General features: G+C 45.0%; 2 protein-coding genes across 3 annotated transcripts in view; both read left to right on the plus strand.

The window, feature by feature from the left end:
- DENR (density regulated re-initiation and release factor) overlaps positions 1-3,751 on the plus strand; it is a 17,771-nt gene extending 14,020 nt beyond the window's left edge. The window contains exons 6-8 of the mRNA XM_030821572.1: positions 343-459; positions 1,642-1,781; positions 1,894-3,751. Of these exons, the coding sequence (XP_030677432.1) occupies positions 343-459; positions 1,642-1,781; positions 1,894-1,938 (302 nt within the window). The 3' untranslated portion in view covers positions 1,939-3,751. The remainder of the gene's footprint in view (positions 1-342; positions 460-1,641; positions 1,782-1,893) is intronic.
- Positions 3,752-7,231: 3,480 nt separating this feature from the next.
- Positions 7,232-60,637, plus strand: CCDC62 (coiled-coil domain containing 62). Of its 2 annotated transcripts, none has more exons than XM_003280708.4 (13): positions 7,232-7,412; positions 10,213-10,405; positions 13,865-14,031; positions 16,283-16,384; positions 18,718-18,889; positions 21,986-22,087; positions 28,140-28,228; positions 29,225-29,340; positions 32,258-32,986; positions 37,876-38,020; positions 46,146-46,295; positions 56,436-56,529; positions 59,679-60,467. In XM_003280708.4, exons 1-12 carry the CDS (start codon positions 7,377-7,379, stop codon positions 56,487-56,489), a joined length of 2,055 nt encoding a protein of 684 aa, XP_003280756.1. In that variant the 5' UTR covers positions 7,232-7,376; the 3' UTR covers positions 56,490-56,529; positions 59,679-60,467. The 2 variants fall into 2 exon arrangements, 1 of the variants encoding a protein (XP_003280756.1); XR_001116455.2 differs by lacking the exon at positions 56,436-56,529 and adding an exon at positions 60,499-60,637 and having other exon boundaries at positions 7,278-7,412; positions 59,679-59,874.
- Positions 60,638-67,938: the final 7,301 nt, after the last annotated feature.

Here is a 67,938-nt window from a genome sequence, read left to right on the forward strand (position 1 = left end):
GACTAAGTTGTTTCTCTGCAAAGCTATCATAAAGCCTTATTCATGGATCCTGTTACTGTATATATCAGATTGCTGTAACTTTTTTTTTACTCCCTTCACTAGACTGAGTCTCTGGAGGGCAGGGGCTATGTTCTGTTCATCTTTGTATCCTTGGCTCTTAGCTCAGTGCTAGGCACATAGTAGGTACTTAATAAATGTTTATTGAATGAATACTTGGATGTGTTTAGTAATTTTTATATTAGAGAAAAAGAAACTTAAACCTTTTGAGAATTAATAAATTTAAAGACAGTATTCTCTTATGTCAAAAACAACTAATGCTAAACTCTTTCTTAATAAATAAAGGTGGAAGGGGTCAAATAAAACAAAAAAAGAAGACCGTACCACAAAAGGTTACTATAGCCAAAATTCCCAGAGCAAAGAAGAAATACGTGACAAGAGTATGTGGCCTTGCAACTTTTGGTGAGTTCAGGCTTAAGTATATTTAAAATGTGTGAACTATTTTCTATCTCTGTCTCGCTCTATCTCTCTGTCTCTCTCTCTCACATACCATGAAAACTTCACAGGTCTGTTTTTTGCTAAGAAGATAAATTTTGCATTTCTAACTATAGCTTCAAAATGAAATTTTAGAGAAATGTCAAAATCTTTTGTAGAGGGGACTTTTTACTTTCTGGAATTCCTGCTTGGGCACATTTTATGTGGGATGAGGAGGGCTGGGTAGGATTCTCTTTGAAACCAGCCATTGCTGCTCCTCTGTCCTCTGCAGGCATGGTGGCAAAAGGTTGCAAAATGGCTCATCCCCTCTGGGAATGACAGCAGAGGTTGAGGAAGGTGGCAGAACGTCCTTCTTTAGAGCCCTTCAGTTCCTGGAAGCCTTGAATGAATAGTGAAACTGGGTGAAAATCTAAACTATGATGCCTCTATAAGACAACACAGATTGAAAAACAGTCAATAGGCTGGTCTGAGTACAGTGGTGTTTACAACTAAATGATCACAACGACTTACAGATTTCTTTGTTCCTTCTTTACTCCCACTGCTTCACTTGACTAGCTTTAAAAAAGAAAAAAGAGGCCGGGCATGATGGCTCACGCCTGTTATAATCCCAACACTTTGGGAGGCTGACATGGGCAGATCACCTGAGGTCAGGAGTTTGAGACCAGTCTGGCCAACATGGTGAAACCCCATCTCTACTAAAAATACAAAAATTAGCCAGGCGTGGTGGCACATGCCTGTAATCCCAGCTGTTCAGGAGGCTGAGTCAGGAGAGTCGCTTGAATCTGGGAGACGGAGGTTGCAGTGAGCTGAGACTGAGCCACTGCACTCCAGTCTGGGCAACAAAGCGAGACTCCATCTCAAAAAAAAAAAAAAAAATGAATAAAGTGTCCCTGGATTTATTTTGGTCTTAATATGAGTTAGGGGTAGTATAGATGATTCTGTTTTTATGTATTGAGCCTTTATTTGACCTTGAAAGTGTAAATTGCATTGTTAAGATCTCTATGGTAGTTTGTATTGTTCTGAAAGGAATATAAAACCCATTAACAATCTGTTTTATGATTTAAAAATGCAGATTAAATTTCAAAATGGAAAAACATCTTTGCACAATTCCAATTACAGTTCTTGCTCTTTCTTTTTTTAAAAAAATAGAAATTGATCTTAAAGAAGCACAAAGATTTTTTGCTCAAAAATTCTCCTGTGGTGCCTCAGTAACAGGGGAGGATGAAATTATCATTCAGGGAGACTTTACAGATGACATAATTGACGTCATTCAGGAAAAATGGCCAGAGGTGAGTGCATGGAACACATATATCGCTAGAAATAAGGTTTTAAAGCAAATTGCTTCCATTTTTTCTTAATTGCAACCACAACTCATGAGATATAATTATTTGTGTTTTATAGGTAGATGATGACAGCATCGAAGATCTTGGAGAAGTAAAGAAGTGAATTTGAAAATTTGTCTGTATTTAATGGCCTGAACTGAGAGTTGATATGGCCAAAGGGAGAGAGGCCTTTTAAAATATATATATATTCTACAGTAAAACTGTAGACTGCCCTCATCCTTGGCATTTTCACTGTTCTGTACAAGGCTGCTTGTTTTTTTATTGCCAAAGTCAAATAAACGGGAGACTGTCATGCTCATGCATGAATAGAATTTAGTCAAATACAAAATTTTGGTCATTTGGTACTGAGTTTCTCTTTCTCTCTCTCTTTTTTTTTTTTTTTTTTTTTGACAGAGTCTCGCACTGTTGCCTGGACTGGAATGCAGTGGTGCGATCTCGGCTCACTGCAGCCTCCACCTCCCAGGTTCAAGTGATTCTCCTGCCTCAGCCTCCCGAGTAGGTGGGAGGATTATAGGCGCCCACCACCACGCCCAGCTAATTTTCGTATTTTTAGTAGAGATGGGGTTTCACCATGTTGGCCAGGCTGGTCTCAAACTCCTGACCTCATGATTGGCCCACCTCAGCCTCCCAAAGTGCTGGTTATTACAGATGTGAGCCACCGCGCCCAGCCTGAGTTTCTCTTCTCTCTTTTTAACTTTATTTTTTGAAAAACCCGGTAGACTTTTTGTGGGGAGCATTTTTGTTGATTATTTTACTGATCTAAAGCTGAGTGATTTTTTAAAAGAATTTGAATTTGGCTTCCTCACCAGTAATATGTCTCCTTGCTTCTTTGATGTGATAGTTTTGAGATGGGTGAGAATCTAATAGATTTGTGGTTGAATTTGCTTTGTTATGAAGTCCACCCTATGGGCACAATAACATACTGTTGGTAGGAGTTGTTCGAGCTATTCTGGAGATTATTTGATAAAGTATACTAAAAGCCTTAAAACCATGTATGTGCACTGTTTGAACCAGTAAGCCACTTCTTTGACATTAGAAGACAGAAGAAATAGCCTTGCATAAAACTTATGGATGAAAGTATTCATCACAATATTATTTATAATAAAAAATGCAAATGTTATAAATGAACAATTGGGAAATGGTTAAAGAAGTGATGGTGCATTGTGTGGTAGAATATTATGCATATGTTTAAAGAATCATATTTTCTAAGATTATTTGGAAGCATGTTTGGTAATGTCAAGTGGAGTATCTGGATACATTTTAGACATTTATCATCATCATCTGTTCGGAGTGGAAGGCCGTTCAGAGAGGCTAGAGGTTCTTATTCTGGCTATAAATTACGTGAGTAAAATTGTGCTAACCAGTTAAAAATACTGTACACCCATGCTCAATATATAGTCCTGGAAATAGCAATTGAAACATGTCTTCTCACAAGAGAAAATGACAGTTTTAATGATGTATTAGATGAATTTAAACTTTAAGTCAGGTGCTGCAAATTGGAAAGAAGACTTGTGGTGTTTTAAATTGCTGTGGACACTTTTAAGAAACTTAGAACCCATGGAACCCTTGTTTATTGCCATGCAAATTACAATCTTGAATGAGTGTTTTTTAAAAATAAAGTATTAGAAAAATGTGTAATAAAGATGTAAAATTAAAAAATGGAATTCCCCATTAACTGTGGATTTTGCTAAATAGAATTACTGGTGAAGCAGATTTATCCATCGAGACTATCTGGTATGCGTTATGTGTGTAGTCTGTTGGTGCTGAAAGATGTCTGTGTGCCTGTATCAACATGTGACTTCATGTAAAGTTTCTTTGTGTTCACAGTTCTTAGCAAATGCAGTTACAATCCATAGATAGCCAGCAGTGGATGTTACTCCAGGAAAATGCAGGATTAAAATTGTCCTTGTGTATAACATGTGTGAATCATTTTTTTTAAACTGAAATTTAAAATGCAACATAGTCTAATCTCTGATTAAAATGTACTAATAGGGCCAAGCTGCTTTGATGCACGGCTGTAATCCCAGCACCTAATGTACTAATAGGGCTAAGCTGCTTTGATGAACGGCTATAATCCCAGCCGAGGTGGGAGGATCACTTCAGTCCAGGAGTTCAAGACTAGCCTGGGCAACAGGGCAAGACCGTGTCCCTACAAAAAATACAAAAACTAGCCAGGCATGGTGGCGTGCGCCTGCAGTCCCAGCTACTTGGGAGGCTGAGGTGGGAGGATCACTTGAGCCTGGGAGGTTGAGGCTGCAGTGAACCGAGATCACGACACTGCACTCCAGCCTGGGCAACAGTGAAACCTAGTCTGCAAAAAAAAAAAAAAAAAGTACTAATAGTTCAAAAATTGACTTTACACATTCTCACAGTCTACCATTTTTAGTAAAAAACGTGAACCTTTAAGCAGCCTCATAAGAGGTTTTCCATATTAAGCTGGCAACTTTTAATGCAAATACTTTTTGCATATAGTTTTGATAAGTTTCATTTTTTAAAAACAAATGCTGACAATAAGTGATTTTAAACTTTTTATTAATACATAAAAGCCAGTCTGTGGTAGCTTTCTCACTCTTAGTTTAAAAGTTGATAAATTACTGTTTTAAAGATGAATTTTACCTTTTAGTTCCCTGTTCTCATTATTTACTAAATTCCTTTATTTAGGAAATCAAATAGGGAGACTGGGAAAAGTTCATTCAGAACTTCAGTTTGGATTAGACTGTGAGTATAAAATCAGATGCAGTGTAATTCTTGTAGCTTTCACCTCTGTCATATTTTTAAAGTTATGTATTCTCTTTAATTTTTGTTGTTGTTTTAAAGAAAACCTGTGGGGAGCGAAGGTAAAAACTATTGAGATTTTTCATTTGTACCTTGCCATCATAATCCTCTTACCATACTGTTACTATTTATGAACCATAATCAAAATGAGCCTAATTTCTTACTATTCCAGATACACACAATTTTATTAATTTTTGAGACAGGGTCTCGCTCTGTTGCCCAGGCTGGAATGCAGTGGCGTGATCACAGTTCACTGCAGCCTTGACCTCCCAGCCTCAAGTGATCCTCCCACTTCAGCTTCCAGAGTAGCTGAGACCACAGGCACATGCCACCATACCTGGCTAATTTTTATATTTTTTATAGAGATGGGAGGTCTCCCTATGTTGTCCAGGCTGGTCTCAAACTCCTGAGCTCAAGCTATCCTCCCACCTCGGCTTCCCAAAGTGCTGGGATTATAGGTGTGAGCCACTGCACCCAGCCTGTACGTGTATTTTTACCTGAGTGTTACACATGGTTGCCTGGTGAACAATGGCACTCGAGGACTTTCTAGAAAAATACCAAGTCTTACAATGGTGAAACCTAGGAAACGTGAATTAAAACTCCTCACTTCAAAAATTGACATTCAACCCACATTCCTTTACATCTCATCACCACCAACTTACTGCAGTCATCTACTGCTAGGCTGTTTTTAGCAACTACCCAGAATTTGCTTTGTTGATTTATTTTTATTTTTATTTTTTTGCATTTCTGTGATGATCAGGGAAGTGGACCACCTTTTAGTATTTATTGGCTATTTGGTTTTGGGTTTTGGTGGTAGTGGTGGTTGGTGTGTTTTTTGTTTTGTTTTGTTTTGTTTTTAATACGGAGTCTTCCTCTATTGCCTAGGCTGGAGTGAGGTGGCTCAATCTTGGCTCACTGCAACCTCCGCCTCCTGGGTTCAAGCGATTCTCCTGCCTCAGCCTCCCGAGTAGCTGGGACTACGGGTGCACACCACCACACGTGGCTAGTTTTTTGGGGTTTTTTTTTGTATTTTTAGTAGAGACAGGGTTTCGTCATATTGGCCAGGCTGGTCTCAAACTCCCGCTCTCATGATCCGCCCGCCTCGGCCTCTCAAAGTGCTGGGATTACAGGCGTGAGCCACCACATCTGGCCTGATTTTTGTTTTTTTGAGTCAGGATCTCACTCTCGATCAGACTGGAATGCAGTGGCATGATCACAGCTCACTGGAGCCACCATCTCCCAGCTCAAGTCAGCCTCCTGAGTAGCTGAGACCACAGGAGTGCACCACCACGCCCAGTTTAAAAAATTTATTTTTTGACCAGGTGTGGTGACTCACGCCTGTAATCCCAGCAGTTTGAGAGGCTGAAGTGGATGGGTCAGCTGAGGTCAGGAGTTCACGACCAGCCTGGCCAAGGTAGTGAAACCCATCTCTACTAAAAATACAAAAAAGGTGGTGTGGTGGCGGGCACCTGTAATCCCAGCTACTCTGGAGGCTGAGGCAGGAGATTTGCTTGAGGCCAGAGGCAGAGTTTGCAGTGAGCCAAGGTTGTGCCATTGCACTCCAGCCCAGGCGACAAGAGCGAGACTCCATCTCAAAAAAAAAAAAAAAAGTTTTTTAGAGACGGGTGTCACCATGTTGCCCAGGCTGGTCTCAAACTCCTGAACTCAACAGATCCTCCCACATTGGCCTCCCAAAGATCTGGGATTACAGGCCACTGCGCCCAGCTTTCTTGATTTTAAATTCTAAGACATTGCCTTGGTCTCCCAAACAGCCTATCAGTAAAGCTTCAAAGTAAGAAATCTTAATTTTGTTTTTCCATTTTCAGATTGTATTTTTTGAACACAAGGGCATGTTTTGGTATTTCATATTCAACCAAAAAGTAAAGTTGAAACCCTGTAAGGCCGTATTTAGTAATTGTCTTGCTGTCTGATGGGTTAAGCATTCAGGGATGGGCAGCCAGGGCTGAAGTGTGATAAGCCTTATTTTTTCCTAGTCCCGTTCCCACATCTTAGGAAGAGTGAAAGAGGGATGAAGAGGTGACTGTGGAAGGACAGGTGAAAAAGCTTAGATTCAACCCAGAATATCGTAGATTTTGTCATGACAAAGTACCGTGGTTCTCATTGCTTTTCAGGAGCCCCCAAAAGTAAATTTCCCCCTCTTCATCTGTGATTCTTGGTTTAAAGTATCAAAGGTGCTAGGGTGGCCCGCAACTGTTACCCCGAGGGCTGGGCCCTGCCTCCACGCATTCGAATGTCAGGTCCTGTTCTGGGAGCCAGCTACACAGGAGCGAGCATGGCTGAGCTCATGGTTATTAGGGGGAAGATGGAAGATAGGGAAGTGAGCAACTCAAATGTCATAAACCAGAGTGCTGGGGGCGGCGCAGAAGCCTTTATTCACTTCATTCCGTGGGTAGTGGTGAACAGCCGGTTCTTCGAGGCCTTCCAGCGCCGGAGCCTCGGGCGTGAGCAAAAAGCGTCCATACTCAGCCTGAGCCACTTGGGATCCCCCAGTCTCCGAGGTAGCAGAACAGTGCCCACCAGCGCAGCGGGGCTGCTGCCGGGAAATCCTGGCGGGAGCCCCGAGCCCCGGCGGGCGCACGCCGCGTGGGGGCCAGGCAGGCGGTTGGGGTACGGGGCGGGGGTCGACCGAGGGCTCGGGGCTCCGGAGCTCCGGGCTCGCCCCCGCCGCTCGGGGCCGGCGCGCCGATGGCGTTTCTGAGGTGACGCCGTCCACACCGGCCTTCTCTGGGGGCGGAGGAAACACCTATGAACCCTCCGGCCGCCTTCCTTGCAGGGCGCCAGGTAAGCGGCGGTTCTGGGCGCGGCGGGGCGCCGCGGGAACGGTGCACATTGGTCGAAATCTATTGCTTCTCAAGAACGATCTACTTAAAATGTAGAACAGTCTACTTAAAATGTGAAACAGGCCGGGCGCGGTGGCTCACGCCTGTAATCCCAGCACTTTGGGAGGCGGAGGCGGGCGGATTACGAGGTCAGGAGATCGAGACCATCCTGGCTAACACAGTGAAACCCTGTCTCTACTAAAAAAAAAAAAAAAAAAAAAAATTAGCCTGGCGTGGTGGCGGGCGCCTGTAATCCCAGCTACTCAGGAGGCTGAGGCAGGAGAATGGCGTGAACCTGGGAGGCAGAGCTTACCTTGAGCCGAGATCGCGCCACTGCACTCCAGCCTGGGCGACAGAGCGAGACTCCGTCTCAAAAAAAAAAAAAAAAAAAAAAAAAGTGAAACAATACACTAGAGGAAAACGGCATCATGACCGTTTCCTTAACCCAATAACACCTTGTTATTCAGCCCAGGCCACAGAGTAGCGCGTACCCGGTGCTTACTGTTTAAGGAGGACGATTGGCGTCTGGGGAGCTGCTTTCCCATTTACCTCGCTGGGTGTCCTTAATTTACACACCCTGGCGAGTAGAGGAAGGAGCTCTCACAACTCCACTGTACCAAAAAGTCTTGAAGTAGGCTTGCCCAAGGTTCGCGTCCATCAGTGTAAGACGACCTGCCTTTGTGCCGGCTTACTGCGTTTTCCTGGAGTGGAATATGTGCTCCTTGCCTGGCGGGCTGTGGCCCAGCCACTGGCGCTCAATAAATTATTTGTTGAATGCATGAATGAAGGGCTAACCCAACACTGGAATTCAAGCCTTGGGACTTGAAATCCCTTGACTCCAAATTCCATTTTCCTTGTTAAGACTAGCAACTGTAATTTATTCATCATTCTTATTTATTTTTGAGACAAGGTCTGGCTCTGTCCCCAGGGCTGGAGCACAGTGACGCAATGTCGGCTTACTGCAGCCTCTGCTTCCCGGGTTCAAACGATCCTCCCGCCTCAGCCTCCCGAATAGCTGGGACTAGAGGCACCCACCACCATGCCGAGCTAATTTTTGTGTTTTTAGTAGAGACAGGGTTTCGCCAGGTTGGCCAGGCTGGTCTCGAACTCCCTACCTCAGGTGATCTGCCCACCTTGGCCTCCCAAAGTGCTGGGATTACAGGCGTGAGCCACTGAGCCCAACCTCATTATTCTTGTTTATTTACAAATCTTACTTTTCAAAAAGCAGTAAGGAGGTACAAAGGGCCACTGGTGAACCTTTAATTACTGTCTTTAAGGTGGAACTCTATTAAAGTAACACTTTTAGTTGTTTATTTCATAGGCAGGGACAGCACCATAATTTGAAATGTGGTTTACAGTGTTAATGAGAGCTGATGTTTGTTGAGTGATTACAACAGGCCAGGCTTTGTGCTCAGTACTTTACAGAGTTTGTCTTGTTTAATCTTTGCCACTCCAAGATGTTAAAATGCTGTTGCTATCGTTTTACAGGTGAGGAAACTAATGCTTAGAGAAGTTAAGTAACTTGCCCAAGGTTATGTAGCCACTAAGTGGCTAATTCTGGGATCACAATTTGGTCAGACCATCTTGTTAGATTTTAAAATGCTGTATACTTCAAAGAAATTATTGTATTAATAGATAATATTGTTAGATATGAAAATGGCATCATGGTTATATATGAAATGTTCATTTTTAGAGATGCATTCTGAAGTATGTAAGGGTGAAATAGTATTTTTTAACCAATAATGAAAAGAAAAGGACATTGAAGCAGCCACAGTGAAATCTCAATAATGGTAGAACCCAGGCACTGAGTATATGGGAGTTTATCGTACTATTGTCTTTGGGTACATGTTTTCACAAATTTCCTTACAGAATTTGTTTTTTAATGATGTATGTTGTATTTGGATCAGTTACAATATTAAATTGCCCTTAATTGATTATGTATAGATGCCTTAGATATTGTAGTTGTCATGAATATTGAACACTGGAAGACTTAATTTTCTTTTTATAGACTAAAATTCCCATTCTTTAGTAAGGATCATTTACATTTAAACAGTAACTATTTCATGATTTTTTTTTTTGAGATAAGAGTTTTGCTCTTGTCGCCCAGGCTAGAGTGCAATGGCACGATCTCAGCTCACTGCAACCTCTGCCTCCAGGGTTCAAGCAATTCTCCTGCCTCAGCCTATTGAGTAGCTGGGATTACAGGCGCGTGCCACCACACTGAGCTAATTTTTGTATTTTTAGTAGAGATGGGGTTTTGCCACGCTGGCCAGTCTGGTCTTGAACTTCTGACCTCAGGTGATCGGCCCACCTTGACCTCCCAAAGTGCTGAGATTACAGGCGTGAGCCACCATGCCTGGCCACTATTTCATGTTTACCTCTACTTGGTTACTCAAATTGCTGGGGCAAGGTGAGGGATAATGTTATTGACTGGCAGAGAAAAGCGTTGTTGGCAAAGGGGGAGAAAAAGTGCAGAAATAAGTTTATTTGTTTACCCAGTGGGTTTTAGAAACAGTCCCACTTTTTAGGCATGGTATGTATGGCATGACAGAAAATTGTAGAGAGGCAGAGTGCATGGTAAGTTTTAACTTGAACATGTTTTAAGTATACATAATCTTTTGCTGCCATGTTATTAACTTAAAACTTAATTGAACTACTTAGAATTGGCAGCAAAAGAAGATATACTTATTTGGAAAATGGACTTTGGCTGATTTGTTATTGATTTCATTCTATTTTGATGTGAAACCGCTTTCTATGTTTAGAACATCGGGTCAGAAGTTGAGATTTCCACTATTGAGAAACAACGGAAGGAGCTGCAGTTGCTCATTGGAGAATTAAAAGATCGAGATAAAGAGCTCAATGACATGGTTGCAGTGCACCAGCAACAGCTTCTTTCATGGGAAGAGGATCGGCAGAAAGTGTTGACATTGGAAGAACGTTGCAGCAAATTAGAAGGTCAGAAATCCATTCAGTGACAACAGTTACGCACTTCTGCGTGCTAACACATTGATGGGCTCATGGGGAAGATAGAGAGGAAGTAAAGACTGCAATCCCTGCTGTCCTCAAGTTTAGGCTCATTGGAGACAGGAGGACTTTATGAACAGCCACAATGGGACAGACACACACAAATAAAGTAGGACAAGCAAAGTATTTCAGTATAGAAAGGGGGCTGGATAGAGCTCCAGTTAACATGGGGTGAGTGTCAGTGGTGAAGCTGAAGTTTTGAACAAGAGTATGAATGAAGATGCCATATGACTAGCCATTTCTCTTAAACTAAACTGAAAGATTTTAGGCTTTTGGTATTGAACTTGATCTTAAGTTCCTAAAATGGTCATCTTTTAAAATTATAGCTGTCCGGCCAGGCACAGTGGCTCACACCTGTAATCCCAGCACTTTGGCGGATCACTTGAGCTCTGGAACTCGAGACCAGCCTGGCCAACATGGTGAAACCCCATTTCTACGAAAAATACAAAAAGTTAACTGGGCGTGGTGGTGCACACCTGTAATCTCAGCTACTTGGGAGGCAGAGGCACGAGAATTGCTTGAACCCAGGAGGCGGAGGTTGCCGTGAGCCAAGATTGCACCACTGCACTCCAGCCTGGGGGACAGAACAAGACTCTGTCTCAAAAAAAAAAAAAAAAAATTATAGCTGTCTCAAAAATGGTTGCAAAAAGTTTATTTGATACCATATTTTAATTTTGTCATTCCTTTAGTGCTGCCCTACATCTGAATGTTCCATGACTCTAGGTTGTTAGTAGAATGCATTAGAGGAGAAAACACTAGATCTGTATAATAGAAAGATAACCTTTTTTTACTTAACATTACTCAAAGGATTCTGTAAATGTGACAATCCAAATCTGTCATTTTTGGTGGGGCGTGGTGGCTCATGCCTGTAATCCCAGCACTTTGGGAGGCTGAGGCAGGCGGATCACTTGAGGTCAGGAGTTCGATACCAGCCTAGCCAACATGGTGTACCTCGTCTCTACTAGAAATACAAAAATTAGCGGGGCATGGTGGTGGGCGCCTATAGTCCCAGCTACTCAGGAGGCTGAGGCAGGAGAATTGCTTGAACCTGGGAGGTGGAGGTTGCAGTGAGCTGAGATTGCGCCACTGCACTCCATCCTGGGCGACAGAGCAAGACTCTGTCAAAACAAAGAAAGGAACAAACAAAAAACCCAAATATATGATTTTTTCGTTTCTTTGATGACCATCTGATTTTACTCTGACCACACCCACACATGTATGTACACACAGTGTTTAAAATGGTTGCTCATTAAATGCAGTATAACATCTTATAGCTCTTATATAAACACGTTAAAGAACAAAGATAACACATATAACATATATAACCCACATTATATGTAGCCATCAGTATTTGATTTTAAAATGAGCAAGATTTGAATAGGCACCTCATGGAAAGAGGAAAATTGAATGGCCAATAAATATACTAAAAGTTTCCTATTCTCATTAGTAGTTAGGGAAATGCAAATGAAAACCAAATTGAGATACTATTTTACCTTTACCAGTCTGGCAGAAATTATCAGGTGTTGGTAAAGTATGGCACCAAGGGAAAGCTGAGATACTGCTGGTGGGAGTCAGTTGTCACTGCTAGTGTGCAAAATCATTTGGCAGCATCTAGTGAAGCTGAAGGTGTGCATATCCTACAGCCCAGCAAAGCCAATTCTAGGAATATTGTCACCCTTTAATAGACACATGAATCACCTAAGGGTCTTGTTAAAATTTAGATTCTGATACAATAGGTCTGGGGCCCAAGGGTCTGCATTTCTAACAGGCATCCCAGGCGATGCTCTGCTGCTGCTGGTCCAGGGACCACATTTTGAGAAGCAGGGCTCTCAAGAAACTCTTGAAAATATGCACCCAGATGCATGTAAAAAGGCCTGGTGCTGTGGCTCACATCTGTAATCCTAGCACTTTGGGAGGCTGAGGCGGGCAAATCACCTGAGGTCAGGGGTTCGAGACCAACCTGGCCAACATGGTGAAACCCTGTCTCTGCTAAAAATATAAAAATTAGCCAGGTGTGCTGGCTCATGCCTGTAATCCCAGCTACTCGGGAGGCTAAGACAGAAGAATTGCTTGAACTTGGGAGGCGGAGGTTGCAGTGTGCTGAGATCACACCACGGCACTCCAGCCTGGGCTACAGAGCGAGACTCTGTCTCAAAAAAAAAAAAAAAAACAGATGCGTGTAAAAGAATATTCAGAGCAGCATTGTTTATCATAGCTGCAAAGTGGAACTAACCTAAATGACCATCAATATTAGAAATAAGCTTTGGTAGGCCAGGCACGGTGGCTCACGCCTGTAATCCCAGCACTTTGGGAGGCTGAGGAGGATGGATCACGAGGTCAGGAGATCAAGACCATCCTGGCCAATATGGTGAAACCCCCATCTCTACTGAAAATATAAAAAATTAGCCAGACGTGGTGGTGCTCGCCTGTAATCCCAGCTACTTGGGAGGCTGAGGCAGAAGAATCACTTGAACCTGGGAGGTGGAGGTTGCAGTGAGCCAAGATCGTGCCATTGCCCTCCAACCTGGGCAACAGAGGGAGGCTCTGTCTCAACAACAACAACAACAACAACAACAAAATTGGCCGGGCATGGTGGCTCACGCCTGTAATCCCAGCACTTTGGGAGGCCGAGGTGGGCTGATCATGAGGTCAGGAGATCGAGACCATCCTGGCTAACATGGTGAAACCCTGTCTCTACTAAAAATACAAAAAAATTAGCCAGGTGTGGTGGCAGGCGCCTGTAGTCCCAGCTACTCAGGAGGCTGAGGCAGGAGAATGGCATGAACCCAGGAGGCAGAGCTTGCAGTGAGCTGAGATCACGCCACTGCACTCCAGCCTGGACAACAGAGCGAGACTCTGTCTCAAAAATAAAATAAAATAAAATAAAATAAAATAAAATAAAATAGAAATAAGCTTTTGTGTAATCATTCAGTGGAATATTACCTAGCAATGTTAGTGCACAAACACAAGTTACACACAACTGAGTGAATCTCAGAATCATCATCTTAAGCAAAAAAAGCAAACAGAAGAATTCTCAGAATATGATTCCATTTTCATATGGTTCAAATTAAACTATAATTTTGAGGCATGTGGTCATTGGTAAAACTGTAATGAAAAGCTAGGAAGTGATTACTCTAAGATCAGGGTCATGGTTGGGAAAGTGGAAACTGGAGTGATTATGTTCAGGAAGTGACCTCCAGAGGCTTCCAGTTGCTCACAGTTCTGTTTCTTGATTAGGTGTGATATTGTGCATTTCACAATAAAAGGTTTTAAAAGAAGATTGTCTTTTTAAAAATTCTCTAGCACATTTTAACTTTTTACACTCATTTTGAAAATAATGCCTTTTAAGCTGAAGGTCTGACTACAAATTATTGATGAACTTCCCCTCAGGTGAACTACATAAAAGAACTGAAATAATCAGGTCACTCACAAAGAAGGTAAAAACTCTTGAATCCAATCAAATGGAATGCCAAACAGCTCTCCAAAAGACCCAACTACAGCTTCAGGAAATGGCTCAAAAGGCAACGCATTCTGCTCTTCTCTCTGAAGACCTTGAGGTTGGGATTATTTTTTGATAAGCTTCACTAGTTCAAATTCCCTTTGTGTTTCAGTTATTGAAAAATTAGATTTGGCTGGGCATGGTGGCTTACTCCTGTAATGCCAACACTTTGGGAGGCTGAGGCGGGCAGATCACCTGAGGTCAGGAGTTCGAGACCAGCCTGGCCAACGTGGAGAAACCCCATCTCTACTAAAAATACAAAATTAGCCGGGTGTGGTGGCACACGCCTGTAGTCCCAGCTACTCGGGAGGCCGAGGCAGGAGAATCGTTTGAACCCGGGAGGTGGAGGTTGCAGTGAGCCAAGATCGCGCCATTGCACTCCAGCCCCGGCAACAAGAGCGAAACTCTGTTTCAAAGAAAAAAGAAAAATTAGATTTAAATGTCTCATTAAAAAATGCATGTGAGGCTGGGCACAGTGGCTTGGTGGCTCATGCCTGTTATCCCAGCTCTTTGTTTGGGAGGCTGAGGTGGGAGGATTGCTTGAGCCCAGGAATTCGCGACCAGGCTTGGCAACATGGCAAATGCCTGTCTCTATAAAAAGAAGAAATACGAAAATGAGCTGGGTGTGATAGTGTGCTGCTGTGGTCCCAGCTACTTGGGAGGCTGAGGCAGGAGGATCACTTGAGCCCAGGAGGTCAAGGCTGCAGTAAGCTGTGATTGTGCCACTACACCCCAGCCTGGGTGACAAAAAAAAAAAAGCATATGTAAGCCAAGCACAGTGGTGTATGCCTGTAGTCCCAGCTTCTGGGGAGGCTGAGGCAGAAACATCGCTTGGACCCAGGAGTCCAAGTCCAGCCTGGGCAACATAGTGAGACCTCATCTCAATAAAAAACAACAATAACAACAAGCAACCAATGCAAAAATGCATACGTGTGTGTGTGAAGGTAACTACACTCATCCACCCCTTGTAGTTTTGTGTTTATCCTACAGTTTTGGTTAGCTGCACAGCGCTATCCTGTCTTAGAGACTGAACTTCAGTACAACGCTTTTTAACTGTTAACGCCATTTGGTTTAGTAGCATCTACCATTTAATCAACAATGAGTTATTTTAGAAAGCTTTCCTCAAAGATAAGAGGGTATAATGAAGTTTTGGTAGCCTCAATGATGTTTTCTAAATTATTGGGGTTTTTTTTTTTTTTTTTTTTGAGATGGAGTTTCGCTCTTGTTGCCCAGGCTGAAGTGCAATGCCACGATCTCGGCTCACCACAACCTCTGCCTCCTGGGTTCAAGCAATTCTCTTGCCTCACTCCCCCGAGTAGCTGGGATTACAGGCATGCACCACTATGCCCAGCTAATTTTGTATTTTTAGTAGAGACGGAGTTTCTTCGTGTTGGTCAGGCTGGTATCCAATGCCCGACCTCAGGTGATCCGCCCACCTCGGCCTCCCAAAGTGCTGGGATTCCAGGTGTGAGCCACTGTGCCCAGCCAATTATTATGTTTTATCTCATAATGTTAGTGGCATATTGGGAATAAAAACTGTAAGACTGGTTTTTTGAGCCTGGCACGGTGGCTCACACCTATAATCCCAGCACTTTGGGAGGCCGAGGTGGGCAGATGACTTGAGGTCCAAAGTCTGAGATCAGCCTGGCCAACATGGTGAAACCCCGTCTCTACTAAAAATTCAAAAATTAACCAGATGTGGTGGCAGGCGCCTGTAGTCCCAACTACTCAGGAGGCTGAGGTAGGAGAGTCAATTGAACCTGAGAGGCAGAGGTTGCAGTGAGCCGAGATCGCACCACTGCACTCCAGCCTGGGGAAAAGAGCCAGACTCCTTGTCAAAAAAAAAGATGGATTTTTTTGGTTTTCTCTTCTAACTGGTCAGTCATCAGATATTTTTTGAGTTCATGCTTATAAGAGGTGCAGAAAGCCAGCTTGTTTATTTGTTATATCCTTCATTTTTTTTTTTTTTTTTTTCCTGAGATGGAGTCTTGCTCTGTCGCCCAGGCTGGAGTGCAGTGGCACCACCTCGGCTCACTGCAAGCTCCGCCTCCCGGGTTCACACTATTCTCCTGCCTCAGCCTCCCGAGTAGCTGGGACTACAGGCACCTGCCACCACGCCCGGCTAATTTTTTGTATTTTAGTAGAGACGGGGTTTCACCGTGTTAGCCAGGATGGTCTCGATCTCCTGACCTCGTGATCCGCCCGCCTCAGCCTCCCAAAGTGCTGGGATTACAGGCTTGAGCCACCGCGCCCAGCCATGAAAGCTTTAAAAGGACTCAAGCAGTATCATCTGTGTTGTTTTCTTGTAGGCTAGAAACGAAACTCTCAGCAACACGTTAGTGGAACTTTCTGCTCAGGTAGGACAGCTACAAGCTCGAGAACAAGCTCTCACGACGATGATAAAGCTAAAGGTAATCAAAAATAAGAATTCCTGCATTTGCCAGAGTGCTTGGTAGTTTATATCCATATTCATTATCTTACCTAAGTCCCTAGCATCCCAGAAATGTGAAGCTACCAACGTTGCTCTTGTTTTTTAAAACGCCCATTTAGTAATGAGGGAAACAAGTTTAAAATGATGTTCCCAAGGCATCAAGAAAGGAGGCAGGACTCTGCTTCTGGTCTTCTGTCCCCAAGGCCCATTCGGTGGGCTGGCAGGTCTGAATTAACTTGTTTTGTCCCCGGGTATCCATTGTTAGGTCTCATAGAGTTATAGGCCATTAGATTGCTTGATAGGTTTTTTTTAATGGAGAGAAAAACCATTTGCAATCAAGCAGTTGATGTAGTCACTAACATGCAATATACAACGATACACACTCTCCTGCTGTTACACGTGTCTTTGACAATTGGATTTAAAGGAACAATGTTGGCATAATGAAATGCTCATGCTAATAAATATGTGATTTTTCTCAGCACGTTGTTTTCAAGTGATTGGGGCAAGTGCTCTTAAAATTAAAGAGAAAATATTAAAATCTACAGTCATGTCTTTAGTCAAGTAGTGGACAGTTTAGTGGCTTCAACAACCTCTCTGGTTTCCATCATAGCAAACTCTGGCAAAGCTGTAGGTATGTCTGAAGGTGCTGCCAAGGCATTTCCCCACCATTAAAACAGTGGGTGCATTAGGAAGGCTGTGCTCCTGGAGGCCGAGTGCCGTGGCTCATGCCTATAATCCCAGCACTTTGGGAAGCTGAGGCGGGTGGATTGCTTGAGGTCAGGAGTTCGAGACTAGCCTAGCCAACATGGTGAAACCCCTGTCTTTACTAAAAATACAAAAAAATTAGCCAGGCATGGTGGCACACGCCTGTAATCCCAGCTACTCTGGAGGCTGGGGTGGGAGGATCCCTGGAAGCCGGGAGGTGGAGGTTGCAGTGAGCTGAGATTGCACCACTGCACTCCAGCTTGGGTGACAGAGCGAGACTCCGTCTCAAAAAAAAAAAGAAGGCCGGGCGCGGTGGCTCACACCTGTAATCCCAGCACTTTGGGAGGCTGAGCCAGGTGGATCACAAGGCCAAGAGATTGAGACCATCCTGGCTAACATGGTGAAACCTCATCTTCATTTTAAAAAATACAAAAATTAGCTGGGCATGGTGGCACATGCCTGTAGTCCCAGCTACTCAGGAGGCTGAGGCAGGAGAATTGCTTGAACCCAGGAGGCAGAGGTTGCAGTAAGCCGAGATCACGCCACTGCACTCCAGCCTGGTGACAGAGTGAGACGTCATCTGAAAAAAAAAAAAAAAAAAAAAAAAAAAAAAGGCTGTGTTTTCCTAGTCTTAGAGATTTTATTTGATGAAAATGGTTTCCATTAGAAGCAGATGCCCTCCAGGACATCCTTATCAAAGGAGCAAGTAGGAATCCCAAGTTTAAGGCTGAAAGGGATTGACTGTCGTGGGTCTCCTGGTGTTAACGGAACTGTGTTCTTGTACCTATTAGAATGGTTATTTTTTGCTACTGACCTGGTCGCAAAGTTCCATGGGTTTTTGCATGGCCTGCCCCAACCCTGTTATTCTGTAAGTCCTAGTGTGAGATGTGCAGACAATGTGATTTTTCAGGAGTGCATTTATGATGCTGTAGCAGAAACGTTTAGACTTCAGTAGGGGTAAAACCTCTTAATAACAGTTATTCCAGGTGAGTGGGGGAGGGATAGAACTTTTACTTATTTTTATACTTTTAGGTGTTGTTTGAGTTGCTTTTCAAGAAGCAGATACCTTTTTTGGTAACTAAAACTGCCTCAACAATTAAGAGATTCTAATTTGGGAGGTTTGGAATGATGTTGTGGTGGAGTCTGTCATGTTAACAAGCTGGAAAATGGGAGGGAATGGTGGGTCATTAGACTTACCTATATAATCCAGAGGATGGTTTTCCCATCCAGGGGCCACCCACCCTCTTGTTGCTATTATAGTTTCTTAGGTAATGGAATGGTCTGGCTCTAACTTTTTGAGAGAGAGTAAGGGGTAGTGGTTCAGTACATAGTGTCTGAGGCAGCCAGCTAGGTTCAAACGGTGGCTCCACCACTAGCTAGCTGTGTAACCGTGGGCAAGGAACGCAGCCTTTCTGTTGACTCATGTCACTTGGCAAGAACAATAGTACCACCCTCATAGAGTTACTGTAAAGATTAAATGAGTTAATATGGGAGAAGTGCTTAGAATGGAACCTGGCACACAATAAGATCTTAGTAAGTGTTATCTTTTCTTCTTGGTTAATTGGAATTTAAGAATCTAGGATAACTGTTTTCAAATTTGGTTTTTAGGACAAAGATATTATTGAGGCAGTTAATCATATTGCAGACTGTTCGGGTAAATTTAAATTGCTAGAGCATGCCCTACGTGATGCCAAGATGGCGGAGACTTGTATTGTGAAAGAAAAGCAAGATTATAAGCAGAAATTGAAGGCACTTAAGATTGAAGTCAATAAACTAAAAGGTAAGGAAGAGACCTACATTTAAGATACAAATGTATTATCTTGGGAATATATTTCTTCATTTGGGTTCACTTAATCTTATGCTCGAGAGTAGATCAATTCCTGGCCTTAGACCCTAACGTGAAATATCCATTTCATTTATATAGGATTATGCTGCAATTTGTGTCTTATAAGATATATAACAGAGTTGGGGAAAACTGAAGAATGTATCATATTTTAAAGTAATCCTGCCTCAGTTGAAGTGGCTGTACCATTAGCTATTGTTAATACATGCTTTGTGGCAGACAACATCAGTATCTCAGTGGCAGACAGTTGTAGCATTTATTAAACCCACATGTCTAGAGGCAAATGGGAGTTGTCTGACTGTGGTTGGGCCTCACGGAGCTTCCCATCTGGGCAGTTTTGCCTCACACGTTTCATCTTCTTGCTAGCAGGCTAGCCAGGGCATTTCTTCCCATGGTGAGGGCAGAAACTTCTGATTCTGAAATTAGGAATTTTTATTTTTGCCGATTTATTTATTTTTGACAGAATCTCACTTTGTCACCCAGGCTGGAGTGCGGTAGCACAATCTTGGTTCACCACTGCCTCCACCTCCCAGGTTCAAGCTATTCTCCTGTCTCAGCTTCCCGAGTAGCTGGAATTACAGGCACCTACCACCATGCCTGGCTAATTTTTCGATGTTTAGTAGAGACAGAGTTTTGCCATGTTGGCCAGGCTAGTCTGGAACTCCCGACCTCAGGTGAATCCCTCTGCCTTGGCCTCCCAAAGTGCTGGGATTTACAGGCGTGAGCCAACACACCCAGCCGATCTTTGCTGATTTAACTTAAAAGATTCAGCATTCGAAAATGTTGTCTTTATGATGCCCTGACCTATGGTTAGCCATAGGTCTTATCTCCATTTGTAGCTTCAGCTAAAACCATAATCGTATTATCATCCCCTTGGCAGCAGGAACAGACTCTGCTTCTCTTTTTCAGTGTACCGTTAATAGCACAGCACAAGGGCTACACTCTAGGTATTTGGTATTTATTGAATGTTTATATATATCAAGGTAAAATATTCATGTAAAAAGAAGTCTATTCTGTCAATATTTATATATTAAAAACATTTTCTAAATTCAATATTAAAACTTTTTTTTTTTTTTGAGATGGAGTCTCACTCTGTTACCCAGGCTGGAGTGCAATGGCATGATCTCAGCTCACTGCAACCTCCGCCTCCTGGGTTCAAGCAATTTTCTTGCCTCAGCCTCCTGAGTAGCTGGGATTACAGGTGGGTGCCACCATGCCCGGCTAATTTTTGTATTTTTAGTAGAGACAGGGTTTCATCATGTTGGTCAGGCTGGTCTCAAACTCCTGACCTTGTGATCCACCTGCCTCGGCCTCCCAAAAGTGCTGGGATTACAAGCATGAGCCACTGCACCTAGCTTAAAACTTTTTTTTTTAGAAAAGAAAAATAGTGGCTGGGCATGATGGCTCACATCTGTAATCCTAGCACTTTGGGAGGCCAAAGCGGGCAGATTGCTTGAGGCCAGGACTTCAAGAAGACCAGCCTGGATAACATGGCAGAGCCCTGTCTCTACAAAAAATTAGCCAGGCATGGTGGTGTGATCCTATAGTCCCAGCTAATCGAGAGGCAAAGTGGAAGGATTTCTTGAGCCCAGGAGGTGAAGGTTGCAGTGAGCCAAGATTGTGCCACCACACTTCAGCCTGGGCAACAGAGCAAGATCCTGCCTCAAAAAAAAAAAAAAAAAAAAAAAGGAGGAATTTTTATAGAGCTCAATCTCCAGCCCTCCCTCCCCTTCCTGGAGGTCCACAAGTGGGACTGCAGGTTCCAGCCCTGTCCTCACTTGGTGATTCTGGTGGCTGTCTGCATCCTGAGGCCACGTAGGAGATACACCCTGAGTCACCTTGTTAGCATGTACTCTGGTGTAATCAACCGGGACTCTTCATGAATGACAAAAGATTCTTCTGTCACTTAGAAAATTCCACAAGTTTTAGGAGCTCTGTTCCAGGAACAGAGGACAAAAACCACATCTATTTCTTCTTATACCACAGACATATTCGAGGAACAGAAGGAAAGGAGGGAACGGCGGTGGGGAGATGGGCGGGTCAGGTCATGCTGGACTCTGCAGTTTGCGGTAATGAATTTGGATTTCATCCTCAGTGCAGTAGCAAGGCTTTTCACTGAGAAATGACACGAGCAGATTTTTATTTTTATTTTTATTTATTTATTTATTTTTAAGACAGAATTTCATTCTTGTCACCCAGGCTGGAGTGCAATGGCACAATCTCGGCTCACTGCAACCTCCGCCTCCCTCTCAAGCAATTCTGCCTCAGCCTCCTGAGTAGCTGGGATTACAGGTGCCCACCACCACGCCCAGCTAATTTTTGTATTTTTAGTCGAGATGGGGTTTTACCAGGTTGGCCAGGCTGTTCTCGAACTCCTGACCTCAGGTGATCCACCCGCCTCAGCCTCCCAAAGTGTTGGGATTACAGGTGTGAGCCACTGCATTTGGCCTTTATTTTTACTTTACTTTTTTTTTTTTTTTTTGAGATGGAGTCTCACTCTGTTGTCCAGGTTGAGTGCAGTGGCATGATCTCAGCTCACTGCAACCTCCGCCACCTGGATTCAAGCGATTTTCCTGCCTCAGGCTCCCGAGTAGCTGGGATTGCAGGCGTGCACCACCACACCCAGCTAATTTTTGTATATTTAGTAGAGACGAGGTTTCACCATGTTGGCCAGGCTGGTCTCAAACTCCTGGCCTCAAGTGGTTTGTCCGCCTTGGCCTCCCAAAGTGCTGGGATTATAGGAATGAGCCACTGTGCTGGGCAGATTTTGATTTTTAAAAGATTGCTCTGTGTACACTGGGCTGTCACAGGAGAGGCAAGCCTGGCGCAGGGAGGTCAGTCAGATGAGAGCAAGCGAAGCCTCCAACCAGGGTCCTTGCCAGGTGTGGAGATGTTGGCTGTGAAACAGATTTTGTCTATAGATCCGACAGGACTGGAAGGGGCCACTGAGGACATGAGGGTTAGGCATAGTGTGTATATGAGGACTGGAAACTAGTATTTATTTGAGGACTTTCTTTTTCTTCTGTTATGAAGAGGACCTCAACGAAAAGACGACAGAAAATAACGAGCAACGAGAAGAGATCATTCGCCTCAAGCAAGAGAAAAGTTGCCTGCACGATGAATTGCTTTTTACTGGTAAAACAGATGATCGAATGTATTTGTAACCTAGACTTGCTATGATGACAGGCTGAAGGAATTATACCTCTCTCAAAATGGTTTGTTTTTTTTTGTTTGTTTGTTTTTTTGAGACAGGGTCTTTTGTGAGACAGGGTCTTGCTCTGTCACCCCGGCTGGAGTGCAGTGGTGCGATCTCGGCTGACTGCAACTTCTGCCTCCCGGGCCCAAGCGATTCTCCTGCCTCAGCCTCCTTAGTAGCTGGGATTACTGGTATGAGCCACCACACCTGGCTAAATTTTGTATTTTTATTTTTATTTTTATTTTTTTTTGAGACGGAGTCTCGCTCTGTCGCCCAGGCTGGGATGCAGTGGCGCAATCTCGGCTCACTGCAAGCTCCGCCTCCCGGGTTCACGCCATTCTCCTGCCTCAGCCTCCCGAGCAGGTGGGACTACAGGCGCCCGCCACCACGCCTGGCTAATTTTTTGTATTTTTAGTAGAGACGGGGTTTCACCATGGTCTCAATCTCCTGACGTCGTGATCCGCCCGCCTCGGCCTCCCAAAGTGCTGGGATTACAAGTATGAGCCACCGCGCCCGGCCCTAAATTTGGTATTTTTAGTAGAGACGGGGTTTCACCACATTGGTCAGGCTGGTCTTCTTGAACTCCTAACCTCGAGTGATCTACGGGCCTTCGCCTTCCAAAGTGCTGAGATTGCAGGCGTGAGCCCGGCTTTTTTATTTTTATTTTTATTTTTATTTTTTTCTGAGACAGAGTCTCACTCTGTCACCCAAGCTGGAATGCAGTGGCATGATCTCGGCTCACTGCAACCTCCACCTCCCAGGTTCAAGCAATTCTCCTGCCTCAGCCTCCCGAGTAGCTGGGATTACAGGCGCGTGCCACCACGCCCGGCTAATTTTTTTTTTTTTTTTTTTTTTGAGATGAAGTCTTGCTCTGTTACCCAGGCTGCAGTGCAGTGGTGCAATCTCGGGTCGCTGCAAGCTCCACCTCCCGGGTTCACACCATTCTTCTGCCTCAGCCTCCCGAGTAGCTGGGACTACAGGCGCCCGCCACCGCGCCCGGCTCATTTTTTATATTTTTAGTAGAGACGGGGTTTCACTGTGGTCTTGATCTCCTGACCTTGTGATCCGCCCGCCTCGGCCTCCCAAAGTGCTGGATACGGCCATTTTTTTTTTTTTTTTTTGACCGGCTGCTCGCCTCGGCCTCCCAAAGTGCTGGGATTACAGGCATGAGACATCGCGCCCAGCCTTTTTGTTTGTTTTTAACACTCTTTGCGGGATCGATGGGGAACCAAGCAGCGAATGTTAATGCTGCCATCCCATTCCCAGTCACTATTTCCTCTTCTGTAAAATGAGCTACTCTCCCTTCCAGCTTGAGGGTGTGACTCTGCTTCTCACTAAAAACATAACATAGATGCTCCTTGACTTACAGGGTTACATTCTGATAAACCCCTTGCAAGTCAAAAATGCATTTAATGAAGCCAACCTACCCATCAGCATAGCTCAGCCTAGCCTGCCTTAAACATGCACAGAACACTCGCATTAGCCTGCATTTGGACAAAATCATCTCACACAAAGGCTGTTTTATAATAAATTGTTGAATATATCATGTAATTTACTGAAAGTGAAAAACAGAATGGTTGTATGGGTGCTCAAAGTAGGGATTTTTTAATGAATGCGTACCCCTAGTAAAAGGGGAACTGAGGGTAGATATCAGTAGACCAAAAAGTGTTCATATGATTTTCTCTTCTAAATCAATGACTTTCCTAACACAAACCACTGAAAAGAAAGCCCAGTAGAATCATCTTGGCTGGCAGGGATGTCAACAAACTCTCTATGTCAGTCATTCTCAGTTGGGAGTAGAGAAGGAGGCCTTCACCAGTGGAAACTCTGAGATACTGGGGGTAGGTAAGAAATATGGCAGGGAATGGAATGCAGTTTGTCTGTAAATTAATGGGAAAAAAATTAAAGACAAGGTCTCACTCTGTCACCTAGGTTGGAGTGCAGTGGTGTAATCACAGCTCACTGCAGCCTCAAACTCCTGGACTCAAGGAATCCTCCCACCTTGGCCCTCGGAGTAGCCTGACTAAATTTTTAATTTTTTTGCAGAGAAGGGGTCTCACTATGTTGCCCAGGCTGGTCTGTGGCTCCTGGGATCAAGTGATCCTCTTGCCTTGGCCTCCCAAAGTGCTGGGATTACAGGTGTGAGCCACCATGCCTGGCCTAAGAAGTTTCAAGTGAAATGGAATTCTTAATTTTAATCTCTTGTGATTAAAGATGGGGGGGAAAGTGTGGTATTCTGCCACTAGAGGTCACTATTTTCACCATTTCTAGGATTGCTGCATCTGCAAGTAATGATAACCTGTTACGCTGCTAAAGATATCACATATTTGTAGCTTTACAGTTGCATTCAAACAGTCCTTGGACCAGCATTTGTATGCCAGGTGCCCTGCAATATGCTCAGAAGTTCACAGGCCCACAGAATTTACTAGTATACAAATGCTATACATAAAATGCTATGGGAGGTCAAAGGAAAGAACAAAGCTTAAAGGATACATTAGTCTCTTTTCTTTTTGATTAATCACTTTTTACCCATGCACTCTACTATGTATTACTAAGTAAAATACATGGAATTTGTTAGCTAATATTATAATAAATCGATTTCGTGAAATATTTTTATCATATCCTAAGCAGATTTCTTTACCCAGGCTGGAGTGCAGTGGTACAATCACGGCTCACTGCAGCCTCAAACTCTGAGGCTCAAGTGATCCTTCCACCTCAGCCTCCCAAGTAGGTGGGACCACAGGCACATGCCATCACACATGCCTAATTTTTAAATTTTTTGTATGGATGAGGTTCCACTATGTTGCCCAGTCTGGTCTGGAACTGCTGGGCTCAAGCGATCCTCCTACCTCTGCCTCCCAACGCATTGGGATTACAGGCATGAGCCACCATGCCTGGCATCCTAAATTGATTCCTTAAACATCTTCTTCACTATAGACAATCTCACACCACTGTCTGAAAACAATTTTTGTATGTTTTTTTCTTCTTTTTCAAAATATAGACAATTGGTAGATTTGCATGTTTCAATTATAAAAGTGAACAAAGCCTACAAAAGAATTTATTTATTTGTTTTGTAGAGGCAGGGTCTTGCTCTGTTGCCCAGGCTGGAGTGCAGTGGTGCAATCATAGCTCACTGCAGCCTCGACTGTCTGGGTTCAAGTGATCCTGCCACCTCAGCCTCCTGAGTAGCTGGGACTACAGGCATGTGTCATCACACCTAGCTAATTTTTTTTTTTTTTTTTTTAGTAGAGGCAGGGTCTCGCTATGTGGCCCAGGCTGCTGGTCTTGAACTCCTAACCTCGGATAATCCTCCTGCCTTGGCCTCCCAAAGTACTAAGATTATAGGCATGAGCCATCATGCTTGGCCTAAGCCCAAAAAAGAATTTTTAAAGGCATAACATGATAATATGCTGTCAAGTGCTATGGCTAAATGTTACCATGTTTTTCTGTTTTTGTTTTTTTTGGAGATGGAGTCTTGCTCTGTCGCCTAGGCTGGAGTGTAGTGGCGCGATCTTGTCTCACTTCAACTTCCACCTCCTGGGTTCAAGCAATTCTCATGCCTCAGCCTCCGGAGTAGCTGGGACTGCAGGCACATGCCACGACACCTGGCTAATTTTTTGTACTTTGGTAGATACGTGGTTTCATTGTGTTGCCCAGGCTGGTCTCAAACTCCTGAGCTCAGACAATCCACCTGCCTCGGCCTCCCAAAGTGTTAGGATTACAGGTGTGAGCCACTGCACCCAGTCAGATGTTACCACGTTTTATTTGAAGTTGGAAGATGTCTTAAAGTTTTACTTTTAAGTTTAAAACTTGTTGAAAATGCAGTTTTGTTTGTTTGTTTGTTTGTTTGTTTTGAGACGGAGTCTCGCTCTCTGTTGCCCAGGCTGGAGTGCAGTGGTGCGTTTGCGGCTCACTGCAAGCTCAGCCTCCTGGGTTCACGCTGTTCTCCTGCCTCAGCCTCCCGAGTAGCTGGGACTACAGGTGCCCGCCACCACGCCTGGCTAATTTTTTGTATTTTTTAGTAGAGATGGGGTTTCACCGTGTTAGCCAGGATGGTCTCAATCTCCTGACCTCGTGATCTGCCCACCTTGGCCTCCCAAAGTGCTGGGATTACAGGCGTATTCTTTACATAGGCTGAGGGACATGTTTTGCTTGTACATAACTAGGAGTAAGGAGTTTGCAAAAAGAACAACGATACTAGTTTACATTTCTGTGGGTCCTGACAGTCCTGTAGGTGAGCTCTTATAGATTGAGTGTCTGCTTCAGGTCTCCCAGGCGGTAAAAGGCAGAGTCTTGCTCAGAATTCAGCAGGTTCCAGGCGTCTAAGACCCTTCCCATTGTTTTATCTTAGGCTGCTTGTTCAGGCAGATAGCAGCGAGAGTTCCTTACCTCTTTGTTTTCTGTGGCCAACTTGTGAAAATAGTCAGACCCAATCCACTTGGATCTCTCAGCTAAACCCAGCCATGGAGAAAACTATCTGAACTAGGGAAACATTTGTATTTACAGTGGCATTGCCTCTTATGCAAAAGTAGATTATTCTAAAACCAGAAATTGGCCAGGCGCGGTGGCTCACACTTGTAATCCCAGCACTTTGGGAGGCCGAGGCGGGTGGATCACGAGGTCAGGAGATCGAGACCACGGTGCAACCCCGTCTCTACTAAAAAAATACAAAAAATTAGCCGGGCGTGGTGGCGGGCGCCTGTAGTCCCAGCTACTTGGAGAGGCTGAGGCAGGAGAATGGCGTGAACCCGGGAGGCGGAGCTTGCAGTGAGCCGAGATTGCGCCACTGCACTCCAGCCTGGGCGACAGAGCGAGACTCCGTCTCAAAATAAAATGAAATGAAATGACCAGAGATTAAGGCAACATTCAAATATATATATATATATATATATATTTTTTTTCTTTGACCACCTGCCCTCCCCCACCGCCCCCTGACAACCCCACTGGCCAACATTCAGATATATTTAAAATTACTCTGAGGGCCAGATAAAGTAGTTGGCTTTTGTTTAGGGACCATGCTGTATCCAAAACAAGTTTTGTTTTTTTTTTTAAGAGACAGTGTCTTGCTGTGTTGACTCAGGCTGGTCTCAAACTCCTGGGCTCAAGCAATCTTCCCACCTCAGCCTCCGAAGTAGCTGGGAATATAACAAAACAGGTTTATTTAAACATTAGGAGTACACCCTGCTTGGATGCTGTTAACATGAAAGGCATGTAGAATTGAGACCCACTGAGTCAGATACACTACGGATATCACTTCCACTGTTAAAATGTCTCGGTTTTGGCCTGGCGTGGTGGCTCATGCCCCTAATCCTAGCATTTTGGGAGGCTGGGCAGATCACATGAGGCCAGGAGTTCGAGACCAACCTGGCTAACATGGTGAAACCCAAGAGTTCAAGACCAGCCTGGGCAACATAGTGAGACCCCATCTCTATTTTAAAAAATATTTTATCTTTTAAAATTTAAAAATAAATAATTAAAGTAATATGTATTAAGTATAGAGATTTGGAAATCACCCTTATTCTATCCCCCACAAAAGGAAAGACAAATAATCCCTGAATCTACAAATCACTTCTTTTTTTTTTTTGGGACAAAGTCCTCACTCTGTCATCCAGATTGGAGTGCAGTGGCGCAATCTCTGCTCACTGCAACCTCCACCTCCCAGGTTCAAATGATTTTCCTGCCTCAGCCTCCCAAGTAGCTGGGACCACAGGCATGCACCACCACACCTGGCTAAATTTGTATTTTTAGTAAATATGGGGTTTCACCATGTTGGCCAGGCCAGTCTCGAACTCTTGACCGCAAGTGGTCTACCCACCTCGGCCTCCCAAAGTGCTGCAATTACAGGTGTGAGCCACTTCATTCAGCCCATTCTGCTATTTTTAAGTTCAGAAACAACAACAACAAAAATGTTAGCCGAGCATTAAATTGTTGGAAATAGGTTTGTGTTGATACAGCTGATGAAAAATGTTAATAATACTTGTTCTTAAATAGTAGAGAGAGAAAAGAGGAAAGATGAATTGCTTAATATTGCGAAGTCAAAGCAAGAACGCACAAATTCAGAACTGCACATTCTGAGACAGGTATGTCCCCAATCATCCTTCTCTATTACATAAGAAATGTTTGTAAACAAATAGCAAATTAGGAAAAATGTATGCCCGTCGATTTTGTTTAATTGGTGGTTTGGAATCCTAACTACATTAGTTGTATATCATGTTTATTTATTTTTATTATTTTTATTTTTTTTTTTAAACAGAGTCTCGCACTGTCAACCGGGCTGGGGTGCAATGGCCTGATCTCGGCTCACTGCAACCTCCACCTCCCAGTTACAAGCGATCCTCCTGCCTCAGCCTCCTAAGTAGTTGGGATTACATGTGCCCACCACCACGCCCAGCCAATTTTTTGTATTTTTAGTAGAGACAGGGTTTTACTGTGTTGGCCAGGCTGGTCTCGAACTCCTGACCTCATGACCCGCCCACCTCAGCCTCCCAAAGTGCTGGGATTACAGGCGTGAGCCAGCGCACCCAGCCTGTATATCATGTTTAGTACAGCAAATAGGTCTTGCTTGTGGTGATCAAAGGTTGGGAGTCCAGCTATCCTAGCAAATCTTAGTGCTAACAAAGGAAAATTAAAAGCAGACATATTTAGCATATTTCTCTAGTAACTATCTGACCTGTTTTAGGATTTGTGAACTGTTTCAGGGAAAGTGCCAAATTGTTGGTTCAGTTTAGTTTTTTTTTTTTTTTTTTTTTTTTGAGACGGAGTCTCGCTCTGTCACCCAGGCTGGAGTGCAGTGGCGCAATCTCGGCTCACTGCAAGCTCCGCCTCCCAGGTTCACGCCATTCTCCTGCCTCAGCCTCTCCGAGTAGCTGGGACTACAGGCGCCGGCCACCACGCCCGGCTAATTTTTTTGTATTTTTTAGTAGAGACGGGGTTTCACCGTGGTCTCGATCTCCTGATCTTGTGATCCGCCCCCCTCGGCCTCCCAAAGTGCTGGGATTACAGGCGTGAGCCACTGCACCCGGCCCAGTTTAGTTTTGTTATTACATTTCGTGTTGATTTGTCAATATCTATGACAGATTTATGTAAAACAACAGAATGATCTGCAGTTTCTTAATTTCAATGTGGAAAATTCTCAGGAATTAATACAGATGTATGACTCAAAGATGAAGGAATCAAAGGCCCTGGACTCCAGGTAATCTTAGCAAGATGCAATTAATATAATCTTGTATTATGTTCCATCAGTCAGTATTTACTGTGCACTTACTGTTGGCCAGTACTGACTACTATTCCCCATATGGTAGGAAATAAATGTGGCCAGGCACGGTGCCTCACACCTGTAATCCCAGCACTTTGGGAGGCCAAGGCAGGTGGGTCACCTGAGGTCAGGAGTTCGAGACCAGCCTGGCCAACGTGGTGAAACCCCATCTCTACTAAAAATACAAACGTTAGCCGGGCATAGTGGCTCGTGCCTGTAGTCCCAGCTACTCGGAAGGCTGAGGCACGAGAATCGCTTGAACCTGGGAGGTGGAGGTTGCAATGAGCCAAGATCACGCCACTGCACTCCAGCCTGGTAATAGAGCAAGATTCTGTTTCAAAATAAATAAATAAATAAAAATATAAAAATTAGCTGGGCGTGGTCATGGGCACATGTAATCCCAGCTACTTGGGAGGCTGAGGCAGGAGAATCACTTAAACCCCGGACGTGGAGGTTTCAGTGAGCTGAGATTGCGCCATTGCACTCCAGCCTGGGTGACGAGCCAAACTCCGTCTCAAAAAATAAATAATAGGCCTGGCGCGGTGGCTCATGCCTGTAATACCAGCACTTTGGGAGGCCGAGGCAGGTGGATCACGAGGTCAGGAGATCGAGACCATCCTGACTAACACGGTGAAGCCCCATCTGTACCAAAAATACAAAAAAATTAGCCAGGCGTGGTGGCAGGCGCCTGTAGTCCCAGCTATTCGGCAGGCTAAGGTAGGAGGATTGCTGGAACCTGGGAGGCAGAGGTTGCAGTGAGCTGAGATCGCGCCACTGCACTCCAGCCTGGGTGACAGAGTGAGACTCTGTATGAAAAAATAAATAAATAAATAAATAAATAAAATAAATGTATGTGAGCTAATAATGATTGTCATAATCCTCAGTCGCAGGAAGACCCGATCTAAGAATTTTAGTCATGATCCTGATTTAGCCACTGGATAGAAGTAAATTTCTTTAACCTGATTTTCCCTTCTGTTGTGTAGAAGGCTTTGAGCTAGAGTAGACACTACAGAGATGAATCATTTGACCATCCATCCATCCATCCATCCATCCATCCATCCATCCATCCAGCATTCAGTGTTTGGACACTAGGCTAGGACTTGGGCACATGTAGGTATATAGGGCATGGCACTTACCCAAAAGAAGTAATGCCAAGGAATGCATTGATCGCTGAGTAGGAGCCCCACTCCACCGAGGGTGATCTGCGCCCTTAACTGGATTTTCCTGCTTGCCTCGTTAATAGGAAACATCTTCCCTTCCCCACAACAAGCAGTGTGGGAATTAAATTGGCTTCTGTAAAATTAAAATATAAACATATAAAGCGTGGTTTAATTTAACAGGCATATAACTGTACCACAGCTCAACTTAGTCTACTTTTCTAAGCTGAAATGTTACAAGAAGTCTTTGAAAGGGAGAGGGATTAGGGAAGCTCCCCATGGCTGGTTGGAACCATGGAGGCTGGACTGGGTTGCAGCAGCGACTTTCCCTGGGAGAATGGAGTTGAGAGCAGCAGGGCTTAGTAGCTGCAGCACTGCAGGGATCGCCCCAGGTGTGTGGTGTGTGGCTGGGGCCACCCTGCTTTCCGCTGCACTTGTTTCACTTTCCTTTGGGGCCCTCTGAGGGGGGTTGTGGCCTGTGGCTCTGGGTCCTAGCTGCTGCCACTGCCACCAGACACCAGACTAACTCAGAGTTTTCTTGCAGGCAGAAGCCCCTAACATACTGGCTCTTTCTCCTTTTTCCTTTTTTTGAGGTGGGGTCTTGCTCTGTTGCCCAGGCTGGCATGCAGTGGTGCAACCTCAGCTCACTGCAACCTCCACCTCCTGGGTTAAAGCGATCCTCTCACCTCAGCCTTCCAAGTAAGTAGCTGGGCCCACAGGCGTGCGCCACCATGCCCAGCTACTTTTTTTTTTTTTGTAGATATGGGGTTTCGTCGTGTTGCCAAGGCTGTCTTTCTCCTTTTTGACCTTCGTTGCCTCTAGGAGGTACTAGATGAGTTGAGGTTATTCCTTAAAAGCTTAAAATGGGCTGGGCGCCATGGCTCACACCTGTAATCGCAGTGCTTTCGGTAGCTAAGGCAGGAGGATTACTTGAGGCCAGGAGTTCAAGAGCAGCCTAGGCAACATAGCAAGACCCTGTCTCTACCAAAAAAAAAATTTTTTTTTTTTTGAGACGAGGTTTCACTCTTGTCACCCAGGCTGGAATACAATGGTGCGATCTCGGCTGACTGCAACCTCCGCCTCCCAGGTTCAAGCAATTCTCTTGCCTCAGCCTCCCAAGTAGCTGGGAATACAGGCATGCGCCACCACGCCCAGCTAATTTTTGTATATTTAGTAGAGACAGGGTTTCTCCATGTGGTCCAGGCTGGTCTCGAACTCTCGATCTCAGGTGATCCACCCGCCTCAGCCTCCCAAAGCGCTGGGATTACAGGCGTTAGCTACTGCACCCGGCCTAAAAAAAAAATTTTTTTTAAGCATAAAATAGTTTATAGCATTATGGAAAGACAGAGTTATATTTCCTAAGATATCAGAATGATGCAGATTAGAATACCTGAATACAATACAAGTGACATGAAAAATTTTAAAGGAAGATTTATTAAAAGGTTTTGTCACATTTCTGTAGTATTCTTTTTTTCTCATATAGACAGTAAGTGCAATAAGAGGTGAGGATGGAAAAGGGGATGTGGGCTTGGTGGTCAGAAAGGCTTCCTGGAGAAGGTCGGGCTGGAATTGGGCTCTGAGGTTCAGACAAATGAGTCTCATTGGGATTTAGCTCTACTGAGTTTTGGGTGAAATGTTTAGAATTATAGCATCAAGTATATCTTATAACCTCCATTTTTTTTCTAATGCCACCATAGCAGAGACATGTGTTTATCAGACCTTGAAAATAACCACCCAAAAGTCGATATTAAGAGGGAAAAAAATCAGAAGTCACTGTTTAAGGACCAGAAATTTGAAGCCATGTTGTTTCAGCAAAATAGGTCAGACAAGAGCTCTTGTGATGATGAATGCAAAGAGAAGAAACGACAGATCAATACTGCATTTGGGGAGAAAAGTGTAATTACGCTGTCATCCATATTTACCAAAGACTTAGTAGAGAAACACAAGTCTTGGTCTCTGGGAGGAAAAACCCAGACTGAACCCGACAACAAAATTACACTGTGCAAGATCCATGCAAAATCACCAAAATGTCATGGCACTGGGGTTCAGAACGAAGGAAAACAACCCTCAGAAATGCCCACTTTATCTGATGAGAAGCAGTGGCACGATGTCAGTGTTTACCTGGGCCTGACCAACTGTCCAAGTTCAAAACATCCAGAAAAGCTGGATGTAGAATGTCAAGATCAGATGGAAAGGTCCGAAGTCTCATGCTGCCAGAAAAATGAAGCCTGTCTGGGCGAAAGTGGCATGTGTGACTCCAAGTGCTGCCACCCGAGTAACTTCATAATTGAAGCCCCAGGCCACATGCCTGACGTGGAGTGGATGAGTATTTTCAAGGCTTCCAAAATGCAGAGAATTGTCCGCCTCAAATCTGGGTGCACCTGTTCAGAAAGCATCTGTGGGATACAACATGACTCCCCGGCAAGGTGAGTAACGTTCACATCTGTAAACACCCACGGAGCATACATGCCAGTATTTAGAAATACAAAGGGTGACGGAAGCCACGCCATACCTACTATTAATCCAGAAGCCATGTTTGCTAACAGAAATCTTCCTTAGGACCAATGGTTGCCTCTTTTCATCACAGCATGGACTGTTGAGTCTTTAACTATAGAGGCTCTGTTAGATTCCAGGGACGCGTTTATACTGAGGACGGCTTCTGAGGCAAAGGTTTTGTTTAAAAACAAAACCAGTTGTTATGACTTGGGCAAATATGTTTTATTAAAAAGCAAACGGGTGGATCGCTGCACAGGGTGGAATGCCACCCTGGAGCATTCCTCACCCCAGAAGCCATTCCGAACTGACACGCTGACCATTTCTGGTCCAGATGGCATTACCTAGACCCCATATAAAAATGTCTCTTAGGCCAGGTGCGGTGGCTCACGCCTGTAATCCCAGCACTTTGGGAGGCCAAGGTGGGCGGATCACGAGGTCAGGAGATCGAGACCACCCTGGCTAACACGGTGAAACCCCATCTCTACTAAAAAATACAAAAAATTAGCTGGGCGTGGTGGCGGGTGCCTGTAGTCCCAGCTATTTGGGAGGCTGAGGCAGGAGAATGGCGTGAACCCGGGAGGCGGAGCTTGCAGTGAGCCGAGATCGCGCCACTGCAGTCCAGCCTCGGCAACAGAGCGAGACTCCATCTCAAAAAAAAAAAAAAAAAATGTCTCTTGGTGCATTGTGGTGGCTCATGCCTGTAATTCTAGCACTTTGGGAGGCCAAGGCAGGAGGGTCACATGAGGCCAGGAGTTTGAGACCAGCATGGGCAATATAGCGAGACCCTATCTCCACATTTTTTTTTTTTTTTTTTTTTTTTGGAGATGGAGACTAGCTTTGTCGCCCAGACTGGAGTGCAGTGGCGCAATCTTGGCTCACTGAAACCTCCGCCTCCTGGGTTCAAGCCATTTTCCTGCCTCAGCCTCCCAAGTAGCTGGGATTAAAGGCACACACCACCATGCCCAGCTAATTTTTGTATTTTTAGTAAAGATGGGGTCTCACCATATTGGCCAGGCTGGTCTCGAACTCCTGACTTCAAGTGATCCACCCACCTTGGCCTCCCAAATTGCTGTGATTACAGGCATGAGCCACCACACTTGGCCGCTACACATTTTTTAAAAATTGTTTTTAAGTTAGCTGGGCATGGTGGTGTACACCTGTAGTCCCAGTACTTGGGAGGCTGAGGCAGGAGGACCACTTGAGTCCAGGAATTTGAGACTAGCCTGGGTAACATAGTGAGGCTCCATCTCCACAAAAAATTTTTTTTAATTTGCTGGGCATGGGTGGCAAACACGTGTAGTCCAAGCTACTTGGGAGGCTGAGGTGGGAGGATCACTTGAACTCAGGAGTTTGAGACTGTGGTGAGCTATGATTGTGCCACTGCACTCCAGCCTGGGCAACAAAGTGAGACTCTATTTCAAAAACATTTGTCATGGCTCTTTTTAAAAAGATTGAGATGAGGTGGTACGATATTGCTCAGGCTGGTCTTGAACTCCTGGGCTTAAGCAATCTTTTTCACCTGTGAGGGTTACAGGTGTGAACCACCACCCCCGGCATCTCTCAGCTCTTATCCAGGGTCACTTAGTATATTTACATATCCAACCATGCCTGCCTTTGTGTTCATTCATTTCATATCTGTTTGAGACTTTACATTGCCCAAACTTCCTTAATTTTTGAAAATCGGCCGGGCGCGGTGGCTCACGCTTGTAATCCCAGCACTTTGGGAGGCCGAGGCGGGCGGATCACGAGGTCAGGAGATCGAGACCACGATGAAACCCTGTCTCTACTAAAAATACAAAAAATTAGCCGGGCGTGGTGGCGGGCGCCTGTAGTCCCAGCTACTTGGAGAGGCTGAGGCAGGAGAATGGCGTGAACCTGGGAGGCGGAGCTTGCAGTGAGCCGAGATCGCGCCACTGCACTCCAGCCTGGGCAACAGAGCAAGACTCCGTCTCAAAAAAAAAAAAAAAAAAAAAAAAAAAAGAAAATCATTCAGGAAAGAGGATACTTGTATTTAACAAGCTGGTAAGTTACTGGTTTTTTTAAGAGAAGAAAATTTAAGAGAATAAGGCATATGCTGCCTTATTCAAGCTTGTCTTATTGTTGGAATAGTTAATCTTGTATGTGAGTGGCATCATAATAATGTCTGCTATTTTTAAATAAAGCATAGCTCTTCAATCTTAAATTACAGAAAGGATGAAGTTTCTATATTGAGAGGCGTATTTTAATCATTACATTGGCTTTATAGGACTTTACGATTAAAATTTATTTCTAGTGCTTAATTATTTGGAGTATCCTTTGGCTCTTTAATTGTATTTTGTTTATTTCCTTTGGCCCTTTTAGAAACTTGAATTGTTTAAAGGTCATGCAGATAGTCATTCTGCCAGTTGCAAATTATTTTAAAAAGTCGGTCGTCACACTAAATGTCATCTATTCATATTTGGTCTTTAAGGATCTTTGGATAATTGCAAGTATCAGGGCACAATGCCTATTTTTCACTACTGAACAAGGACACTCATATATTAAGGGACAGGCTTATGTCAGATAGTTTTAAGAGCATAGAGGATTAAGTTTAATGTATGAAATAAGTTCAGATTTACATTCAGAGTTTCTTTCAAGGCCCTTTTGACCTCACCAACTTAAAATGATTGAAGTGATTGCCTGTTCTGCCAGCAGAGACGGATGCCAAGATATCACATGACAAATACGTGATTAAGTAGAAAGATAATTATGTTTTTCTATTTTTCCATAGATTGTAAGAACTTGCGTACCTACTTTATTATCTAACTAAAATGTTCACATTTGTGCCAGCATTCCATTTGACAAACAGAGGTTTACCCGTGCAGGGAGAAACCGGGGGCAGCCTGTTCTCACTTCATTGTAGGTTACAGGGAAGGAAGCAGTTCTAGTGCCTCTGGTCTGTTCCAGAACAGCTTTTGCTGTCAAACTCAGGCGGATCACCTGAGGTCATGAGGTCGAGACCAGCCTGGCCAACATGGTGAAACCCTATCTCTACTAAAAATACAAAAATGAGCCGGACATGGTGGTGCACACCTGTAGTCCCAGCTACTCGGGAAGCTGAGGCACAAGAATCGCTTGAACCCAGGAGGTGGAGGTTGCAATGACCCAAGATTATGCCACTGCACTCCAGCCTGGGCAACAGAATGGGACTCGGTCTTAAAAGAAAAGGTCATTGGTCAGGTGAGGTGGCTCATGCCTGTAATTCCAATACTTCGGGAGGCCAAAACAAGGAGGATCTCTTGAGTTCAGGAGTTGAAGGCCATCCTGGGCAACAGGATGGCCCATCTCTAACAATAACAAAAATAAATAAATGAACAAAGCCATTAACAAAAATCAATCTCACAAACTGAAAACCTAAAATGTTCACAAGTATAACCTTATTCCATGTTTTGTTTTTTTTTTTCTTTTTAGAGATAGGGTCTCGCTGTCACCCAGGCTGGAGTGCAGTGGTATAATCATATCTCACTGCAGCCTCTAACTCCTGGTCTCAAGTGATCCCACTTCAGCCTCCCAGGTAGCCGAGACTACAGGCATGAGTCATTGCACTTGGTTCCATTTTTTTTTTTTTTTTTTTGAGATGAAGTTTCGCTCTTGTGGCCCAGCCTGGAGTGCAATGGCACGATCTCGGCTCACTGCAACCTCTGCCTCCTGGGTTCAAGCAATTCTCCTGCCTCAACCTCCAGAGTAGCTGAGATTACAGGCGCATGCCACCATGCCTGGCTGATTTTTGTATTTTTAGTAGAGATGGATTTTTACCATGTTGGCCAGGCTGGTCTCAAACTCCTGACCCTCAGGTGATCCGCCCTCCTTGGCCTCCCGAAGTATGGGGATTACAGGCATGAGTCACCGCACCCGGCCAGCTTTTTTTTTTTTTTGAGAATTAGTCTGTTTTAATTTTTCCCTCCCTTTTAGATGATCCTATCTCTAGAACCTTCATTTCACTGTATTTTTTGGGAGAACATTTTTTATTCTATAGTTACCTTTACCTAATAATTTTTTTTAAATTTTTTTTTTTTTTTGAGACAGAGTCTCGCTCCGTCGCCAGGCTGGAATGCAGTGGCATGATCTCGGCTCACTGCAACCTCCACCTCCTGGGTTCAAGCAATTCTTGTGCCTCAGCTTCCTGAGTAGCTGGGATTACAGGCACGTGCCACCACACCCAGCTCATTTTTTTTTTTTTTTGAGGCGGAGTCTTGCTCTGTCGCCCAGGCTGGAGTGCAGTGGCACGATCTTGGCTCACTGCAGGCTCTGCCTCCTGGGTTCACGCCATTCTCCTGCCTCAGCCTTCCGAGTAGCTGGGACTACAGGCACCCGCCACCACACCCAGCTAATATTTTGTATTTTTTAGTAGAGACAGGGTTTCACCATGTTAGGATGGTCTCAATCTCCTGACCTCCTGATCCGCCCTCCTCGGCCTCCCAAAGTGCTGGGATTACAGGTGTGAGCTACCGTGCCCGGCCACACCCAGCTAATTTTTGTGTTTTTAGTAGAGCTGGGGTTTCACCATGTTGGCCAGGACGGTCCTGATCTCCTGACCTCGTGATCCACCCGGATCAGCCTCCCAAAGTGCTGGGATTATAGGCGTGAGCTACCGTGCCCAGCCTTGTTTTAATTCTTATTTGCAAAAGGTATGCATTAACTTATAATATTCTATTCCAAGCTATAATGTTCTACTCAAACTTGAGCTGCTTCAATAACAAAAACACTTCTTTGTCCTTTTAAGATACTTTTGAGTATAAGAGTGATCTATGTATGATACTGTTTTAAGATATTTGTTTTTGTTGGGTTTTCTTATTCATAGTGAGCTAATTGCCATCCAAGATTCCCACTCTTTGGGTTCTTCAAAATCTACCTTGAGAGAAGATGAGACAGAGTCCTTTTCCGATAAAAAGAACTCACCTACGAGTTTGTTAATCTACAAAGATGCACCAGCATTCAATGAAAAGGTTCGTATTTTGCTTAGAAATCCCCAGCTTACTCAAGCCAGGCCTCTCACCAACAGGCTTTTAATGCTTCTCTAGCAACCACTGGTAGCTTGCTTATTTTGGCTATTCCTCCGTTTTTTTTTTTTTAATTCTAGGATTTTAAGATGCTTTTAAGGCAATCATTTTATTTATTTTATTATTTTGTGTTTTGTTCTGTTTCTTTGAGACAGGGTACTCAGTCAGCCAGGCTGTAGTGCAGTGGTGCAATCATGGCTCACTGCAGCCTCAACCTCCTGAGCTTAAGAGATCCTCCTGCCTCAGCCTCCCAAGTAGCTGCAACTACAGGCACATGCCACCATGCCCAGCTAATTTTCTTATTTTTTTTGTAGAGACAGGGTCTCGATTTGTTGCCCAGTCTGGTCTTGAACACTTGGGCTCAAGTGATCTTCTTGCCTTGGCCTCCCAAAGTATGCTGGGATTATAAGTGTGAACCACCATGCTGGGACTACTTTTTTTTCTTTCAAGAAAAATTGTATTTTTTTTTTTTGGCAACTTGATACATGTTGGTTGTAAAAATAAAAAGAAAGGGAAGAAAAAGAGAAACAAACCACAAGAACAATACAGAAATGTAGATATCACCTAACTGCCTGGTCTCAGCTGTCCCTTCCTCCAAATAGGCAACCCCTGGCAGTGTCTAGAGAGACCCAGGTGACATGTTGGTGGGCTTGCTTACAGATTTCTCTATCTGCAGAGACATGCATACAGACTAATGTGTGGTAAATGGGATTTCATTATATAAGAAATGTGTGGCCAGGTACAGTGCCTCATGCCTGTAATCCCAACACTCTTGGGGGCCAAGGTGGGAGAATTGCTTAAGCCCAGGAATTCAGGATCAGCATGGGCAACATAGCAAGACCCTGCCTCTATTTTTTATTTCAATAAAATTTTAAAAACATAAAAGAGGAAAACATCGCTGGGCGCAGTGGCTCACGCCTGTAATCCCATCACTTTGGAAGGCCGGGGTGGGCAGATAACCTGAGGTCAGGAGTTCGAGACCAGCCTGACCAACATGGTGAAACCCCATCTCTACTAAAATACAAAAATTAGCCGGGTGTAGTGGCGGGTGCCTGTAATCTCAGCTACTTGGGCGGCTGAGGGGGGAGAATCGCTTGAAACCAGGAGGCGGAGTTTGCAGTGAGCCGAGATTGCACCATTGCACTCCAGCCTGGAAACAGAGCGAGACTCTGTCTCAAAAAAAAAAAAAAGGAAAACATCTAACATCTATGATTTACCAAGACACCAGGGTGGCAAATTGAAATCTTCATCCCACTAATGGGATTACAGTCACAAGGCACTGTACCTGGCCAGACATTTTCTTTTTTTTTTTTTTTTTGAGACGGAGTCTTGCTGTCGCCCAGGCTGGAGTGCAGTGGCGCGATCTCAGCTCACTGCAGGCTCCGCCCCCCGGGGTTCACGCCATTCTCCTGCCTCAGCCTCCCAAGTAGCTGGTACCACAGGCGCCCGCCACCTCGCCTGGCTAATTTTTTGTATTTTTAGTAGAGACGGGGTTTCACCGTATTAGCCAGGAGAGTCTCGATCTCCTGACCTCGTGATTCGCCCGCCTTGGCCTCCCAAAGTGCTGGGATTACAGGCATGAGCCACCGCGCCCAGCCCAGACATTTTCTTATATAGTGAAATCCCATTTACCACACATTAGTCTGTATGTGACAGACTAATAGTGACACATTCATTACACCCAAACCCCTTTGGAATTCTTCCTCTGCCCTGTGCGTCCCTCCCTATTCCCAGACAACCACTCACTAATCTGTCTTCTGTAACACAGATTAATTTGCATTTTCTAGAATTTTATATAAATGCATTCAAACTTTTGTGTCCCTCTTGTTTCTTTCACTCAGTGTAATTATCTTGAGATTAACCTATGTGACTGTGTGTATAAATAATTCCTTTTTGTTGCTGACAAGTATCCTATTGTGTGGATATATTAGGTTGGTGCAAAAGTAAGTATGGTCTTTGTCATTAAAAGTAATGGCAGGCCATTAAAAGTAATCCCAACAGTTTGGGAGGCCAAGGCAGGCGGATCACTTGAGGTCAAGTGCTCGAGACCAGCCTGGCCAGCATGGCGAAACCCCCTGTCTACTAAAAATACAAAAATTAGCCTGGTGTGCTGGTGTGTGCCTGTAATCCCAGCTACTTGGGAGGCTGAGGCAGGAGAATTACTTAAACCCGGGAGGCGGGGGTTGCAGTGAGCCAAGATCATGCTACTAGACTCCAGCCTGGGCGACAGAGCGAGATTCAATCTTAAAAACAAAAAAAAGTAATGGCAAAAACCGCAATTACTTCTGCACCACGCTATTACCACAGTGATTTAGCCATTCACTTGTCAATGGACATTTGGATTGTTTCTGGTGTACTGGGTAATACAAATAAAGCTGCTTGCATATTCATGTAAAATAAGTCTTTGTATAGACACTTTTTTTGTATAGACATCGTTTATCTAGGAATGGAATGCTAGCTAGGTCATATGGTAGGTGTATATTTAACCTTTTTTTTTTTCTTTTTTTAGAGACAGGGTCTTGCTCTGTCGCCCAAGCTGGAGTGCAGTGACGCAATCCTGGCTTATTGCAGTCTCAAACTCCTGGGCTCAAGTAATCCTCCCACCGCAGCCTCCCAAGTAGCTGGGACTGTAGGCATGAGCCATTATGCCCAGCTCATTTTTGCATTTTTTGTGGAGATGGGGTCTTGTTATGTTGCCCAGGGTGGTCTCAAACTCCTGACCTCAAGCAATCCTCCTGCCTCAGCCTCCCAAAGTGCTGGGGTATATTTAACATTTTAAGGAACTGCCAGATGTTTTCCAAAGTGGTTATACCAGTTACATTCCCACCATCACTGTATGACGGTCCCAGCTGCTCCAGATTCCAGTCAATACTTGCTATGGTCAATTTTTAAATTCCAGACATTCTAACAGGTATGAAGAGGTATCTCAATGTGGTTTTAACTTGCATTCCCCTAATGACTAACAATGTTGTACATCTTTTCACACACTAAACCACCATATATTTATAGCTTTGTTTTCTTTTTTTCTTTTTTTTTTTTGAGGCAGGGTCTTTCTCTGTCCCCCAGGCTGGAGTGCAGTGGTGCGATCTTGGCTCACTGCAAGCTCGGCCTCCCGGGTTCACGCCATTCTCCTGCCTCAGCCTCCCGAGTAGCTGGGACTATAGGCGCCCGCCAACATGCCCGGCTAATTCTTTGTATTTTTTTAGTAGAGACGGGGTTTCACCGTGTTAGCCAGGTTGGTCTCGATCTCCTGACCTTGTGATCCTCCCACCTCGGCTTCCCAAAGTGCTGGGATTACAGGCTTGAGCCACCGCGCCCGGGCTGTTTTCTTTTCTTTTTTTTTTTTTGAGAAGGAGTCTCGCTCTTTCACCCAGGCTGGAGTGCAGTGGCGCGATCTCGGCTCATGCAGGCTCCGCCCCCCGGGTTCACGCCATTCTCCTGCCTCAGCCTCCCGCGTAGCTGGGACTACAGGTGCCCGCCACCTCGCCCGGCTAATTTTTTGTATTTTTAGTAGAAACGGGGTTTCACCGTGTTAGCCAGGATGGTCTCGATCTCCTGACCTCGTGATCTGCCTGCCTCAGCCTCCCAAAGTGCTGGGATTACAGGCGTGAGCCACCGTGCCCGGCCCTTTGTTTTCAACTGATAGAGAAGTTCTAGCCAGTTATTCAGTCCCAAAGAGACACTATTCTTTATGTCTGTGTAGAATATCCCTTCTTTAATTACTTCTCCAGATTTACCTCCTCTCTGCACTATGCTAATAAAACACTTATCAGGCCAGGCGTGGTGGCTCATGCCTGTAATCCCAGCACCTTGGGAGGCTGAGGCAGGCAGATCACCTGAGGTCAGGAGTTGAAGACCAGCCTGGGCAACATGGTGAAACCCCGTCTCTACTAAAAATACAAAAATTAGCCAGGTGTTGTAGCTCGTGCCTGTGGTCCCAGCCACTCAAGAGGTTGACGTGGAAGAATCGCTTGAGCCCGGGAGGTGGAGGCTGCAGCAAGCTGAGATTGTGCCATTGCACTTCTGCCTGGGTGACAGAGCCAGACCCTGTCTTAAAAAATAATAATAGGCCGGGCATGGTGGCTCATGCCTGTAATCCCAGCACTTTGGGAGGCTGAGGCAGGTGGATCACCTGAGGTCAGAAGTTCAAGACCAGCCTGGTCAACATGGTGAAACACTGTCTGGCTATGGCCAGGTGCCAATGACTTTCTTCACAGAATTGGAAAAAACTACTTTAAAGTTCATATGGAACTAAAAAAGAGCCCGCATTGCCAAGTCAATCCTAAGCCAAAAGAACAAAGCTGGAGGCATCATGCTACCTGACTTCAAACTATACTACAAGGCTACACTAACCAAAACAGCATGGTACTGGTACCAAAACAGAGATATAGACCAATGGAACAGAACAGAGCCCTCAGAAATAATACCACACATCTACAACTACCTTATCTTTGACAAACCTGACGAAAACAAGAAATGGGGAAAGGATTCCCTATTTAACAAATGGTGCTGGGAAAACTGGCTAGCCATATGTAGAAAGCTGAAACTGGATCCCTTCCTTATACCTTATACAAAAATTAATTCAAGATGGATTAAAGACTTAAATGTTAGACCTAAAACCATAAAAACCCTAGAAGAAAACCTAGGCAATACCATTCAGGACATAGGGCATGGGCAAGGACTTCATGTCGAAAACACCAAAAGCAATGGCGACAAAAGCCAAAATTGACAAATGGGATCTAATTAAACTAAAGAGCTTCTGCACAGCAAAAGAAACTACCATCAGAGTGAACAGGCAACCTACAGAATGGGAAAAAATTTTTGCAATCTACTCATCTGACGAAGGGCTAATATCCAGAATCTACAAAGTACACAAACAAATTTACAAGAAAAAAACAACCCCATCAAAAAGTGGGCAAAGGATATGAACAAACACTTCTCAAAAGCAGACATTTATGCAGCCACCAGACACATGAAAAAATGCTCATCATCACTGGCCATCAGAGAAATGCAAATCAAAACCACAATGAGATACCATCTCACACCGGTTAGAATAGTGATCATTAAAAAGTCAGGAAACAACAGGTGCTGGAGAGGATGTGGAGAAATAGGAACACTTTTACACTGTTGGTGGGACCGTAAACTGGTTCAACCATTGTGGAAGACAGTGTGGTGATTCCTCAAGGATCTAGAACTAGAAATATCATTTGACCCAACCATCCCATTACTGGGTATATACCCAAAGGATTATAAATCATGCTGCTATAAAGACACATGCACACGTGTGTTTATTGTGGCACTATTCAGAATAGCAAAGACCTGGAACCAACCCAAATGTCCAACAATGATAGACTAGATTAAGAAAATGTGGCACATATGCACCATGGAATACTATGCAGCCATAAAAAATGATAAATTCATGTCCTTTGTAGGGACATGGATGAAGCTGGAAACCATCATTCTCAGCAAACTATTGCAAGGACAAAAATCCAAACATTGCATGTTCTCACTCATAGGTGGGAATTGAACAATGAGAACACTTGGACACAGGAAGGGGAACATCACACACCAGGGCCTGTCATGGGGTCGGGGGAGGGGGGAGGGATAGCATTAGGAGATATACCTAATGTAAATGACGAGTTAATGGGTGCAGCACACCAACATGGCACATGTATACATATGTAACAAACCTGCACGTTGTGCACATGTACCCTAGAACTTAAAGTATAATAATAATAAATAAAAAATAAAAAAAAGAAAGTAAGAATTTTTTTTTTTTTTGAGACGGAATTTCACTCTTGTTGCCCAGGCTGGAGTGCAATGGCATGATCTCGGCTCACCACAACCTCCGCCTCCCAGGTTCAAGCGATTCTCCTGCCTCAGCCTCCCTAGTAGCTGGGATTACAGGCATGTGCCACCATGCCCGGCTAATTTTGTATTTTTAGTAGAGACGGGGTTTCTCCATGTTGGTCAGGCTGGTCTCGAACTCCCAACCTCAGGTGATCCACCCGCCTCAGCCTCCCAAAGTGCTGGGAGTACAGGCGTGAGCCACCACTCCCGGCTGAAATTAAGTTTTCTTTAAAAAAAAAAAAAAAAAATCAGATGGTGGCTCACGCCTGTACTCCCAGCACTTTTGGAGGCCAAGGCAGGGGGATCACCTAAGGTCGGGAGATCGAGACCATCCTGGCCAACATGGTGGAGCCCCATCTCTACTAAAATACAAAAAATTAGCCAGGCTTGATGGCATGTGCCTGTATCCCAGCTACTCGGGAGGCTGAGGCAGGAGAATCGCTTGAACCTGGAAAGAGGTTGCAGTGAGCCGAGATCACACCACTGCACTCTGGCCTGGCGACAGAGCAAGGCTCCATCTCAAAAAAAAAAAAAAAAAAAAAAAAATTCAGGGCTGGGTGCGGTAGCTCATGCCTATAATCCCAGTACTTTGGGAGGTTGAGGCGGGCAGATCATGAGATCAGGAGATCAAGACCATCCTGGCCAACATGGTGAAACTCCGTCTCTACTAAAAATACAAAAATTAGCTGGGCTTGGTGGCACATGCCTGTATTCCCAGTTACTTGGGAGGCTGAAAGGCAGGAGAATTGCTTGAACCCGGGAGTTGGAGGTTGCAGTCAGCCGACATTGCGCCACTGCACTCCAGCCTGGCGACAGAGTGAGACTCCATCTCCAAAAAAAAAAAAAAAAAAAAATCAGTCTAAGCCCCTTTAAGAGCAGTTGGCAGTGACTCATTTTCGTGCTAAACTTCAGATCCCAAAGTTGAAATTTAATAGGAATAAATGAAGGCACATACCCACATATTTTTCAAGGCTTATAAGCCTTTAATGTTGTCTTATTTTGCAAGTATTTTGACATGCTAAATACAGCCTTGACAAGTTGGTTGAGGAGAGTTAACCAATGCCTAGGATTCTTTTATCACATGGGTGTTACTTTATTAGCTGTAGTAAGTTCTGTTTAAGTCAAATTATTTAACTGAGTAGGTTCTAAGAAATAAAAAGGGCTGGGTGCAGTGGCTCATGCCTGTAATCCTACCACTTTGGGAGTTCGAGGCGGGTGGATCACTGGAGGTCAGGAGTTCAAGACCAGCCTGGCCAACAGGGTAAAACCCCGTCTCTACTAAAAATACAAAATCAGCCGGGCGTGGTGGTGGGCAACTGTAGCCCCATCTACTTGGGAGGCTGAGGCAGGAGAATCACTTGAACCCGGGAGGTGGAGGTTGCAGTGAGCTGAGGTTGCACTATTGCACTCCAGCCTAGGCAACAAGAGCAAAACTCCGTCTCAAAAAAAAAAAAAAAAAAAAGAGCCTGGGCACGGTGGCTCACGCCTGTAATCCCAGCACTTTGGGAGGCCGAGGCAGGCAGATCATGAGGTCAGGAGATCGAGACCATTCTGGCTAACACGGTGAAACCCCATCTCTACTAAAAAATACAAAAAAAAATTAGCCAGGCATGGTGGTGGGTGCCTGTAGTCCCAGCTACTCGAGAGGCTGAGGCAGGAGAATGGCATGAATCCGGGAGGTGGAGCTTGCAGTGAGCCGAGATCATGCCACTGCACTCCAGCCTGGGCAACAGAGTGAGACTCTGTCTCAAAAAAAAAAAAAAAAAGAAAGAAAGAAAAGGAATTAATTTAGTTATTCTTATTCTACTATTTGATGTCCTGCTTTGCTTTGTAACACCTAAAGACAAAGAAATATTCACAGATGATCAGATGTAGTGGCTCACGCCTATAACCCCAGCACTTTGGGAGGCCGAGGCAGGAGGATAACTTGAGGCCAGGAGTTCAAGACTAGCCTGGGCAACATAGTGAGATCCCACCTCTACCAAAAGAAAAAATAGCTGGGTGTGGTTGCACACACCTATGGTCCCAGCTTTTCAAGAGGCTGAGGCAGGAGGATCACTTGAGCCCAGGAGCTTGAGGCAGTCAACTGTGATTGTGCCACTGCACTTCAGCCTGGGCGACAGAGCAAGAGAAAGAAAAAAAAAGAAAACAATATTCCTAGGTAGTTAGCATTTGTGTTTGTAAACCTAAGCATTTAAAGGTGCCTCTTAATTTCCTGTAGGCTTCAATTGTGTTACCCTCCCAGGATGGTTTCTCGCCCACAAGCAAGCTCCAGCGTTTGCTGGCGGAATCTCGTCAGGTGGTGACAGACCTGGAGCTGAGCACGCTGCTGCCCATCAGCCATGAGAATCTCACTGGCAGTGCCACAAATGTATGCGTTTCATTTTCTCTTGACTATATTTGTCACATCCGAACACACCACTGAACACCGGTGTGCAAATATCACCGGCAGGATGGCCTTTCTGTTAGAGGGAGAGTTTCTGTGTCTCTAGGGAGGAAAGGGAACATGCTTGTTTTAAGGAGGAAAAAGTTACAATCAGATGTCACTGGACCCAAACTTCCTCTTTCTAATGATCTGGGGCATATGAAGATAAATTCTTGGGGATTTTTTTTTGTGGGGGGTACAGAGTTTTGCTCTTGTCGCCCAGGCTGAGGTGCAGTGGCACGATCTCAGCTCAATGCAACCTCCACCTCCCGGGTTCAAGTGATTCTCCTGCCTCAGCCTCCCAAGTAACTGGGACTAAAGGCATACTCCACCATGCCCGGCTAATTTTTGTATTTTTAGTAGAGATAGGGTTTCACCATGTTGGCCAGGCTGGTCTCAAACTCCTGATCTCCAGCGATCCACCCACCTTGGCCTCCCAAAGTGCTAGGATTACAGGCGTGAGCCACCGCACCCAGCCAGAAATGTTTTAAAAACTAAATTTTATTATAGAAAGTTTCAAGGCCGGGCGTGGTGGCTCATGCCTGTAATCCCAGCACTTTGGGAGGCCGAGGCAGGTGGATTACCTGGGGTTGGGAGTTCGAGACCAGCCTGACCAATGTGGAGAAACCCCATCTCTATTAAAAATACAAAGTTAGCTGGACATAGTGGCGCATGCCTGTAATCCCAGCTACTCAGGAGGCTGAGGCAGGAGAATCGCTTGAACCCCGGAGGTGGAGGTTGCGGTGAGCCAAGATCATGCCATTGTACTCCAGCCTGGGCAATGAGCAAAGCTCTGTCTTAAAAAAAAGAAAAAAAAAAGAGAAAGAAAATTTCAAATATGCACTGAAGTAGAAAGAATGGCACGGTCACTTACCTTTGACTACCACTGATTTTATCTTGCCCCATCCATACACATTTTCTCTGGAAGCATTTTAGAGTGAATCTCAGCATCATATCATGTCACTCATAAATATTTCATGATCTTGATGTCTCTCTAACAGATATGGACTTTTAATTTTAATTTTTTTTTTTTTTTTCCGAGACAAGAGTCTCACTCTGTTGCCCAGGCTGCAGTGCAGTGGCGTGATCTCGGCTCACTGCAGGCTCCACTTCAGGATTCACGCCATTCTCCTGCCTCAGTCTCTTGAGTAGCTGGGACTACAGGTGCCCGCCACCATGCCCGGCTAATTTTTTGTATTTTTAGTAGAGACGGGGTTTCACCATGTTAGCCAGGAAGGTTGCGATCTCCTGACCTCATGATCTGCCCGCCTCGGCCTCCCAAAGTGCTGGGATTACAGGCTTGAGCCACCGCACCCGGCCTAATTTTTTTTTTTGAGACTGAGTTTCACTCTTGTTGCCCAGGCTGGGGTGCAATGGCATGATATCAGCTCACTGCAATCTCCGCCTCCTGGGTTCAAGCGATTCTCCTGTCTCAGCCTCCCAAGTAGCTGAGATTACAGGCGCCTGCCACCATGCCTTGATAATTTTTGTATTTTTAGTAGAGGCGGGGTTTCACCATGTTTACCAGGCTGGTCTCGAACTCCTGACCTCAAGTGATCCACCTGCCTTGGCCTCCCAAAGTGCTGGGATTACAGGTGTGAGCCACCCTGCCCAGCCTAATTTTGATTTTGTGTATTTATTTATTTTTGAGACAGCATCTTCCTCTGTTGCCCAGGCTGGAGTGCAGTAGCTATTCGCAGGCGTGATCACAGCTCACTGCAGCCTCAAATTCCTGGGCTCAAGAGATCCTCCCACCTCAGTCTCCCAAGTAGCTGGGACCACAGGCATGCACTACCATGCCCACTATGTTTCCCAGGCTGATTGAACTCCCGGCCTCAAGTAATCCTCCTGCCTCAACCTCCCAAAGTGTTGGGACTATCAGCGTGAGCCACCGTGCTCAGTTTATTTATTTATTTTTCAGAGACAGTCTTGCTCTGTCACTCAGGCTGGAATGCAGGGCCAACTTGAACCTCCAACTCCCAGGCTCAAGTGATCTTCCCACCTCAGCCTCCTGAGTTGCTGGGATTACACATACACGAAACCACACCCAGCTGATGTTTTTATTTTTTGTAGAGACAGGGTCCCACAATGTTGCCCAGGCTGGTCTCAAACTCCTGGGCTCAAGCAGTCCTCCTGCCTCAGCCTCCCAAAGTGCTGGGATTACAGGCGTGAGCCACTGCGCCTGGCCTGGCTTTTCTTAACAGTGTCTTTTTAAAAGAGAAATTTAAAATTTTGATTACTTCCATTAACAGGTTTTTTTTTTTTTTTTTTGGAGACAGAGTCTTACTCTGTCGCCCAGGCCTTGGTGCCAGTGGCGCGATCCCAGCTCACTGCAAGCTCCTCCTCCCGGGTTCACACCATTCTCCTGCCTCAGCCTCCCGAGTAGCTGGGACTACAGGTGCCCGCCACCACACCCGGCTAAGTTTTTGCATTTTTTAGTAGAGATGGGGTTTCACCGTGTTAGCCAGGATGGTCTCCATCTCCTGACCTTGTGATCCACCCTCCTCAGCCTCCCAAAATGCTGGGATTACAGGTGTGAGCCACCACAGCCAGCCTATTCTAGTAGTTTTTTTGTAGATTCCTTAGGATTTTCTACACAATCATGTATTCATGAATAGAGACAGTTTTATTCTTTTTTCCAATATTTATGCCTTATTTTATTTTCTTCCCTTACTGCTCTGGCTAGGACCTCCAGATGAATGTTGAATAGGAGGGGAGCAGACATCTTTGCCTTATTTCACAAAATGCTCTCTGATGGCATTTCTTGCTTAGTCCTTCTTCAGAGTGGTATTTTGTTAGATTCAGAGTTCCCTGGAGCAGTTTCTATGTGACGCGAATAGATCCAAAACTAGAACATTAATCATTTTAGAATCAAGATGCTCATTGCCATGAGCCTAAACAGGTAGTTGCAGAGATTACCTTAAAGCAGAACAGGATCCAAAAATAGAAATTTTTCGAAGTATGCCATGTGTGCCATATAAGCTTTTCAGAGTGGAAACCGTGATGGACTTTGGTGTTTCCTAGGAAGATTTCTTCTTCACAAGCTGTCTCTGAGGCATTAGTGAAGCATTGCATTTATATTGGGGCAGAGGAAGGTTTTTAATGACAAAACTATTTTGGTGCTTAGCTATCCCTTTAAATGTATGCAGTGAGGCTGCTTCTTCCCCTGTGTCTGGGGAGAACCTTTATGACTTTTCCGGTCATTCTTTGGCTATTTCTTTAAAATATATATTTTTTTAATTGAGATATAGGCCAGCCATGGTGGCTAACACCTGTAATCCCAGCACTTTGGGAGGCCAAAGCAGATGGATCACTTGAGCCAAGGAGTTTGAGACCACCCTGGGCAACATTGGGAAACCCCACCTCTACAAAAAAATATTTTTTAAATTAGCTAGACACACTGCCATGCACCTGTATTCCCAGCTACTCAGGAGGCTGAGGTGGGAGGATCACTTGATCCTGGGAGGTCAAGACTGTAGTGAGCCGTGATCTTGCCACTGCACTCCAGTGTGGGTGACAGAGTGAGACCCTATATCAAAAAGAGAGAGAGACAGAATTCACATTTTATTATTTACATACAATTCACCCTTCTAAAGTGTACAATTCGGTGGTTTTTAAAAATCATATTCATAAAATCGTGCAGCCACTACCCCTATCTAGTTCTAGAACATTTTAATCACCCCAAAAGGAGACCCCACATCCACAGCCACTGTTTACCACAATCTACTTTCTGTCTCTATGGATTTGTTGGACAGATAATTTTAATCAGAACTTGTTGAATAGAATTCATGAGATCCATGAACTTTGATGGAATAAAGATTACATGCCAGTTTATTTTTTAATTTTATTTATTTATTTATTGTTTTGAGACAGAGTCTTGCTCTGTCACCCAGGCTGGAGTGCAGTGGTATGATCTTGGCTCACTGCAAGCTCCGCCTCCCGGGTTCACACTATTCTCCTGCCTCAGCCTCCCAAGTAGCTGGGACTACAGGTGCCTGCCACCACGCCTGGCTAACTTTTTTTTTTTTTTTTTTGTATTTTTAGTAGAGATGGGGTTTCACCGTGCTAGCCAGGATGGTCTCGATCCCCTGACCTCGTGATCCACCCGCCTCGGCCTCCCAAAGTGCTGGGATTACAGGCATGAGCCACCATGCCTGGCCTATTTTTTTATTTGTATTTTATTTTTGAGATGGAGTTTCACTCTTTCCTCCACTTCCCAGGTTCAAGCAATTCTCCTGCCTCAGCCTCCTGAGTAGCTGGGATTACAGGTGTGAGCCACCATGCCTGGTTAATTTTTTGTATTTTTAGTAGACACAGAGTTTCACCATGTTGGCCAGGCTGGTCTCAAACTCCTGACCTCAAGTGATCCTCCCAACTTGGCCTCCCAATGTGCTGGGATTACAGGCATGAGCCACTGTGCCCGGCCCAAATTCATATTTTCCAAACAAGCATTATAGCAACAGATGTCTCCTCCTTGTCCTTGTGGCTTCAGGTTGTTCTCTCAACCTCTTCTCTTCGTTAGGGTTTTATGTCAAATTCCTGAGATATAATTAATCCCTCCCTCATTTTTGTCCTGCTAGTGTGGCTCTGTGTGTGTGTGCCTGCACGTGTGTGTGTGCATGCATGCATGTGTGTGTGTGTATCTGTCTCCATCAGAGTGCACGTCAGGTACCCAACAGGCGACTGCGTCCATGACTCCTGCTTACTGTGAGCGCCTCAGGACCCTTCTCCACCTTGGCACCCTGGCTGCAGCACCCAGCACCTGCCACAGAGGGTCTCAGGGCCACTTTGAATGGAACTGATAGGAACATGCAGAAAAAAGACAAAGCTGGCCAGGTGCAGTGGCTCACACCTATAATCCCAGCACTTTGGGAGGCTGAGGTGGGAGGATCACTTGAGGGCAGGAGTTCAAGTTCTGCTGGGGCAACATACCAAGACTTTGTCTCTACAAAAAATTCAAAAATTAGCTGGATGTGGCCGGGCGTGGTGGCTCACGCCTGTAATCCCAGCACTTTGGGAGGCCAAGGTGGGCGGATCACGAGGTCAGGAGATTGAGACCATCCTGTCTAACACGGTGAAACCCCGTCTCCACTAAAAATACAAAAAAATTAGCCAGGCATGGTGGTGGGCGCCTGTAGTCCCGGCTACTTGGAAGGCTGAGGCAGGAGAATGGCGTGAACCTGGGAGGCGGAGCTTGCAGTGAGCCGAGATCGCGCCACTGCACTCTAGCCTGGGCGACATAGCGAGACTCTGTCTCAAAAAAAAAAAAAAAAAATTAGCTGGACGTGGTGACCTATGACTGTAGTCCTGCGTACTTGGGAGGTTGAGGCGGTAGGATTGCTTGAGCATGAGGTCAAGGCTACAGTGAGCTATGATCACACCACTGCACTCCAGCTTGGGCCATAGAGTGGGACACTGTCTAAGAAAAATAAAATAAAATTAGCTGGGAGCAGTGACTCACACCTGTAATCCTAGCTCTTTGGGAAGACCACACAGGAGGATTGCTTGAGCCTGGGAGTTCGAGACCAGCCTGGGCAAGATAGTGAGACCCCATTGCTAAAAAATAAAAATTAGCCAAGTGTAGTGGCTCACGCCTATAGTTCCAGCTACTCAGGAGGCTGAGGTAGGAGGATCATGACTTTGAGCCCAGGAGTTCGAGGCTACAGTGAGCCATGATCACACCATTGCACTCCAGCCTGGGCAACAGAGCAAGACCCTGTCTCAAAAAATATATTTTTTTGAGAGTGTTTGAGCTAGAAAGAACCAGAAGAGATATCTAATTCCAACCTTACATTTTACAGGAAGGGAAAAATGACCGAATCTCTTTAGTCAACAAACTACAGCTAGAATCAGAAAATCATCTAATTGGAAAAACTGTTGGCTTCAGATATCATACATTTTCTGGTGCATTAACTGATTCTAGAGATATTGGGAAGACAGAATTTAAATAACAGGGATTTACCTGGCAACACGCTTTACAAACTCCTCCCCCCATGCCTTTGTACTGAGTACAGCTAGGTACCGAAAAAGCAAATAATTTTGTTTAAAAATTCTTAATTTCTGCAATAAGGAAGCAGGGTAAAGTTCTGAGCAGCGTATCTGCTTCTCCAGGGCTTTGCCATCTGTCACTACAGACAAGGGTCGTAATTCAGAGACTTGCTGTGAGACAGGCAGTCTCCCACGTTGCCAGGGAGCACGAAATGATTCAGTCCTCCTGGTGGGGAAATTGGCAATGTTTTCTAAAAATCACCGAAGAACTGACGCTTTGATGATGCAGTGTCACTTTGGGAATCTTTCCCACGAATACTTCTGCATGTGTATGAAATGGCATAGGCACACGTGTTTCTTTGCAGCATTTCTTTACAATAGCAAATGATAGGAGGCCACCCAGTGTCCAGCAAAAGGGAACTGAGGGAATAAGCTGTGATCCGCCCACACGGTGGAGTTCTGAGCAGCCATAGAACAGAATGAGGTGCTCTAGGATGTGGAAATATTTGCAGATATATTGCTAAGTGAGAAACGTACAAGATACTGAAGGTTCATATGGCATTCCATATACGTAAGGAGATGGCCAGGGGCGGTGGCTCACACCTGTAATCCCACCACTTTGGGAGGCCAAGGCGGAGGATTGCTTGAGCCCAGGAGTTCGAGACCAGCCTGGGCAACATAGCTAGGCCCTGTCTCTACAAAAAAAGGTTTTTAAAAACATTAGTGGGGCATGGTGGTGCACACTTGTAGTCCCAGGCACTCGGGAGGCTGGGACAGGAGGATCACTTGAGCCCAGGAATTTGAGGCTGCAGTGAGCTGTGATTGAGCAACTGTATTCCAGCCTGAGCGATACAGCAAGATCCTGTCTCAAAAAAAAAAAAAAAAAAAAAAGACGAAGAAAAGAAAGAGGATGGAAATAATATATATTTGCACAAAGACACAGTGGAGAGATGATATAAATTTTACCAATTGGAGGCATGAGGGATGAGGCAGAAGCGGGACTTCTCAGTTTATACCTGTTTTTATTATTTTGACTTTTAAACTATTCAAGAAAAACTCCAATAATTTAAAAATAGACAAAGGAGAAAAAAGGAGCGAGAGTAAGAGGAAGCACAGCTGAACACACTGCCTCATGGCGGGCTTCCTCCTTGCCTCGAGGGTAGGAATGGGGAGCAGACCCTACCATAAACTGAGCTTGGAGTTGTGCCTGCTGCGCGGGCCTGGCCGTTCTGATTGCTGGCTTGAGATGGTTGGTGTTTACCTGTCGGGGCTCTTGGCCTTTCTCGTGGCAGGCTGATAAAGCCCGCAGAACCCTTTTAGAATGAAGTTTTTAAATGAATAAGAGAAAATACATAGCATGGTAGCAAAGCACGGTGGTTCACGCCTATAATCCCAGCCCTTTGGGAGGCCCAGGCAGGCATATCACCTGAGGGCAGGAGTTCCAGACCAGCCTGGCCAACATGGTTAAAACCCCTCTCTACCAAAAATACAAAAATTACCTGGGCATGGTGGCGTGCCTGTAATCCCAGCTACTCGAGAGGCTGAGGCAGTAGAATCGCTTGAACCCAAGTGGTGGAGGTTGCAGCTAGCCGAGATTGCACCACTGCACTCCAGCCTGGGCAACAGAGCGAGACTCTGTCTCAAAAAAAAAAAAAAAAAAAAAATATCAGATGGTAAAATACATGGGCAATTTGCATAGAGAGGAAGCAGCATGAGTAAAAGCACAGAGGCCTGGAAGCACCCCTGGGTGCCCCTGAGGAACTGTGAGGGATCCCGGCGTGGCTGGAATGCAGGCCACACAGGCAGGAGGAGGTGAGGAGGTGGCCTCACCTGCAAGCCAGGGGTCACCACGGAATGCACCGGGGTCTTTCCAGGCATCATCTCCCCTTCATTCCGCCCCCCTCACCTCTCCACTCCCCTCCTTCCTCTTTTCCCCACGCAGACACCTAACAAGGCTAACAAGGCACCGCAGCACTTAGAGCTGCTGATGCTTAACTACTGACCACTGTTTTCAACAGTGCTCACTTAGGGCTCACTGGATGGGTGCTTGTGTTAGGACTGACAATGAGCCAGTTATATCTGGGCATTAGTTGATGGGCAGCATTTAGCTGTAACACACATGGTAAAGCAGACAGAGAAGTCCTTCCAAATTAGAGACAAAGGGGACCCCACACATGAATGGGAAGTCAAGAAGCCTTTGTTGGATGGATGGATGGCAATTGTATGCGGTCACTTCATTATATGTTATTCATTCCCTAAGGTCTTATTTATTTATTTTTTTCTGAGACAGGGTCTCACTCTGTCGCTCAGGCTAGAGTGCAGTGGCACGATCATGGCTCACTTCTGCCTCAAACTCCCAGGCTCCAGCGGCCCTCCCACTTCAGCCTCCTGAATATCTGGGACTACGGGTGTGTGTCACCACGCCTGGCTAATTTAAGTGTATTTTTTGTCTCCCTGTGTTGCCCAGGCTGGTCTCAAACTCCTGGGCTCAACAGATCCTCCCACCTCAGCTTCCCAAAGTGCGGGGATTGCAGGCGTGAGCCGCTGTGCGCAGCCACTAAGGTCATTTTTAAATTGACAAATAATTGTATATATTTATAGTGTATAGTGCAATGTTATGTATATAACGTAGTGGAATGACTAAACCAGCTGTATCTATCACCTCACATACTTCCATGTCTTTGTAGTGGAAAGATTTAGAATCTGTTCATTTAACAATTTTGAAATATATCGTACATTATTATTGGCTGGGCACAATGGCTTACTCCTGTAATCCTAGCCCTTTGGGAGGCTGAGGCGGGAGTATCACATGAAGCCAAGAATGGGCAACAATGGGAGACCCTGTCTCTATAAATTAAATGCACACACATACACACACACACACACACACACACGCTACATTATTTATTTATTTATCTTTTTTTTTTTTTTTGAGACAGACTGTCACTCTGTCACCAGGCTGGAGTGCAGTGGCACGATCTTGGCTCACTGCAAACTCCACCTCCCAGGTTGAAGTGATTCTCCTGCCTTTCAGCCTCCTGAGTCGCGGGGACTACAGGCGCCCACCACCATGCCCAGCTAATTTTTGTATTTTTAGTAGAGACAGGGTTTTAGTAGAGTCATATAAGTGAGATCAGGCAGCATTTGTCTTTCTGTGCCTGGCTTCTTTCACGTAGCCTAATGTCCCCTAGGCTCATCCACGCTGTTGCAAATGACAGCATTTTGTTTGTTTTTATGGCTAAATAGTATTCCATTGTGCGTATATACTACATTTTCCTGATCCACTCATCTGCTGACAGGCACTTATGTTGCTTCCGCATCTTGGCTGCGGTGAACATGGAGTGGAGTGCAGATATCTCTTCATCTAATGTCTTTTTTTGTTTTTTTTTTTTTTTTGAGATGGGGTCTCACTCTGTCGCCCAGGCTGGAGTGCAGTGGTGTGATCTTGGCTTACTGCAACTTCCACTTCCTGGGTTCAAGCAATTCTCCCACCTCAGCTTCCCAAGTAGCTGGAATTACAGGTGGGTGCCACTATGTCCACCTAATTTTTTTTTTTTTTTTTTTTTTTAGGCGGGGTCTCGCTCTGTCTCCCAGGCTGGAGTGCAGTGGCGCGATCTCGGCTCACTGCAAGCTCCGCCTCCCGGTTTCACACCATTCTCCTGCCTCAGCCTTCCGAGTAGCTGGGACTACAGGCGCCCGCCACCACGCCCGGCTAATTTTTTGTATTTTTAGTAGAGACGGGGTTTCACCGTGTTAGCCAAGATGGTCTCGATCTCCTGACCTCGTGATCCGCCCGCCTCAGTCTCCCAAAGTGCTGGGATTACAGGCATGAGCCACCACTCCTGGCCATGCCCACCTAATTTTTGTATTTTTGGTAGAGATGAGGTTTCACCATACTGGCCAGGCTGCTCTTGAATTCCTGATCTTAAGTGATCCGCCTGCCCTGGCCTCCCAAAGTGCTGGGATTGTAGGCCTGAGCCACCGCACCCAGCCTCATCTAACGTCTTTTAAAGGCATTTCTGCTATATTTGTGTTGAGTCTTCTTAAGAATTTTCTAGTTTCTCTATCCTGGATACTAATCTGGGAGTTGTTTTCTAGAAGTCAGAGGTCCCAGAAGAGTCAGCTCAAAAAAATACCTTTGTCAGTTATTGAAAGAAACAAAAGGCAACTTCAGTATTCATCGTGATCACGGGTAAGTCACCTTTGCTTATCTCACCTTATATCTCAATTAATATTTAATAAGTAACTTGGGAACATCGATAATGTTGAGTCAAGGCCATGTATTTGTTTGACTTGTAATACTTTCTCTTTTGCTTGACCGATTTATGCATACCTTCTAAATTTAATCAGAGTAAAATGTCAATTACTTGCAAAGAAATGCAGATCAAAAAGTTCTCCTGCACTCCAGCCTGGGAACACAGTGAGACCTTGTCTCTTAAAAAATAAAAAGGCCAGGTGCGGTGGCTCACACCTGTAATCCCATCACTTTGGGAGGCTGAGGCAGGTGGATCACAAGGTCAGGAGTTTGAGACCAGCCTGATCTATCTCTACTAAAAATACAAAAATTAGCCAGGCACGGTAGTGGGTGCCTGTAATTCCAGCTACTTGGGAGGCTGAGGCAGGAGAATCACTTGAACCCAGGAGGCTGAGGTTGCAGTGAGCCAATATGGCACCACTGCACTCTAGCCTGGGCAACAGAGCAAGACTCCGTCTCAAAAAAAAAAAACAGTTATTATTCTCAATACCTAGAATTTTAAATCTAGGGAAGTGAATACATAGACACAGCTTTAAAAATCAGAATCTAATATGAAAAGACGCTCAACATCACTAATTATCAGGGGAATGCAAATCAAAACCACAGTACGGGCCAGGTGCAGTGGCTCATGCCCATAATCCCAGCACTTTGGTTGGCCAAGGCGGGTGGATCACTTGAGGCCAGGAGTTCGAGACAAGCCTGGCCAACATGGTGAAACCCCGTTTCTACTAAAAATACAAAAATTAGCCAGGCATGGTGGTGGGCACCTGTAATCCCAGCTACTCGGGAGGCTGAGGTAGGAGAATTTCTGGAACCTGGGAGGCGGAGGTTGCAATGAGCCAAGATCATACCATTGCACTCCAGCCGGGCGACAATAGTGAGACTCTGTCTCAAAACAAACAAACAAAAAAACAAACAGAAAAACCACAATGCAGTACCACCTTACTCATGCAAGAATGGCCATAATTTAAAAATCAAGAAATAATAGATGTTGGCGTGGATGTGGTAAAAAGGGAACACTTTTACACTGCTGGTGGGAATTTAAACTAGTACAACCACTATGGAAAACAGTGTGGAGGTTATCCTTAAAGAACTAAAAGTAGAACTCTGATTTGATCCAACAATCCCACTACTGGGTATCTACGTGGAGGAAAAGTAGTCATTATATGAAAAAGACACGTGTACACACGTTTATAGCAGCACAATTTGCAATTGCAAAAATACGGAACCAGCGCAGATGCCCATCAATCAACTAATGGATAAAGAAAATGTGGTATATGGGCCAGGCACGGTGGCTCACACCTGTAATCCTAGCACTGGGAGGCCGAGGCAGGCAGATCACCTGAGGTCGGGAGTTTGAGACCAGCCTGGCCAACATGGTGAAACCCTGTCTCTACTAAAAATACAAACAATTAGCTGGGTGTGGTGGTGCATGTCTGTAATCCCAGCTACTCAGGAGGCTGAGGCAAGAGGATCACTTGAATCCAGGAGGCAGAGGTTGCAGTAAGCCAAGATTGTGCCATTGCACACCAGCCTGGGCAACAAGAGTGAAACTCAGTCTCAAAAAAAAAAAAAAGAAAAAAAATTATAGCTGAAAGAAAATCAGAATTAATGTTTCACCATTTCATCTGTCTGTCCGGATAGAAGTTTTTTGTTTGTTTGTTTGTTTTTGAGATGGAGTCTTGCTCTGTCTCCCAGGCTGGAGTGCAGTGGTGCAATCTCAGCTCACTGCAACCTCCACCTCCCGGGTTCAAGCAATTCTCCTGCCTTAGTCTCCCAAGCAGCTGGGATTACAGGTGCGCATCACCATGCCTGGCTAATTTTTTGTTATTATTATTATTTTTTGAGACAGAGTTTCGCTCTTGTCTCCCAGGCTGGAGTGCAGTGGTGTGATCTCAGCTCACTGCAACCTCCGCCTCCTGGGTTCAAGCGATTCTCCTGCTTCAGCCTCCCAAGTAGCTGGGATTACAGGCATGTGCCACCAGGCCCGGCTAATTTTTTCTTTTTCTATTTTTAGTAGAGACGGGGTTTCGCCATGTTGGCCAGGCTGGTCTCGAACTCCTGAGCTTAAGTGATCCACCTGCCTTGGCCTCCCAAACTGCTGGGATTAAAGGCGTGACCCACCACGCCTGGCCAAAAAGTCTTTATGTGGAGTAGAGCTTTATAAAAGTTTTACTACAAAAAATTAGCCGGGCGTGGTGGTGGGCGCCTGTAGTCCCAGCTACTCGGAGAGGCTGAGGCAGGAGAATGGCGTGAACCCGGGAGGCGGAGCTTGCAGTGAGCTGAGATTGTGCCACTGCACTCCAGCCTGGGCGACAGAGCGAGACTCCGTCTCAAAAAAAAAAAAAAAAAAAAGTTTTACATAGGGTAGCTGGGTGCGGTGGCTTACACCTGTAATCTCAGCACTTTGGGAGGCCGAGGTGGGCAGATCGCCTGAGGTCAGGAGTTTGAGACCATCCTGGCCAACATGGCGAAACCCTGTCTCTACTAAAAAAAAAAAAAAAAAAAAAAATTAGCCGGGCATGGAGGCGCATGCCTGTAATCCCAGCTACTGGGGAGGCTGATGCAGGAGAATGGCTTGAACCTGGGAGGCGGCGGTTGCAATGAGTGGAGATTTGGCCACTGCACTCCAGCCTGGGTGACAAGAATGAAACTCCATCTCAAAAAAAAAAAAAAAGTTTTACATGGGGTAAAATCTTCATAAAAACGTTTATTGACCCAGTAAGCACTTTCTGGATTTGTGTTTACTTCTATCAAACCTGCATTTCATATGCGGTTTCCTTAGAACCCAGTTTGATAAGCTAAAGGGTACAGGCATTTCAGATCTTTTCAAGGTAAGCATATCATCAGCATTTCAAAGACTGGGGAAGCAGGGAGCCTGAGCAACACCATGCCCGCCCCCATCCCTCCTCTTCTCTCCCTTCACTCTCTGCTGAGTTTTCACATTTATAGTATTTTGCATGTCCTGATGTTGATGAAAATCAGGATGTACAGTTAATATTTTAGACGCCGGGAGCTTATAGCATGCTCTCCAATGTTAATTGATTGTATTTTATTAACGTCGTGTTTTCTTCATCCAAAAGCAGATTTCTCATCTATGTGGAAGGCAGAAAGCAGACACCAATACTGAATGAATACTTAACCGTAAAACTGAAAGAGGATTGTAGTTCTTCATAAACAGCACTTAATTCCAGCTGGGAGCAGAACTAGAAAGTTAATTTTTAAACATCTACACTTTATTTTCAAGTTAACCATTTTTGTGCTGAAGAAATATTTTCATGTGTAAGAAAGTAGACCTTATTGTACATATAGAAACTTGGAATTATGCTAAGAATGAAAAAGGCTTCTCTGTAAAGATACAGACTACAGTTAAATGCTAGAGAAGCTCTTTAAAAATGTGAACATCAAATAGAGAAAGAACCCCTGCATAGAAAGTGCTGTTTTAACTATCTGATTTTTAAAAAATCTGTGCATACATTTAAATTATAAACAATAGCTTATCAGAGTCAGCTCAAAATATATGAGAAATAGTATTCTCTCATGGTTTTAGCTCTTGACTTTGCTGTGTAAATAGACATAAGGTGCTTTGATATAAAATATAAAATGTAACTGGAAAATAGCTCGAGGTCCTTCTTTCCCAAGCTGAGCAGAGCCCCATCTTCCTGGGTCTATAGTAGTCCCACCTACTGACGCAAACTAAAGTTTGCTGGAAGATCAAGTTTTAGATGCATTTTTAAAAATCTTAAAGACTAAAACACTTCCATTTTAACTTGTAATTTAATTTTTTAAAGCTTATACTATATGCCTCTGTGTCTTCTCTAAAAGAATTGATCAGCTTCAGTCAATAAAAGATATTTTTAATATTAAAGAAAAAATATGTTTCCTTGGTTTCTTTTTATTTTACAGGAGTAAAATAAGGAAGGAACAGTCATCGCTTTAAACTGAACCTGGCAAGTTAATTTCCTCAGGAATGGGCATGTATTTTTTTAAGCATTGCAGATATCAAAGTTCTATTGTGCTGAATAAATGCCCCTTTGTTAACAGGTTTCAGTGTTACTTCAGAGACGATTTTCATGAGAGGGGAAGAGCCACCTCATTTAGCCTTTTTAATTAGGGTGCTGAAAAGAGAAGTTGGGTGAGGTTTGGTTATGTTCTTTATCAATGCGTGCTTTCTCCCTCAGGCTGGGCTGTCCAGAGCAAAACTGAGAAAGGTATAGTTGCTTCTGAGCTGCTGCCTGCCAAGTAGAAACCTAAAATGACCCTTGGGAGGTTGACTTCCAATCTAAGAATCAAAATATTAAATTTTCTCCTCCTTTTCATGTTCATGGCTGCACATCAACTTGCCTAGTGAAAAGGCAACAGTGAATAGATGCTAAATTGGAAAATGTCAGGGAACTAAAGGATGTGATAACAATTAAACATTATTTTATGTCTAAATGTATTTTAGCTCATAGGATTACAGTACCTAGATACCTGACACCAATTGTATCCCACCACCTTATCGTTCCATATGCAATCCAACAATGAGAAATTTCGGCTGGGTGTGGTGGCTCACGCCTGTAATCCCAGCACTTTGGGAGCCTGAGGCAGGTGGATCACTTGAGATCAGGGGTTCGAGACCAGCCTGGCCAACATGACAAACCCCCTCTCTACTAAAAATACAAAAAATTAGCTGGGCGTGGTGTCACGCGCCTGTAATCCTAGCTACTTGGGAGGCTGAGGCAGGAGAATTGCTTGAACCCGGGAGGTGGAGGTTGCAATAAGCCGAGATCGTACCACTGGACTCCAGCTTGGGTAACAGAGTGAGGTTCCGTCTCAAAAAAAAAAAAAAAAAAGAATGAGAAATTTAATGTTAGCAATGTATCTAGCTCAACCTAAGTTATTTTTCTATTTTTATTTTTATTTTTTATTTTTCTGTCTCTGTCACCCAGGCTGGAGTGCAGTGGCGTGATCTTGGCTCACTGCAACCTCTGCCTTTCAGGTTCAAACGATTCTCCTGCCTCCGCCTCCCGAGTAGCTGGGACTATAGGCGTGCGCCACCATGCCCAGCTAAATTTTGTATTTTTAGTAGAGACGGGGTTTCACCATATTGGCCAGGCTGGTCTTGAACTTCTGACCTTGTGTTCCACCTTCTCGGCCTCCCAAAGTGCTGGGATTACAGACGTGAGCCACTGCACCTGGCCCAACCTAAGTCATTTAAATGACAGGATTTCGTTTGTTTTTATGGCTAAACAGTATTCCATTGTGTATATATATATATATACTATTTTTTTTTTTGAGATGGAGTCTCGCTCTATTGCCCAGGCTGGAGTGCAGTGGCTCAATTTCAGCTCACTGCAACCTCCACCTCCCGAGTTCAAGCAATTCTCCTGCCTCAGCCTGAGAAACTGAGATTACAGGTGCCTACCACCACTCCTAGCTAACTTTTTGTTTTTTTAGTAGAGATGGGGTTTCATCATGTCGGCCAGGCTGGTGTTGAATTCCTGGCCTCATGTGATCCTCCCCAACTCAACCCCCCAAAGTGCTGGGATGACAGGCGTGAGCCACCACATTTCTTTATCCACTCATCTGTTGATGGGCATTTAGGTTGCTTCCACATCTTGGCTGTTGTGAGCAGTGCTGCCGTGAACGTGGAGTGCAGATACCCCTGACCTAAGGTATGAGCAATTTCTGTTAGATAGGCAGTCTTCTTTTTTTTTCTGTACTTTAATGGATGCAGAGAGGCAGTCTCATAGCGTATTTGAAATAGTTACAAGATAAAAACTAGATTTTAGGCCAGGCACGGTGGCTCACGCTTGTAATCCCAGCACTTTGGGAGGCCGAGGCGGGCGGATCATGAGGTCAGGAGATCGAGACCACAGTGAAACCCCGTCTCTACTAAAAATACAAAAAATTAGCCGGGCGTGGTGGCGGGCACCTGTAGTCCCAGCTACTCAGAGAGGCTGAGGCAGGAGAATGGTGTGAAACCGGGAGGCAGAGCTTGCAGTGAGCTGAGATCGCGCCACTGCACTCCAGCCTGGGCGACAGAGCGAGACTCTGTCTCAAAAAAAAAAAAAAAAACAAAACAAAACTAGATTTTAGCATTTATGTTTTGTCACCAACATTCTTAAGATCAACACATCCGAAGAGGAGGCAAATGAATTATACTACAATCTGCCTGCCAGAAATAATCTCAGCATTGGAAAAGACTGATATAAGGGTATTTTTAGAATCTGTGAACGGATTTTTTTTAAATTTTATTTTTACTGACAGGGTCTCATGCCGTCACCCAGGCTGGAGGGCAGTGGTATCATCATAGCTCACTGTAGCCTCAAATTCTTGGGCTCAAGTGATTCTCCTGCTTCAGCTTCCCAATTAGCGAGGACTCCAGGCATGTGCCACCATGCCTAATTTTTTTTTTTTTTTTTAGATGGAGTCTCACTCTGTCACCCAGGCTGAAGCGTGGTGGCATGATGTCAACTCACTGCAACCTCCGTCTCCTAGGTTCAAGAGATTCTTCTGGCTGGGTGCGGTGGCTCATGCCTGTAATCCCAGCACTTTGGGAGGCCGAGGCGGGAGGATCACGAGGTCAGGAGGTCAGGAGATCGAGACCATCCTGGCTAACACAGTGAAACCCCATCTCTACTAAAAATACAAAAAATTAGCCGGGCGTGGTGGCGGGTGGCTGTAGTCCCAGCTACTCGGGAGGCTGAGGCAGGAGAATGGCGTGAACCTGGGAGGCGGAGCTTGCAGTGAGCTGAGATTGGCACCACTGCACTCCAGCCTGGGCGACAGAGTGAGACTCCATCTCAAAAAAAAAAAAAAAAAAAAAGAGATTCTTCTGCCTCAGCCTCCCGTGTAGCTGGGATTACAGGCACCTGCCACCATGCCTGGCTAATTTTTGTGTTTTTAGTAGAGACGGAGTTTCACCATGTTGGCCAGGCTGGTCTCGAACTCCTGACCTCAAGCGATCCACCCACCTCAGCCTCCCAAAGTGCCGGGGTTACAGGCGTGAGCCCCCGCGCCCGGCCAACAGATTTTTAAAAACAGAAGTAGAACTACCCCCAAAGAAAAAAAGTTCTGAATTAAGATAAAACATAAACACTAAAAGCAGCTTTACTCCAAAAGTGCCAAGAGAATGCGTAGAACTTCTTGGCTGTGTGGGATAAGGTTGGCTCCATACCTTTCAGGAAGGAGACTGAAGACTGAATCCTTGTTATGTTCTGGCAAACTGATCCTGGAGTTTTCTCCTGTGGCTTTGTGTGGTTTGACACCTGTAGCTGGGGTGGTGGGTTTGCAGTGTTGTACGTTTGTTTCTCTTGAGCCATTTGATGATGATTTTGTTAGGACACATTGTAGGAAAGTTCATTATTCTAGACCTTCAACAGAATAATCTTAGCAACCTCTGGTGTGATAGAGAACAGAATGAATAGGATCAAAATAAGAAACCAGACACATTCATCAAGACCACAGCTGACAAGGAGGTTTAAAAACCAGAATGTGGCCAGGTGCAGTGGCCCACGCCTGTAATCCCAGCACTTTGAGAGGCCAACGCTCACACATCATTTGAGGTCAGGAGTTCAAGACCAGCCTGGCCAACATGGCGAAACCACCTCTCTACTAAAAATACAAAAATTAGTCGGGCGTGGTGGTGGGTGCCTGTAATCCCAGCTGCTCAGAAGGCTGAGGCACAAGAGTCACTTCAACCTGGGAGGCGGAGGTTGCAGTGTGCTGAGTTTGAGCCATGCCTCCAGCCTGGGCAACGGAGCCAGACTCTGTCTCAAACAAACAAACAAAAAACACCCAGAATAGTCTTTGAGAGAAGTTGGTTGAATGAAAAGTGTACATGATTCAGTTCTCTAAAGGATGATGTCTGGGTTCTCAGCCAGATGCATGCTTAAGAAACCCAACCACAACAACAACAAAAAGAAACCCAACAAAAAAAGAATCAAAGAATTTTGAGCACACAGTAGGTGCTTTGCTGGCCACTGGAGACACAACAATGAGCAAAGCAGACAATCTAGTCGTAGAAACACACTAAGAATCCCATACATAGTTCACGAGAGACTGGTTAGTGCTACAAAAGAAAGCTTTGAGATATGATGACAGCTTATAATAGGGACTCAGGTGAAGGGTGGAGTGTTAAGAGAATGCTTCCCTGAAGAAGTGACATCTGAGCCAAGAGTTACAGACAAGTGGATGCTAAGTAGGGCGAACAGGAAGCAGAAGAGAATTCCAGGCAGTAGGAACAGCATGTGCGAAGGCTCTGAGGTAGGAGGGAACATGACGCTTCTGGGACCTGATGGGCCAGGATGGTGCAAGATGAAGCCAGGGACAGAGGCTGGGGCCAGATCATGCATACAAGTCAATGAGTCAGTGCGGGTGTGGTAGCATACCATATTTTAGTGGGCCAGATGATGTAAACTCTCCTGTGCATCTTGGATTTTCCTTAAAACGAGGTCTTATTTATATTCCAATTGCTTTGCTTTTGTAATAGGGGTGAGCAGGAGTTCAACAGCCCTCGAGATACACCAAAACAGGACCCTGATTCTGATGGCATGAAGAATCTCAGGCCGGGAGCAGTGGCTCCTGCCTGTAATGCCAGCACTTTGGGAGGCTAAGGTGGGAGGATTGCTTGAGTCCAGGAGTTCAAGACCAGTCTGGGCAACGTGGTGAGACCCCTGTCTCGACAAAAAATTTAAAAATTAGCCAGGCATGGTGGTGCACACCTATGGTCCCAGCTATTCTGGAGGCTGAGGTGGGAGGATCACTTGAGCCCAGGAGGTTGAGGCTGCAGTGAGCCATAATCCAGCCACCGCACTCCAGCATGGGTAACAGAGCAAGCAAGACCCTGTATCCCCTCCCAAAAAAGAAAGGCAGTCAGTGACAGGGACAATAGTAGACCAGGCCTCCTGCCTGAAGATGTTAGAGAGATGAACCAGAAAATTTAAGAGTGGGGAAAGTTTGGGCCGGGCACGGTGGCTTACACCTGTAATCCCAACACTTTGGGAGGTCGAGGCGGGTGGATCACCTGAGGTTGGGAGTTCGAAACCAGCTTGATCAATATGGTGAAACCTTGTCTCTACAAAAAATACAAAAATTAGCCAGGCTGTGGTGGTGCACGCCTGTAATCTCAGCTACTCAGGAGGCTGAGGCAGGAGAATTGTTTGAACCCAGGAGGCGAAGGTTGCTGTGAGCTGAGATCATGCCACTGCACTCCAGCCTGGGTGACAGAGGGCGACCCTGTTTCAAAAACAAAAACAAACAAACAAACAAACAAAAGAGTGGGGAAGTTTGTATCCTTATGTCCTCAGTGATGCTCTTTCGTGAGATCAGCTGTATGTTGAAGTATACCAAAGGGGTATTTGTTTACTCACTCAGCCCTTCATTTCACATACATTTATTGAACATTGCTATGTGCCAGGTGCCCCGCTAGGCACTGAGTACATAAAACTGAGTAAGACAGGGTGGCCCTCTAATAGCTCAAAATCTTACCTACAAGCACATAAAGTACAATCCCTTAGAGATGTATGAGAGTGCTCTCAGGTCCCAAACAGCAAGCCCAAGGTAGTATAGTACTGAAAGTCATTGATCACAAAATGTAGTCCAAATGGCATGGGTGTTGAGAGCACTGGCTTTGAAATCAGGCACATCTGGGTCTGGATCCCGAATGCACAGTTTACCAGTTGTATGAACCTGGGCTAAACTCTCTGAGCCTGAGCTTGTTTGTTGGTCTGTAAAAAAATACCATCAAGAGGCCAGGTGCAGTGGCTTCGGCCTGTAATCCCAGTATTTTCAAGGTGAGTGAATTCACTTGAGCCCAGGAGTTTGAGACCAGCCTGGGCAACATAGCAAGACTCTGCCTCTACAAAAAAATTTCAAAAATTATGTGGGCATGGCCGGGCACGGTGGCTCACGCCTGTAATCCCAGCATTTTGGGAGGCCGAGGTGGGTGGATCATGAGGTCAAGAGATCGAGACCATCCTGGCCAACATGGTGAAACCCTGTCTCTACTAAAAATACAAAAATTAGCTGGGCATGGTGGTGGGCACCTGTAGTCCCAGCTACTTGGGAGGCTGAGGCAGGAGAATTGCTTGAAGCTGGGAGGCAGAGGTTGCAGTGAGCCAAGATCGTGCCACTGCACTCCAGCTTAGCGACAGAGCGAGACTACATCTCAAAAAAAAAAAAAAAAAAAAATTAGCTGGGCATGATAGTGCATCCCTCCAGTTCCAGCTACTTAGGAGGCTGAGGTGGGAGGATCACTTGAGCCTGGGAGGCAGAGATTGCAGTGAGCTATGATTATGCCACTGCATTCCGGCCTGGGTAATGAAGCCAGACCCTGTCTCAAAAAAAATAAATACATAAAAATAAAGTTGTTGATGCTTTATTTTTTTTTCTTTTCTTTTCTTCTTTTTTTTTTTTTTTGAGACGGAGTCTTACTCTGTTGTCAGGCTGGAGTGCAGTGGCACAATCTCAGCTCACTGCAACCTCCACCCTCCGAGTTCAAGCGATTCTTCTGCCTCAGCTTCCCGAGTAGCTGGGATTACAAGCGCCTTTCACTGCACCCGGCTAAATTTTGTATTTTTAGTAGATAAGGGGTTTCACCTTCTTGGCCAGTCTGGTCTTGAACTCCTGACCTCGTGATCCACCCGCCTCGGCCTCCCAAAGTGCTGGGATTACAGGCGTGAGCCACCGCGCCTGGCCGATGCTTTATTTTTTCTTTATTTATTTTGAGACAGGGTCTCACTCTGTTGCCCAGGCTGGAGTGCAGTGGCGTGATCTCAGCTTACTGCAACCTCTGCCTTGCAGGCTTAAGTGATCCTCCCACCTCAGCCTCCTGAGTAGCTGGGACTACAGGCATGCCACCACGGCCAGCTAAGTTTTTTGTATTTTTTGGTAGAGATGGGGTTTCATCATGTTGCCCAGGATGGTCTCGAACTCCTGAGCTCAAGTGATCCACCTGCCTCAGCCTCCCAAAGTGCCCGGAATACAGGCGTGAGCCACTGTGCCCAGCCTCATCAACAACTTTAAAGAAGAATAAGTGAGATACTGTTTAACAAATGCTGAGCCTGGTGCCCGGCACAGTAATAGGCTCTATGATTATTTAGAAAGCCGGTTGCTAATGGGAAGTCACTGTGGCAGATGTGCTAGACCTAGAGGGGCTGTTGCCTGGATGAAAAGGGATGCTGTATATGCGTGAAGGGTCACAGACGAACCACTTTTGTTCCGTGTGGAAAAAGGAGTGTGAGAAACAGCTGGAGTACAGCAAAAATCTCCTTTACTGTGGTCTTTATTTGAGCACAGCTATCGACTAAGTTGACTAAGTTACATATGAAGGGTTTAGCCCAGTGCCTGTCAAATAATAAG

Source organism: Nomascus leucogenys, chromosome 10, assembly GCF_006542625.1.
Source record: "Nomascus leucogenys isolate Asia chromosome 10, Asia_NLE_v1, whole genome shotgun sequence".
In the NCBI taxonomy this organism is placed as follows: Eukaryota; Metazoa; Chordata; class Mammalia; order Primates; family Hylobatidae; genus Nomascus; species Nomascus leucogenys.

What these genes read in the sequence shown, in the direction of transcription:
- CCDC62 (XM_003280708.4), top strand. Translation starts at nt 7,377, where the DNA reads ATGAACCCTCCGGCCGCCTTCCTTGCAGGGCGCCAG. An exon ending in ACGTTGCAGCAAATTAGAAG is followed by an intron (nt 10,406 to 13,864) that starts GTCAGAAATCCA and finishes ACTTCCCCTCAG; the next exon opens with GTGAACTACATAAAAGAACT. An exon ending in TGAAGTCAATAAACTAAAAG is followed by an intron (nt 18,890 to 21,985) that starts GTAAGGAAGAGA and finishes TCTGTTATGAAG; the next exon opens with AGGACCTCAACGAAAAGACG.